The sequence below is a fragment of the Primulina eburnea genome, chromosome 18 (genome assembly GCF_022965805.1).
Source record: "Primulina eburnea isolate SZY01 chromosome 18, ASM2296580v1, whole genome shotgun sequence".
In the NCBI taxonomy this organism is placed as follows: Eukaryota; Viridiplantae; Streptophyta; class Magnoliopsida; order Lamiales; family Gesneriaceae; genus Primulina; species Primulina eburnea.
The window spans coordinates 30,314,315-30,384,497 of record NC_133118.1 but is presented as its reverse complement, the minus strand read 5'-3'; the positions used below and the strand labels follow the sequence as shown (position 1 = coordinate 30,384,497).

At 35.8% G+C, this 70,183-nt stretch overlaps 6 protein-coding genes across 17 annotated transcripts in view; 2 read left to right on the top strand and 4 right to left on the bottom strand.

Moving 5' to 3' along the window:
• Positions 1-11,074: 11,074 nt before the first annotated feature.
• LOC140819646 (UDP-arabinopyranose mutase 3-like) lies at positions 11,075-13,831 on the bottom strand. Its single transcript, XM_073179815.1, has 4 exons — positions 13,416-13,831; positions 11,958-12,208; positions 11,709-11,877; positions 11,075-11,609 (listed from the first exon to the last, which is right to left on the bottom strand). The coding sequence occupies exons 1-4, from the start codon at positions 13,734-13,736 to the stop codon at positions 11,271-11,273; spliced, it is 1,080 nt and encodes a 359-aa protein (XP_073035916.1). The 5' UTR covers positions 13,737-13,831; the 3' UTR covers positions 11,075-11,270.
• A 2,136-nt stretch (positions 13,832-15,967) lies between these two features.
• Positions 15,968-19,479, top strand: LOC140819783 (psbP-like protein 1, chloroplastic). Of its 3 annotated transcripts, none has more exons than XM_073179988.1 (9): positions 15,968-16,124; positions 17,338-17,412; positions 17,503-17,599; positions 17,749-17,832; positions 17,941-18,023; positions 18,166-18,288; positions 18,477-18,548; positions 19,140-19,236; positions 19,335-19,479. In XM_073179988.1, the coding sequence occupies exons 2-9, from the start codon at positions 17,350-17,352 to the stop codon at positions 19,436-19,438; spliced, it is 723 nt and encodes a 240-aa protein (XP_073036089.1). In that variant the 5' UTR covers positions 15,968-16,124; positions 17,338-17,349; the 3' UTR covers positions 19,439-19,479. The 3 variants fall into 3 exon arrangements, with proteins under 3 accessions (XP_073036089.1, XP_073036091.1, XP_073036090.1); XM_073179990.1 differs by having other exon boundaries at positions 15,977-16,124; positions 17,348-17,412; XM_073179989.1 differs by having other exon boundaries at positions 16,015-16,158.
• Positions 19,480-28,579: 9,100 nt separating this feature from the next.
• Positions 28,580-31,121, bottom strand: LOC140819886 (cytochrome P450 78A5). The gene is made up of 2 exons (XM_073180139.1): positions 30,021-31,121; positions 28,580-29,458 (listed from the first exon to the last, which is right to left on the bottom strand). The coding sequence occupies exons 1-2, from the start codon at positions 31,002-31,004 to the stop codon at positions 28,853-28,855; spliced, it is 1,590 nt and encodes a 529-aa protein (XP_073036240.1). The 5' UTR covers positions 31,005-31,121; the 3' UTR covers positions 28,580-28,852.
• A 3,913-nt stretch (positions 31,122-35,034) lies between these two features.
• LOC140819795 (transcription termination factor MTERF15, mitochondrial) lies at positions 35,035-38,424 on the bottom strand. 2 transcript variants are annotated; one of them, XR_012115273.1, is made up of 2 exons: positions 36,200-38,424; positions 35,035-35,351 (listed from the first exon to the last, which is right to left on the bottom strand). XR_012115273.1 is itself a non-coding variant. In XM_073180021.1 (1 exon), exon 1 carries the CDS (start codon positions 38,307-38,309, stop codon positions 36,990-36,992), a length of 1,320 nt encoding a protein of 439 aa, XP_073036122.1. In that variant the 5' UTR covers positions 38,310-38,424; the 3' UTR covers positions 36,064-36,989. The 2 variants fall into 2 exon arrangements, 1 of the variants encoding a protein (XP_073036122.1); XM_073180021.1 differs by lacking the exon at positions 35,035-35,351 and having other exon boundaries at positions 36,064-38,424.
• Positions 38,425-41,788: 3,364 nt separating this feature from the next.
• LOC140819337 (uncharacterized) lies at positions 41,789-52,723 on the bottom strand. 5 transcript variants are annotated; one of them, XR_012115205.1, is made up of 9 exons: positions 52,537-52,723; positions 50,675-51,706; positions 49,315-49,500; positions 47,182-47,887; positions 44,781-47,073; positions 44,160-44,438; positions 43,351-43,463; positions 42,299-42,573; positions 41,791-42,076 (listed from the first exon to the last, which is right to left on the bottom strand). XR_012115205.1 is itself a non-coding variant. In XM_073179379.1 (7 exons), exons 2-7 carry the CDS (start codon positions 51,597-51,599, stop codon positions 44,409-44,411), a joined length of 4,017 nt encoding a protein of 1,338 aa, XP_073035480.1. In that variant the 5' UTR covers positions 51,600-51,706; positions 52,537-52,723; the 3' UTR covers positions 44,005-44,408. The 5 variants fall into 5 exon arrangements, 2 of the variants coding, with proteins under 2 accessions (XP_073035480.1, XP_073035479.1); XR_012115206.1 differs by having other exon boundaries at positions 42,299-42,527; XR_012115204.1 differs by having other exon boundaries at positions 41,789-42,076; positions 42,299-43,463.
• An 11,568-nt stretch (positions 52,724-64,291) lies between these two features.
• LOC140819356 (protein LONGIFOLIA 1-like) overlaps positions 64,292-70,183 on the top strand; it is a 10,279-nt gene continuing 4,387 nt past the window's right edge. For 2 of the 5 annotated variants that reach the window (XM_073179406.1, XM_073179402.1), the window contains exons 1-2: positions 64,293-64,778; positions 65,239-65,426. In XM_073179406.1, the coding sequence (XP_073035507.1) occupies positions 65,358-65,426 (69 nt within the window). In that variant the 5' untranslated portion in view covers positions 64,293-64,778; positions 65,239-65,357. Of the gene's footprint in view, positions 64,779-65,238; positions 65,427-70,183 lie in introns of all 5 variants that reach the window. The other 3 variants (XM_073179404.1, XM_073179403.1, XM_073179405.1) reach the window with 3 other exon arrangements.

Here is a 70,183-nt window from a genome sequence, read left to right as displayed (position 1 = left end):
GCTGCCCGAAATACTACTTTTTAAAATAAAAAAAAAAAAATTTGTGTGTTGCCGGAATCCGGTGACGGAGCTCCGGCGACGACGATGACAGCTAGGGTTTCCAAAAGTGTTTTGGAGAATCTTAGTGTCATGGGCCTTGAGATGTTGGGCCATTGGATGGACAACATAATTTGTGAAATTTAAATGGGCCAAAATATTTTTTGGTGAAAAATGAGTTTTGGGCTCTTAAGTTTAAATTTACAATTGTTGCACATATTTTCTCATAAAATAAATAATTGAAGTAGGACTTTAATTATTTATAGTAAATTGTGATTTACAAGAAATTCGATTATAAATAAATTAATTTGAAAGTAGACAAGGAGTTTGTATACTTTGTTAATTTAATTTATAATTGTGGCGGTTAGTGATTGAATCAAGATATATAATATTGGATCAATTAATTATAGTGATAATTAATTGATGGTGTATGATATGTGATATTATGCATGAAGGATGATCAAAAGCCCAAGCCCAATTTGCTAGGTGTATGCTAGGATATTTGTGTTGTATGATTGTAATAATTATCAATTTAAAGTGGGCTTGGTTTATGGCCCGTTCCCACCCCATGAGATGTATCCTTATGTGCCATGGATATTTAATTGTAAATATTAGAATAGTGGAAGATCAAGATTGGAAGATGGTGGCCTTGGTGATTATGAAGATCGAAGACATGTAATATTGGATGCTAATGTAATAATTTAGTTGCATTGCATCCCTTGCATTTACCCTAGGATTGGACCTAGGCCCGTGTTTAGCTCACACGGGCCATTAGTATTGGGGCAATTGATCATCCTTGTACTGTTTTCTATTTATAATATATGCATGATATGCTATAAATAATGAGTATGTGCGTTATTATTATTATAATAACAGAGTTGCATGAATCCGGCAAACATACGATCAAACATGGCGAGCTTTTAAAATAAAATTACTGATGAGACCTTTCAAAATTAAAAAACCCTCATTTTGAATAAGATTCAAAATTAATATCAAGTCCGAAAAGGGGAATTATAAATTTGGTTATAATTTCCTTGTCTTCCATCGACAATGGGTGCATGATGAACGCTACCCGTACTCGGGGCTCGGCTCATTTTATTGGGGGGGCCCTTAGTGCCGGAAAGCTGTGACATTCATTGACATGGTGATGTGAACTACGTGGAACTCCCATGACTTCGGCTCAGATAATTGAGGGAACTCATGGCGACCGTCCATTAAGGTTCAACATCGATGGGTAAGGCTTGACACGTAAAGATGAACGACGTCTATAATGGGTCCTAATCAAACGTGAGACAAAAGTTTACGAGAAGGGTTGCATTGTGATGCAATTGGGAAACTACCTTTTAGGAATTGTGATTGGCTGTATAATCGGGATCATAATTCGCTAATTGTACCTTACGTACCTACTGAGGAAAGGAGTTTCCCGTTTTCACTAGAGGGTAGTGAAAATGTCAAAACAGTGGGAGCGATAATTTATAAAGTAAAAGTCCAAACTTTATATCTTATTAAATATTTTAAAATAGTCATTAACATTTATCTGTTTTACTTTTCAGTACAAATCTTTGACAATGTCATCAGTTGGCAACCCGTTTTCCGTTATTCTCGAAAAACACGTTCTAACCGGACCTAACTATATCACTTGGCTAAGAAATCTAAAGATTGTCTTGAACTCGGAGAAAATCGCATACACACTGACTGAGTCGCCCCCTGATGAGGCTCCGACTAACTGCAGTCCCGAGGAACTGCAGACCTACAAGGATTGTTGCGACCATGACTTGAAGGCCAAGTGTTATATGCAGGCTTCGATGAACGATGAGCTGCAAAGGCGATTCGAGGATGCTAAGAATGCTGCTGACATTCATATGCACCTCAAGGAGCTCTTCGGTGAGCAGACTCGGCCTTTGAGGCATGCCACAGTAAAGGAGCTCATCACTTTACGCATGCGAGATGGGACTTCGGTCCATGAGCATGGCCTAAAGTTGATTGGGCTCGTGGACAAGCTCGTTGGCATGGATTTGATCTTGCCATCGGAGTTGACCACGGATGTGCTACTGTTGTCACTGCCGAACTCGTTCGATCCTTTTGTGGTGAATTTCAATATGAACAAGCTCGAGCCCAGCCTTGAAGAGTTGGTGAACATGCTTGTGACCTTTGAGTCCACAATCAAAAAGGAGAAGTCGGTTCTTTATGTGGGCTCTTCATCTGGCACGAAGACCGGTCCACCTGGGAAAGGAAAGAAGCGTTCTTTCAAGCGCCCCAAGAAAAGCGAGCCCTTGAAGAGGCAGACTCCGAGTCCCGTAGTGGCAGCCGCGCTAGCCAAGGCTGAGAAGACAGTTGACATCTGTCATCACTGCAAGAAGCCTGGACATTGGAGGCGTAACTGCAGGGAATATCTTGCGCAGAAGAGTTCTGGCAAGGGTATGTTCTATATTGAAGTAAATATCTCGATTAATTCTACTTCTTGGGTATTAGATACCGGCTGTGGCTCACATCTCTGTAATGATTTGCAGGTGATGGGAAGAAGTAGGAGGCTCCGAGAGGGTGAGACCTTCCTGAGGATGGGCAATGGAGCAAGGGTTGCTGCCAAAGCCGTAGGAGATGTTTATTTAATATTGAACAATGATTTTAAGCTTGTTTTGAGAGATGTTTTGTATGTACCAGACTTGGTTAAAAACATTATTTTCATTTCTATGCTTGATATTGATGGATTTTCTTGTTTATTTGGCAAAGGTGTTTGCAATATTTACAAGAATGAATGTTTAGTTGGTACGGGTGAACTTGAAAACAATCTCTACACCTTAAAATTAAAAGATATTCCACTTAACAATGTCCAAACGATAACAACAACAAATAAGCGCAAACAAGATACTCTCAATTCGGCACAATTATGGCATGCTCGATTAGGTCATATTTCCCTAAGAAGGATGAACAAGCTAGTGGGAGTTGGCATGTTTGATATGTCCGATATTAATGCTCTCACGACTTGTGAATCCTGTCTAAAAGGAAAGATGACCAAAATTCCCTTTAAGGGCCATGTGGAGCGAGCCAAAGGGTTATTGGATTTGATCCATACCGACGTGTGCGGTCCACTTAGCATCACCACTAAGCATGGACATTCCTACTTCATCACCTTTACCGATGACTTTTCGAGGTATGTGTATGTGTATTTGATGAAATACAAGTCTGAAGCCTTTGAAAGGTTCAAAGAATTCAGAAGTGAAGTAGAGAAACAATTGGGACGAAGCATCAAGACACTTCGATCGGATCGAGGTGGTGAGTACTTGAGTGCCGAGTTCCAAGAGTATCTTAGAGAGAATGGGATTCTCTCGCAGTGGACTCCGCCCGCTACACCGCAGTTGAATGGTGTTTCGGAGCGTCGTAACCGAACTTTGATGGACATGGTTCGGTCTATGATGGGGTTCACGGAGTTGCCGCCATCCTTTTGGGGATATGCGCTTGAGACAGCGGCACTGTTGTTGAACAATGTTCATACAAAAGCAGTTGATAAGACACCATATGAGATATGGATGGGTAAGCCACCTAAATATTCTTATTTTAGAATATGGGGGTGCCCTGCTTATGTGAAGCAGGTAGTGGGAGATAAATTGGACGGTCAATCCATTTTATGTTACTTTGTGGGATATCCAAAGAATTCAGCTGGATATTATTTCTATCATCCCAAAGAAACAAAAGTGTTTGTTTCTAGGAATGCAACTTTTTTGGAAAAGGAATTTCTATTGGATAGAAAAGGAGAGATGATAGAACTCGAAGAGGTTCGAAAAACACCCACAGTTGTAGAACCCACACCCGAGGAGCCAAGTGAGGAGATACAAGCTCCTAGAAGAACCGAGAGAGTCTCGAGACCACCTGTGAGGTATGGTCTGCTTCTTGAAGAGGGCCATGATGAGCCTGATCTTGGATGTGATCCAAGGACCTTCAAGGAAGCGTTATCGGATGCCGATTCATCCAAATGGCTTGAAGCAATGGAATCTGAGATGAATTCCATGCATTCAAACCAAGTGTGGAATCTCGTGGATCCACCTGAGGGAATTGTTCCCATAGGGTGCAAATGGATTTACAAGAGGAAACTTGGGGCGGATAGGAAGGTGTTGACCTTCAAGGCGCGATTGGTAGCAAAAGGGTATACTCAAAAACAAGGTATTGACTATGAGGAAACCTTTTCTCCAGTTGCAATGTTCAAGTCCATTAGGATTTTGCTAGCCATAGCTGCATGGTATGACTATGAGATATGGCAGATGGATGTTAAGACAGCCTTCCTTAATAGGGATATTAAGGAAGAGATTTACATGTCTCAACCTGAAGGGTTTACATCTATCGGAAGTGAGCATATGGTATGCAAACTTCAAAGATCTATTTATGGTCTTAAGCAGGCATCTAGGAGTTGGAACCTCAGATTCGATAGTACAATCAAAGAGTTTGGTTTTACTAAGAATCCTGAGGAACCCTGTGTATATAAGAAGATCAGTGGGAGTGCTGTGACATTTCTTGTTCTTTATGTTGATGACATTCTACTCATTGGGAATGATGTAGGAATGTTGCAATCAACTAAGATATGGTTAGCAAGTAAGTTCTCAATGCAGGACTTGGGTGAAGCATCTTTTGTATTGGGAATACAGATCTATAGAGATAGATCAAAAAGATTGCTTGGTCTCACCCAGTCCACATACATTGATACCATCGTGAAGCGGTTCTCGATGGATGAGTCCAAGAGAGGACATCTACCAATGTGTCATGGCGTGTCCCTATCCAAGTCTATGTCTCCCAAGACTGATGCAGAGATAGCGGCGATGACACGAATTCCGTATGCTTCGGCTATTGGTAGTATCATGTATGGGATGATATCTACACGTCCTGACGTAGCACTTGCACTAAGTGTAGTGAGTAGATATCAATCCAACCCTGGTCTTCCACACTGGAAAGCTGTGAAAGACATCCTCAAGTATTTGAGAAGGACCAATAAGTTGTTTTTGGTCTATGGGGGTGGAGAACTAAAATTGGAAGGCTATACCGACTCTAGCTTCCAAAGCGATGTTGATGACTCGAAGTCAACCTCCGGATTCATATTCATGCTCAATGGTGGTGCTGTCTCTTGGAAGAGTTCCAAGCAAGACAGTACTGCGGATTCCACCACTGAGACAGAATACATTGCTGCATCGGCTGCAGCAAAGGAGGCTGTTTGGATTAGGAATTTCGTCCAAGAGTTGGGCGTCATTCCAAATGAAGTTGCTCCTATCCCGGTGATGTGCGACAACACGGGAGCCATAGCTCAGGCGAAGGAGCCAAGGTCTCATCAGAAGTCCAAACACGTATTGAGAAAGTACCACATCCTCAGAGAGATCGTGGAAAGAGGAGATGTCGTGATTGACAAAGTCGGCTCCGCAGATAATGTTGCTGATCCACTAACTAAGCCTTTACCAGGACCATCGTTCGAGAAGCATCGCGAATCAATGGGTCTGAAGTATATGGGTAGTTGGCTCTAGTGCAAGTGCGAGATTGTTAGAGTAGGTGCACGTCGAGCCAAGTGTTGGCCGACTGTTCACGATGAAACTCTTTGTATAAACGATCTTTATTTTAATAATATTTGAATTTATTAATTTGGCGCATCTTTATCTTTATACCCATGCTAGTTGCATAGATAAAGTCCTTGAATATACAAATAGTAGAAAGAATATGATATGCTCATATGATGAGTATCATGAAACTCATATTTGGAATACTGTATATTCTAAACCGTTCCTAGTCGATTCAGCCGCCACTAAGAAGGATAAAGGCCGCTCGAGTTAGAGACTAGTATCTGCGATGTGAGTACCATGTTTCATTGGTAGGGGACATTGTGATGTCCGAGCATGCAGATAGGTGCTCCTGGTAGAGTGCACTGAACAACCCTCTATAAAGGACTTTCCAAGTGGTTCTCACTTATCGAGTGGAAAAGTCCTAGTTTATGGTTGTACACCATTAGTTCTTATGACCCGGGACAACATTGAGACTCTATGTGCTAGCGTTTCACTTTGACTTGTTTACCGACTCTTATGGGGTCATCAGGTGGCAAGATTGGGTGTTACGGCGAAACATATAGGAGTCGATGCATTGTAGCCGGGGATTCACCGCTTACCTACGGGTATGGATATCCTATGTGTTTTTCATGTATGTGTGGGTTGAAATCTCTGATCAGAGTATGGTGGTAATTATGAAAGGGGTTTCATAGATTACACCATCGATGCAACCACAACATGACACATAGTATCGATTCATTGACAACTCTCGATAAACCAATAGTTGTCGAATCGGTCGGGATATATGAGTTGAAGGGACCGTACTGTACGCTAACCATAATTGAATGGTTCTTGCAGGCACTATCATGTGATACCTAGGGAATCACGTAAGCGATGCTGCTAGGCGTTTAACGTGATTGGTTGGGTACTATCAGACTTGAGTTCTGACGTTCTTACTATCAAGGAGTTGATAAGTAAGAATGGAGCAATTGGGGTATGCTCGAATAAGGACATGTTTAGTCCGAATCACATAGAGATGTGAACCCACGGCTAGTTGTATCAATGAACCATTGAGGGCCACACAAGTATTAGCTTTGTAAATCCCGATGAGAAGTAAAATAGTTCAATGTGTTGAACGGCTTATAAATGTGTTTATAAGCGTAAAGAAAAATAGAAGTATGACTTCTATGAGAGAAATATAAATTTTAATTTATGGAAGTGTTCCTAGATTAAAATTTGGCCAAATAAATAATGTAGTTGAAAATTGTGATTTTCATAAACATTATTGGGGACTAAATTAAATTAATTCAAGTGTTGAATTAATTAAATTATATTGAGTCTTGTAGAGCTCAATTAAAATAATTATTTAACTAGTGGGACTTGAATAAATTCAAGTAGTATTTAATTAATCTCAAATGTGTTTGAGATAATTAAAAATTTAGTCCATGGTTTTTTAATGTGTTAGAAACCATATAATATATGTGAGACATGCTAGGGTTTGCATGCTTGGGAGGTGAAGAGGTGTGGATTACTTTTTATTAAAAAATTCAAAAAGGATGCAACTTTTGAGAGACAACTTTTTCAACAACCAAGGCTAGTCTCCCACACTCTCCCAACACCTCACTTGGCCGAATTCTTGAGGGATTTTCTCTCCCATTTTTTTTTCTTCCATTTTTTGTTCTTCATTTTCTTGGAGAATAAAATCTTCTCTTTGAAAAATCCTTAAGTTTTTCTAGTGCAAAACTTGAGGGGGTTTGCCTTGCTAGTGGTGGGCCTTATTTCTTGAAGGAAAGAAGGAGGAGCTTGTAGATTTGCCTACCAAAGAAGAGCTTTGTTGTTTACAACAAAGTTGGTGCCATTCATCAACCTTGAGAGGTTGATAGGTAAATCTCTAAACATCCTATGTTTGATGTTGTTTTGTAAATATTGTGCAAAAACCATGGTGGCCGAAATTTCTAGCTTAAAATGTTAAATTTTTGACTTCCGTTGCGCTTCCGGCCACCGTAACCGATCCGCTTTCACAATTAGCCAATTATAATCCCGAATAATATCAGCCAATTATAATTTCTAAAAGGTAGAGTCCAATTGCATCCCTATGCAACCTCCGCATGTTTGGCCTCACGTTTAATAAGGACCCAATAATATGACGTCATTTATTTTCGCGTGTCAAACCAATCCATCAATATTGAATTGTAGTAGACGGTCGCCATGAGTTCCCCCAATATGAGCCGAAGTCATGGGAGTTCCACTCAATTCACATCATATGTCTGGTGGAAGTCACAGCTTTCCGGCGTACAGGCCTCCCCAATAATATGAGCCAGACACTGTCCGCGGGTAGCGATCAACATGCAACCACAGTTGATGGAAGGCAAGAAAAAATTAAACTCCTTTAATTTTTACTTTTTCGGTTTGATATAAATTTTGAATCTTATTCAAAATGAGGGATTTTAATTTTAAAATTGTCTCATCATTTTAATTTAAAAATCGTGTGCCACGAGTATGTATGTTTGCCGGATTCATGCAACTATATTATCTAATAATATACATACATGCATACTACTATATATCGCATATATATCATAATATGACATTCAACAATAAATAAGGATGATCGATTGCCAACACTATTAGATCCATGTGAGCCAAACATGGATCCAGGTTCAAAACCTAGGTGAATGCAGGGATGCAAATGCAACTTATTACAAAAGCTTCCAATATTTTACATGTCTTCATCTTCATCATCGGGCCCACCATCTTCCAGTCTTGATCTCCCACTATTTTAATAATTAAATTTAAATAGCCATGGCACATAAGGGATACATCTCATGGGGTTGGAACAGGCAGGGCCGGTCTTAGACTTTGAAGGGTCCGGTGCAAAAAAAAAAAAAAAAAAAGCCCTTTGTATTTATATAAAACTTATAAGCTAGTAGGGGCAGGGCAGACCCACTAAGAAGGAGAGTTTTCGTAAGGAAGAATGGAAGAATCAAACATATAGAAATGGGCCACATCAAGGTTTTCAGTACCTTCTGAATCTTGGGAGGTATTTCCACCAGAAACCCTTATTGACACCAAATCCGCATAATGTGATGGTCTCAAAAGGAGAGGATGTTGAAGACGATTCCCATCTGTAACTGATAGTTCATAAAAAAATTTGAATATAAAATCCAAAGCCAAAATATACATAAAAAAATTTGAAGATAAAATCTAAAACCCAAATATCCAACCCAATATACCCCTGACCCATTTTAATTGAGGCCCTATCCAGCTAGGGGCCCTGTGCGGTGGCCCCATATTGACCACCCCAGGGCCGCCTCTGGGAACAGGCCATAAACCAAGCCCATTTTAATAATATCAAATATTAATAAAAAGAATAAAAACAGTAAAATATCCTAACATACACCTAACACATTGGTCAAGGCTCTCGATCATCCTCCATGCATTTAATATCAAATATTAACATCAATTAATTAAACAATTTAATTAATTGATAAATCATATATCTAATAATTTTATCACTAGCCACCACAATTATTAAAAAATTTAATAAATTAAATAAGGCAAAAACTTGTGTGAGACGGTCTCACGGGTCATATTTGTGAGACGGATCTCTTATTTGGATCATCCATGAAAAAGTATTACTTTTTATGCTAAAAGTACTATTTTTTATTGTGAAAATGGGTAGGGTTGACCCGTCTCACGGATTATGACCCGTGAGACGGTCTCATATGAGACTCACTCATTAAATAAACTCTTTTATTTAATTTCCAATTAAATCAATAATAATTGATTTCTTGTAAAAACTCATTTTTACCATAAATAATTAAAATCATATTCTAATTATTTATTTTACAAGAAAATTATTAATTTTCCAAAAATTAATTTTCAAAAATATCAATTGAATCAATTTCAAAAATATCAATTTCACCCAAAAATTTGAAAAATCAGAAAATTGCAACATGAGCCCAAACAATTCAAGCCCATCAATTTTCACGCTTCCCGAGACGATCCCGGGCAGCCGTCCTCGCTGCCCGCCCGCTGCCCGAACGTTTCGGGCAGTGGCAGGCTCCAGTGAGCGCAAGGCGCGCACAGGTGCGCGCGGTGCCGCGCGCAGCGGGCGGACGCTCCGCACGCTGCGCCGCGTTGTGCACCGCGCACAAGCGTGCGGACGTTCCGCAGGCTGCGCGCGCACGGTCTGCCCGGAATAGTTCCGGGCAGATCGGGAAAAATAAATTTTTTTTTGTTTTCCGAAAAAAAATAATTTTATGGTGCATCAATTTTTCTGAAAATTTTCTTGTGTGGTTAGAAACAAATTATTCAATATAATTTAAAATCATACGATTCAGAAAACCTGGCTCTGATACCAATGTTGGATCTTGGTTTTCTACACGCCCAAACGCAGCGGAAGTTTAAAATTTTTATTTTATTTTGACAATCAAAATATGTTTGGACGTTCGTATGATTTTAACTTAAACATACATAGGGCGTTTAAAAGTTATACCTTTTGTGAATAAATCACATGATCCTTTATTCGGGCTTACCCTAGTTGGCCCCATTCTTTTCATCAACACCTTGATCAAGAATGTCAGAACTCATTTCTGATTGCACCCATCGGATCATGGTAAGAGCGTCTAGTAGCATCGCCCCATGATCCCCTAGGTATCACTTATAGTGCCTGCAAGAACCAGTCGATTATGATTAACGTACAGTACGGTCCCTTCATCTCATATATCCCGATCGAATCTGCAACCATTGGTTCATCGAGGGTTGCATATTAATTCGATAACTATGTGATAACTATAATAGTGGCATCGCGTGTACTATTTGGAGAACTCCTTCTCCAACGTACATCTCGTACTCTGGCCAGAAATTCCATGCACTATTATTTCATTAGATCGCATAGGATATCCACACCCGTAGATGAGCGGTGAATCCCCGACTACAATGCACTGGCTCCTATATGTGTCGCAACTGTACCCAACTTCGCCACCTGATGACTCTCCTGGAGCCGGTAAACGAGTCAAAGCACAGCCCTAGCATATAGAGCCTCAGTGTTGTCCCGGGTCGTAAGGACTAATGGTGTACAATCATAACCACGAACTTATCCTCTCGATGAATGATAACCACTTGGAAAGTCCGAGAGAGGGTTGTTCGGTAAAATCATCATATGACTACCCATCTGTATGTTTGGACATCTCTATGCCCTTACCAAGAAACGCAGTACACAACATCACATATGCTAGTCTCGAGCTCAAGCGGCCTTTATTCCTGTTTTAGGCGGCTGAATCGACTAGGAACGAATTTAGAATATGCATTGTTTACAAATGAGTTTCAACATCGAATTACGATTCATTTGTATTAAAGCATAATCAAGGACTTTATCTATGCTGTATGCATAGGTATACAGATAAAGTATAACAAGACCATAAAAAGTTAAATTATATTAAAATAAAGATTGTTTATTTCACTTGAGTCAATAAATTCCCTAGCCAACCGTTGGCTTGCAGGGCATCTACTCTAACATCAGATTACAACAGATATTGAAATACAAGAACTTACTGCTCTTAATCTACAACACACTCTTGTTCATCTCTTATGGATTACAAAAGAACACTCTTGGCTATCTTGAGAGAGTTGGATTATTGTCAAGTTCAGAATGATCACTTTTGCTTGTATGTCTTATGACTTGATCAAAGGAAACTTGTATCTACCATTTATGTGTTTCTACTTAGCAGTGCTGTTGGAAAGAGCGGCTGGGGTTTTCGAGGGGTTAAGCTCGTCCCATGCTTCAATCCATGTGGCCATTGCATCCGCAAGCTTGTTGAAATAATCATCCACCTTACCGAGCTTTGCCTTCACTTGCTTGGAGATTTCGAGGTAGCATTTTTGGACGGTGGTGCAGTCTTTTGGAAGAGCAACAGATTGGAAAAATGGTATCAGTTCCTCTTGCCAATAGATACCTTTGTATTCCTTCTTGAGGTTCACGAATGGGTTGCTAGCTTTGCTGTGCCAAATGTATGGCAAGCCAGTTTTGACTCCCAATCCTAAGTGATCACATATCACCTATGGCGAAAATCAGTGATAGACCTCAAATCTTAGATCTCCAAATATAAAAGCAGTCAAGCATATTATTACGTAGCCTATACTGGGCAATAATAATACCTTAGTGCACCAGCCTGCCCACATGTCGTCGTAGCCTCCAATTGGCTGGCCGTCGCCCATTAGTCCAAAGTACATAGCCGGGCCTATCAATTCACGGTTGAAAGCAAGGTTCATGCCACACATTGGGAAGAGGGTACCCTTTGGGATGGTCATAACTGCATCAACAAACCTGAAAATGACAGGGTGTAAATGGTATCTCAAATGCTGAAAGAAGTAAATAGAAACAAAGCTTGAATGGTAATCTTAGACCTGTTGTTCCTTTCCAGAGGCTTGACAAGCTGAGTCGGTGCATCATAGTCCGGTATGTTGAGCCAAAGCCCATGAGAGACCGCGGTTGGTACACCTTCACGAAGACTGAAGGGGTATCCCCGAACAAAATTGGCGCCTTCACGGTAAGGGTCATAAAGAGTGTTGAAAAAGAACGGAGTTGATGGGCTCAAGAGGTTCTTAATGTGCTGCTCAAGAGCATTGATCTCCTTGCCAGATGGATCTTTAGCAACCTGCATGATTTTGTAAATTAATCAACGAAGATTTTAAACATCGGACGGATAAAAATTATAGTTATGACTTTGAATCCAAGAGATACGGAGATGTATGACAACAGAGTCTGCTCAATGCCTTTCAATAGAGATGTTCTAATATGAACCTGAAAGCGATAGGTGTTATGCTGCACGGTACAGAAAGATTGCTTATTGCCATGTTTAGCCAATTTTATATATGAACTCTTGCAATGTAGAACATTAATCTTACACCATGTGCACACAAACATTCATCTGATATATGAATAACATTTAAGACTATAAGTCGAACTAACCACACAATAGCACAACTAACAGAAAAATGGAACTCAAATTATTTGAATCTGAACACACATACACACAGAGTAACAGAGCAAAAGAGTAAAGTTCATTTAAGATGATTTCTAATATCATATATGATCTGGATTGATCAGTCATAAATCGACCAACCATTCAACGAGAGGATCTGGAACGAATAATGGCTTACAAGACAGAAAATGTGGCTGCAACATGCTTAAATATTTTAAATAATTGCCAATCATGTATAATAAAGTGTATGAAAGATATTAAAACTTCATTAGCTTACCAGATCTTTAATTAGAATTCAGTCTATCAACAACCATCAAAGCATCATAACTCATCCGAGAGCCGATCCTCTCATCAGAAAACCAAGCAAGCAAGCAATAAATTAGAAAAGAATATTGCATATCTTATCTTTATGGAAAAAAAACTGGAATAAACAAATGAAACTCGTGTTTTCTGAAAAAACGAGAAGATTAAGAGCTGAAAGATTGTTGCGGCATCGCCAGTGACCAATCAAGAACCAGAATACTAATTCAAAATCACACAAAAACAGAAATAAAATAACCACATTGCAAAATCAAACAAAAAGTAGAGTTTTACTATGTAAACCATAGCAAAGGGATACCTTTTGTCAAGAAAACAATTATTCAAAAAATGAAAAGAGAAGCCTTTTTGTAGAACTAGAAAAGAACAGCCTTGTAATCATCACTCAACTCACATCTCCAAAGTTTAAAAAAATCACCAGATCAGTCAACATAACCCAAAAAGTTTCGGAAACGAAACAATTAGGAAACCTGAATCAAGATACAGAATCCCCGACACAAAAAGCGTTCAAAAACCAGAACTCAACAAAAAACTCAAACCAAAATGGGCTAATGAATCTTACAAAGCAATCATCATCGATAGTGAAGATATACTTCTTCTTGGAAACCATGTACCCAAAGCATCGGCACGCAGAATCCTTGAACGAGATGCAGTTTGACTTGGGACCCAGAATCTTGTTAATGTCGTTCCTGTTGTACAATTCATAATCAAAACCATCTGGAACCTTGATAACCTTCGACGGGTCCCCATCTTGCACTATGATCAGATGGTATGGCTCGAAGAATGTCCGCCACATCTCCAAAAAATCCAGGTTTCGGATCGTCGGGATCACTATATCTAGCTCATCTTTCAACACCGGCGTGGCGGATTTCGAGATCACCATCGTTCGGAGATTCTTTTAGCTTTTTCCTATCTGGGTTTCGGATTTTACAGGTCCTTTATTGGAGATTGAGAATTAAACGAAGAGGAATCAATATCTGATAGCTGTGCGGAGAAGAAGAAGAAAGAAAAAGACGAGGGAGTGAATTTGTACGAGTGTGCGTTTGAATACATTAATTACCGTTTAACCCTTAACTATTGCATATACTCATTTAACCTCTTGATTTATTAAATTTTTCACTTTGAGTCCACTTGACTATCAACTTGCCTTTGGCTTAAGGCGAGATTTTCGAAGTCGGCCGGCCTATGGCTTTTTGGCTCCTGGCGGTCCTTGGATTTTTTAGCTGTCCATTGCTTGGTGTCTGCTGGTTGGATCTATGACGGTCTTGAGATGTTTTTGCGAACATTTTGTAGAAGATGTTTTCGGTGTCGTGAGATGTTTTCGCGAACATTTTTTAGAAGATGTTTTCCAGCAGATCTATGAGGGTCGTGAGATGTTTTTGCGAACATTTTGTAGAAGATGTTCTCGGTGTCGTGAGATGTTTTCGCGAACATTTTGTAGAAGATGTTCTCGAGAACTTCTGACGGTGTTAATGTTGCAGGCGTCTTGAAAATAGAAACATAAGTTTGATGAATCCCATTAATTTTTTTTTACATATATTAAAAATAAAATATTTTTATTAATATTGAAGAACAATTAAATTTTAATTAGCCTAAAGAATGGATAAAGTTTAGTCATGGATTCCCCTAGAAATGGACAAATAGTAATCTCCAATATTCTTGAAAAATAAATTTTATATTAGACTTTAAAGAAAGATATTGAAAGTAACGACCAAGTTAATTAAGAATATTTCTATTTTTTTAATAAAAAGAACCTATATATTTCTATTGGTTCTCTTTTACCTTGTATTAGCCGTTTGGATTCTTACAAGTTGGAGAGTTTTGATTTATTTTCTACGACGAATCTTAAAAAATGTTCCATGCTTGATCTTTTCGAAAGTTCTGTGATTAAGAATTTGACATTTTTATCAGCAAGAACATGTTTAATTTATTCTGGAATTATGTTGTAAATTACTTAAACACAAAATTAAAAGTACAAATACAAAGTATAAAATATAAATATATTGCTGAAATAAAGTAACAACTCTGACTCCAATCCAGTAAGTTGCGATATTGGTGGCGAGTGTTGTGAATTTTTATGAAGCGCATTGGCTAGAAAAATCAAGAACCAAGAAAATACATAAAAGCTTAAAACAAACATAATTTAGAATTTGGATAAAAAGAAGCATGATAAATTAAATGTATGGGTAGATAGAACTTGCAGAGATTGGGAAAACAAAATATTTAGGCTTTATGTAATAATTTTATGCATAGTTTGGTGTACATGATAGGATAAACATGTGATATATAATATAAGGATAAGTTAAAGATAAATAAGATGTAAGATTTTTTAATTAATGTTTGGTGTGATTTTAAAAAGAGTGATTAAATTTATATATTAGATTCTAATGACAAAATTAACCTTATCATAATAAATTTTATAATGTCAAAGTTGTTGGCTTGAGTTCATATTTTTTATCTGTTCATGCGTCGATAGTGCTTGCATGATTTATTTATTTTTACCTAATTTTATATATTATATAATATGATAATTGAGCTCTTAATTTTGTGAAACAAGTCAAATATTAATTTTTAAGGTTAATTGAGTGATACTAATAATTTTATAGATATTTATAAAAAATATTTATATAATTATCTCGAATTCATTTATATAATTATCATATTATATAAAATATAAAAATAAATCAAAATATTTATTTGGTTTTGATTTATACTTACTAGAATAGATTTATAAAAATCATTTATAAATTGAGTGTAATTAAGTCATTTATAGTGTATTTTATCATTAAACTAAAATTATCACACATAATAGAAGAGACATTTTATCTTCTAAAATATTATTTATCAAGGGCCCATGATATTATCATGAGCGTTTTAAAAAAGTACCAAACATGAGATAAGGAGGATTATGTATCAATCTATCTCTTTATCTCATGTACCAAACTATGCTTTAGTATAAAAAATAATATTTTTTCATGAATGACCTCAATAAGAAACATGTTTCACAAAATACGACTCATGAAACCGTCTCAAACAAGTTTTTGTCAATATAAATTTTATTTTATATTGATTTATTAATTGGAAAAGTTTTGGGGGAGTTTGTTGTCTTTTCACAACTGCAGTGTAGGATAATTTGTGGGTGGTACACCTCGTGCGTAGATTAGATATATGGATAGAGCAACACCCAACGGCTCTCCTCCACCTTGACACGCGGCACACATTCTTGCTGCGCCGGAAAACCCTCAACCTCGGAGGGCAATTCAGCTGAAAGGTCAATTCTTGAACAAAACCCACGATTTGTATCAGTGAGATTTATGATATATGATATGGCTGCTTCCATCTTGCGTTCTTTGTCAAAGAATGTATTACAGTTGAAACATTTTGGATTTGTGTATGTGTTGGAATTATGTTTGTTCTCCAGTTCTTGCGTAGATTCAATCATGCATTACGTTATCTGGGCTTGATTGTTTCTACAGTGCTCGTATACTATTGTGTGAAAGTGGTTATGATTCTTGTTCCGTTTGTTTTGATTGAAAAACATGAATCGTTGTTAATCTATCTGGCTGAATTCAGTTAATTGCATTTATATCTATGTGATGCCCATTTGGTCATATGTTTACATTTATTCTATATTGGTCCCAACTTCCAAATGGAAAAAGATTTCGAATTTTAGGCTAACCTTTTGGTTTCTTCAATATATGTGCTTGAAGGGAGAGCTTGAGCTCAATTTGGTCAACTTCATTGATCTAATTTGACAACTGTCTACCGATGGTTGAGTTTCTCATTCACGCTTGCGGAAATAATCTGTGTACATTCACATGCTTCAGAATTTAATCAAGCATTTAGTCAATTCTGGTAGAAATTTTGATTATAGAAGTTAAAAACAGTTTTTGTATGAAATTTGTGACACTAGATCGATCGATGGGTCGACCATCGACAAACTTGAGCTTCAAATCCTGTTTATTTCTAAGGTAGTTTTGTGAACTCCAAGCTTGCTGATATATCCGGTTCACTAATTGTAGTTTTTCAGGTTCACTGGAAGGAAAAATGCTTATTTAAATACGGCTGCTTGGTTCAGTGTGATTTCTCATGATATGATGAAAATTCTTTTCTTGCTTTTGTTATTTTCAAATAAATATTAATTACTCAACTGAGATATGGAAATGATCTGTGTTTCCGAATTGCTTAACTGTATTCTTACTCCCGCAGAATCTTTAGAAAAGGAACATATACATTCGATTCATTTCATGATCGATATATTAGTTTTTTTTAATTAATTGACTTTTAAATGAGAACTAACGTATATATACTCTCCTACCAGCAGGGGATAATAATGTCTAGCAATGTTAAAATTCAGTCTATTCTTTGATGAAATTTTTAAGAACTGTAAACTTAAGCAAGTTAACATGGGATAAACTATGAAAAAACAATATGTTAATATCTGAAAGAGTTTGATGGTTTGATCTAACTGTTTTGTTTCATAGTTTGAAGCAGTTATGGTGTCATTCCATGCGTCACCATCAATCCATCATACGTGGTTGCTAAATCCATCAGCACAGGTTTAATTCCCCTCCCCCCCTTCTTAATCTTTGGAACAGCAATTATATGTACTCTCTTCTTACATTTATGAATTCAAATTTTTGCATCAGCTAGGTTTATATAGGCATGGACTATTTCGAAGAAATATATCCTTCATTGTGAGGTCAGAGCATGGGTCTTCATCTTCAACTTCTCCTTGCAAAGAAGGTATATTTCATACTCTAAGATGGTATATTCTTGTCTAATACATGCATTGATGATTATGTACAATGTAACTTGTTTTTTTATTTTCTTATCGAACTTTTAGCTTGTCAGATTTAGACAAAATAAAATATTCATTTTCATGTTTGTGGCAGATAGATCTGGACGGCGCCAACTGCTTGCCTTGGGGGTAACAATTGCACCATGGTTTTTGTTGTCCCCTCAGACTTCGATGACATGTACGCCATTTAGTTGGGATTTGTCTCCAATGTCATTACTTCTTTGTAGATTTGATTCCTGGATATCAGTGGTTGATATGCTAATAGTGTGTTTTTGATGTCACTCAGTTGCTGCAGAAGCGAAGAAGGGATTTATACCGGTGACAGATAAGAAAGATGGATACACTTTTCTGTATCCCTTCGGCTGGCAGGTACGTCTCTTACCCTTTCATTAATTGATTGTATTTTCATTTTGATCATACTCAATTCATTTTGCACTGCATTGTTTCGTATAGATCACATTGTGTGCATTCTTTTCTCTCAATATTGGTATAATCTTTGTGGTTGGACCAGGAGGTTATTGTTCAAGGTGAAGACAAGGTCTTCAAAGATGTTATTGAACCTTTGGAAAGTGTCAGTGTGAATGTGATACCCTCTGGCAAAGAAAATATTCGTGAATTTGGGCCTCCGCAGCAGGTAATAAAATTTCAAACACTGAGTAGGATATATATATTTTTAGTGGTAACACCGTGTAAATTATCTTACATGTTCATTTTTACTTTCTTCTTTATAATCATGGCCTGAATTTCTTTGTCATATATGGAGCATTTGCTTCAATTTAGTCTTGTGGTCTTTTGGTTCATTTTTTTTTTTTTTTGCTCTAGGTTGCTGAAACTTTGATAAAAAAGGTTTTGACTTCTCCTTCTCAAAAACCAAAGTTGATTGAGGCATCCGAGGTAAGATTTTCCTATAGTCTCTTCGAACCATGTTTTTTGACCTCATCAGGATTCACTGGATTACATGACGATTTCCCATGACTTCTCCTTCTACATAGTTGCTTTGAAGTATATATAATTCTACTTATGTCTGGGTTTTGACATCAATCTCAGAGATTTAGTAAACCCAAGTGTTTTGATAGTCTGATAGGTGTAATGAGCAAAACATAATGCCTAGTCCTGTTTGGGTTCAAATGGCCACCATTCTATTTTCTACTTCCATACGCCAAGGCGCCACAAAACAGGGTTTTCATGCAAGGTTTATTATTGTTCTCTTGAAGGCTTGCCAGCATTCTATAGTTCAAAGTTGCAATGTTTCACATAAACTCCCAACTTATACGATATTTTAAACAAGAAAACTCGTTTCCCTTCAACTCTGATACCATATCTAATCTGCACCCATTTCTTAGATAATTCTGATTTTTTGGTCCTAGCTTGAGAATTGAGACCTCTTGCCATTTTCGTATGGTGGAGCCAGCCACTACCGGTTCTCTGTTTACTTGTCTATATTTGACATATTTAATGGTTGAATTTTATTTGGTAATTCCGCAGCACGAGGTGGATGGGAAGACATACTACACAATTGAATTCATAGCTCAAGCTCCAAATTACACTAGACATGCTCTTAGTGCAGTATGTATTGGAAATGGTATATGAATGAAGTATTTGTCTTTTTTGGATTGGATGTCTTAGATTGAGGTTTGGATTCATGGACTCTTATTTTTCTCGGCAACGTGTTACACGCAGGGAAGTTCTACACGTTGACAACAGGCGCGAACGAGAGGAGATGGGAGAAGATGAAGGATAGGCTGAAAACCGTCGTCGAATCCTTCCAAATTTTCAATGTGTAATAGTGAATCTTTTTTGTTGATGGTCATTTTGATGGTTAGAACGCTTGGTTTACACATTATCCAATTCTCCAGTATTGGTGAAGATAAGAAAGAGCATACTTCTTTTCGGAAAACATCAAAATTGCAGGTCATCTAACATTTACACGATTCCTTTCCCCCTCATTTTTTATTATTAAAAAATACATGCGCGCACACTCATTTTTATTTGACAAGCTTTTGTTGACGTAAAAAATATTTATTTGTTCATTTTTTGTGATTGTGATAGAGGAACATGTAATCGTTTTCCTCCGTTGTGCATGTAGTAAACCATTGGCTTTAACACAATATCATGCAAACCATATCACCAAATAAACCACACTCTGCATAGTCTCTTGCTCAAGAAAATGTTTGTAAGGCAATCAAGTTCATGATTGTTTGGATTCAAACTTATATATTTCACTAAATTGGATAGCCCTCGAGTTAAAAAAAATATTTTTTTGTTTCATTGATAGTGAAATTTACTTTAATTGTTAATATGTTTCAATTTTATTATTTATATTTATATTATGGTATATGCACGTATCATTTCATTGTCTTCCTTTCCACACACACACACACACACACACACACACACACACACACACACACACATAGTCTGATAGGGCTGTTTAGGTTGCATTTTATGGTTTCTTTGGGAGGTGGCAGTGGCAATAGAGTTTGTTTGGATCTGTTTTCAATTGTTGTTGTCGTCGTTCGTTTTTCATAGGGTATATTCTTATATTTGACAAGCTTTCGTTGGCTTAAAAAAATATTTGTTTGTTTATTTTTTGCGATTGTGATAGAGGAAACTGTAATCGTTGTCTTCCGTTGTGCTTGGAGTAAACCGTTGGCTTTATCATAATATCTTGCAAACAACGTCACCTAGTAAACCACATTCTACAATAGTCTTGCTCAAGAAAATATTTGTATGGCAATCAAGTTCATGACTTTTTTGGCTACAAACTTATATATTTCACTAACTAGGATGACCCTCGAGTCCAAAAAAACAATAATATTTTTTTTCCAATTGACAGTGAAATCTACTTTAATTGTTAATATGTTTTTACTTCGATGTTTCAATTAGAGTTAGTATTTACTTTAAAATCAATATATGACATGAATCACTATAATAAATATAAATTATAATGATTCGTCCTTTATTTAGGCTTACCTTAATCAGCCTCATTCTATGCACCGATGAATGTCAGAACTTTTTTCTAATTAGACCCACCGAATCATGATAAGAGCGTTTAGAATCAATTTCATGATTCCATAGGTATCATTGATATTGTCTACGAGAACCAATCGATTATGATTAGTGTACAATACAGTCCTTTCATTTCATATATCCTGATCAAATCTGCAACCATTAGTTCATCGAAGGTTGCATACGAACTTTAATAACGATATGATATGTTTATGAGAATAGATAGTGGTGTCGAATGTGATATGAGGGAACCTTTTTACCCTAATGCACATCTCACAGTCTGGCCATGGATTTCATGTACTATTAGCTCATTAGATTATTAGGATATCACGTTTGTAGGCGAGTAGTGAATTCCTGACTACGACGTACTTACTCATATATGTGTCGCAATTGTACCCAACCTCACCACTTGATGATCTTCACGGAGTGGTTAAACAAGTACAATCCTAGTATGTAGAGTTTTAGCGTTTTCCGAGTTGTAAAGACTAATTGTGTACAAACATAATCATAGACTTATCCACTCGATGAATAACAATCACTTGGAAAGTTCGAGGAATAGTAGTTCAGTGAACTCATCATATGAGCATCAATCTGCATATTTGGACATTTCCATATCCATACCAATAAAACATGATACACAACATCACATATTCTATTCTCTAACTTGAGCGGCCCTTGTCCTTCTTTCGGATGGCCCAATTGATTAGGAACTTATTTTAGAATATAGAGTAATTTAAATATGTGCTTGATGATTGTCGTCACATGTACAACCTCATATTTATTTACTATAATATATTCAAAATCTTTATCTAGTTTGAATGAATATGAATATAAACTATGTACCAATATACATAAAATATAAATTATATTAAAATAAAGATTATTTATTTATTCGAGTCAATAAAATTTACAGCCAATCGTGCTTGCAAGACATCTACTATAACAATTGCATCATTCATATTCTTGTTTTTTAAAAATTTCCTTGCATAATTTATCCCTCCCATCAACTAGTTCTTCTCACCAATCCATTGACATTTTTTGGGGAAAAAATATTAAATTTCCCCATACAAAATTATATTTTGACCACTATTTCACGCATGCAGTACTTATCAATAATTGGTTAGTTACTATCGATCATATAATTTTCGAGACAACGACAACGTCCTTCTTAATTAATCCCAAAATTCTATATTATCGCTATGTATGATATTTAAATATATCCAGTTTACACTCTGCTAACTTCGTTTTTTTTTTAAAAAAAATTGATACATTAAATCTCAAACTTTGATTTTGGCGAATTAGCTTTTAATTCCAGATACAGAGCTAGATTTGTCTCAATTATTTGTCTCTTTCCTTCCTTTTTCCGCCGTTAAGGCTAGGGGTGCAAACGAACCGAATCGAGCCGAATAATAGTAAAAAAGTCAGGCTCGAATTCGACTCGAAATAGGTATATTCGAGTTCGAGCTCGATTCGAAGTTCGATAATTTCAAATATTTGGGCTCGAGCTCGGCTCGAAATGAAGTTCGAGTTCGAGTTCGGCTCGAAATATTCGAATATATTCGTGAACTATTCGAATTATTGCTCGGATATTAAGGTTTGAAAGCTCGAAATGCTCGAAATATTCGAAATGTATATATATATATATATATATATATATATATATATATAATTATATTATATTAATAAAATATTAAGGCTCGCGAACTATTCGCGAGCTATCGAACAAAATAATTTGGGCTCGAGTTCGGCTTGAAAAAAAGTTCGAACGTGTTCGAGTTCGGCTCAAATTCGATAAGTTCGAATACGAATCAAATATTTATCGAGCCGGCTCGAAAAACTCGCGAACATGTTCGGTTTGTTTGCAGTCTAGTTAAGGCGGATTTCCTATTACACTCGTAGCATCTAAAGGATGAGAATTGAAATTCTTGTTCAATGGAGGCACCTTAGGATGGCGAGTAGGTCTCATGTGAGACCGTCTCACGGATCACAATCTGTGAGACGGGTCAACCCTACCCATATTCACAATAAAAAGTAATACTCTTAGCATAAAAAGTAATACTTTTTCATGGATTATCCAAATAAAGATCCGTCTCACAAAATACGACCCGTGAGACCGTCTCACACAAGTTTTTGCCTAGGATGGCATAGCTCATATTCTTTCTTTTTTGATTACCTTCCTCAACCAATTGTGTCGAACTTTTCATTTTTGGAGAATTTCATTTTAATTAAGGATTGTTACGGCTATATCAGAAAATGTAAATTCTCGTCCTTTTGGTGTCATGTCACCAATTAATGGGATCACACTAATATTTTTCGATATTATATCGATGCTTCGATAAAATAACACAAAAAAATCTAAGATTGGACACGTTAATAGACAAAAAAAATTTAAATTTCAAGAAAATTAAATCATGAATCACCAGCAATGATAGCATAACAATTTACTTTATTGATGATCTTTATTTAAATTATTGGCAGAATATTTTGGCTTTAATTATGGGATAGCACTATTCAATTATAAGCCTCTTCAAGAAAAAGTTCAACAATGATGAGTTTAGAGCCGCCTTCTCCATAATCACTATAGTGATGGTCATCTTCACGTTATAATTTTAATATTATCCCAACAAATATAATATATTCCCATGATTTCAATAAATAGATTATTTCTTGTACTTTTTATTGATTTTTTTTATTAAAAAAAAATTAGTTGTTTTTATTAATTTGAGAGCACTATCTTTATTCTATTCCATGATTGGTTATAATGTTCGAGTTTGAGCTCGAAAATTCGATCGTATCATTGGATGTTTTGATGATCCTATTGATTAAAATAGTTTGATTTAATTTAACTGATATTCAATAGTTATTTTAGTTGGGAGAGGAGTTTGTTACAATTGAATCTCGAACCAGAGATTTTATCGGGACCTTGATACTGAATATACTAAAAAGATATTTGGATAAACTTATTTAAAACAGCTCTTACGTCTTATAAGTTGTTTTAAGAGCTTATAAACTGTAAGGTCTTATTTTAAAAATAATTTATTAAAGTGTTTGGATGAATTCATTTCAGACAAGTTAAGTTTTTAATGTGTTTGGTATTATAAGATTTTTTTATTGTCGAAATTTTCAAAAATGATATAATACTATGAGTTAATGTAAGTAATTATAAATTAGTTTTATAATTTAAATATTTAAAAAAATAAATATATCTTGTATTTATATTTAGAAAAATTATATTCTTTAGAGAAAAATATATTTAATATTATTTTTAATATGCATAAATAAAATATTGACTAAAAAATTGTAGTTAATAATTTATTCAATAAAATATTAAAACTTTTGTTTTTATATCCTAATAAAAAGATATAACAAAACCATATTTTAAATTTTATTTTATAAAAACAACCTGATAAAGTGGGGATTTAAGAAATGGTGATAAAATGGGGTTTAAGAATATATATATAAGGATATTTTGGAGAACTGAATAAAAAATAAAATATTTTTTTTAATAAAAGAGGTGTATTCTTTAAATATTTTATAAGCTGTCAAACATCATATTTTGACAACGTATAAGTTGTTTGTAATTATTTTTTTATCAAACAAATTATGAGAGCTTATAAACTCTGATAAACATCTTCTAAGTCATCGATATATTTAACGGGTTACTAAGGTAATTTTTTCGCGATTGATAATCTATGGAAAAAAAATGTTTTTGAAATGGTTAAAATCTCATAACAGTTCATAGTTGTTGCAAGTAAATATGCAAGGAATAATTGCACACATAACCCTAATAATTGTGTCATGATTAGCAGGGATGGAGAGGGACAGGTTTGAGGTTAAGAGGGCAAAAATCCAATATGTACTTAATATGATTATTTTTTAAAAAAATGATTATTTTAAGTAAATATATATTTATATCTAAAATATAATCGATTTATATATATTTACATGCTGTATATATAAAAGAATAAAATTTCTACTCTTTGGGTGTAAGTTAAATTTAATCTAACTGTTTAAATCTCCGATTATTCGAAACACGATAACTTGCGCTGATCTAAAATCGAGTCGGATTGGATCCGATATTGAAAACTTTCCCAAAACCTCTTCTTCATCAATCAAATCCTAATTAGAGGGCTTAGATCATTGCTCGGATCAATAAATTTCAGCTTATAAGTTGTTTAAGAAATAAAATTTATATTCTTATTAATTTCTGATTTTTTTAAAGATAGTGTCAATTTCTCTCTATTTCCTATCAAAAAAAAAAAAAAAAATCCAAATACCCACTGTTTTTTAGATTTAGATCTTCTGTTGTGATAAAGATATTGTACATTTCTTATACAAAAAGATCAGATGATCATTTTTGTATACCTTACACAGTTTCACATCAGTTTGAAAAGTCATCAGATGAAACAATTTGATCAACGGATCATTTCGTTTAGAAAGTACACAACATCAGGTTTTCAGCTACAGTAGATGATCCAAATACCTATATTTTGAGATATAGTTTAGCTCGTATTTAATTTATGAACGAGGCCTTGTTGTTTCGCCTGAAACAACTCTGATAATATCCGCAGAGACAATTATTACACTCTAATATAAAAAAGACGTCAACTCTGATAATATCTGCAGAGACAATTATTACACTCTAACATAAAAAAGACGTCGATCGACCTTTAAAAAAAATCCCAAATATTTATTGTTTGTAAAAAAAAAAAAAAAAGGTCCCTATTTCAACTCAATCTTGACCGAATCGTATCCTCATTGTGTGGAAGTAAATAGGTGAAGCTGTAGAAGATAAAAGTAATAATAATTGATGATAAAAAGTCCAAAAACTTTGATATTGTGGTGCACGTGGAGGAATAATCTCTATTTCATCTTACATTCTTTTTTGTAAAATCATACCTCACCATATGCAATGGAATGTAGACCAAGATCCGCATTATTTCTTATATTATATTAAATAAAAATATTAATTATAGATCTTATTCGGATATTTATTATTATTATATAAATGTTAAATATTACAAGTTGAATTTTTTTGAGCACAAAGAACTCGAGAATGTTTCTGCCCTTCTTAATGATTCTAATAAACTACTACTACAAACTTTCTTATGTCATAGATTCATACCACTAGTAGCAAGAGGTGGCGGCGTGGACGATGACCGGAAAACTTGAACGATCGAACACTCGGCTCCGTTCGACAAAATAAGAAGGATTAAGTTTGATTCATTTAGGTCATGATAATGTTAAATGTTAACTTCGTGTCGAATTAGAGACCTATTTAGGAGCAAAGTAAAAATTTTGTGTGAGACGGTCTCACATGTCGTATTTTGTGATACATGTCTCTTATTTGGTCATCCATGAAAACGTATAACTTGTTATGTTAATAGTATTATTTTTTATTGTGAATATCAATAGGGTTGACCCGTCTCATATATAAATATTTGTGAGACCGTATCACAAAAGACATACTCCTTGAGTAAATATCTTATCTGAATTGTGTTTATGATTTTTTTATTTTTTATTTTTTTGGGAAAAAAAACTCATAAATCACTAAAATATATATGAGATATGTAGGGATAAATTTAGGGCAAAATGACACATAAATCATAATTTACTCAATTGCTACAAATCCAACAAATTGGTGGAAGCAAGAGCACACCAAGTTGATGTTAAAATATAAATATAAGCGTAAAAGCTATTAAATTGAATATTTATGACTGCGTTGAAAGAAGCGTTCCGGGTGATAATCTAAATTAGTCTCAGCATGAAACTAAAGTAAACTTTGGTTTAAATTCCGTGTCGTTTTACCAAAAGATGTAATTAGGATAATAATACAACTACAATTAATGTTTAAACCGTACATCAGTGCAAGTGCGAGTTGATTGTTTTCCTGATAAAGACAATTTTTTATGACATTGACTCTGATATTAATTGTAAGATCGAGTGATTGATGTTTTGTCATAAGTTATAGCTGCTGGTAACGTTACAACTAAAAACTATTAAACCGCACAACACACGATAAAACTATATTTTCTATTGTAAGAATGTTTATAGACTTCTTCACTATTCTAACATATTTGACAGTCCAAACGTAATAGATCGATCGTTCTATACAATATAGACAATTAATACGCCGGTATACACATAAGATGTATAGGCTAGCTATTATAGAACGATCGGGTCATAGGGTAGCTTTCCAAAAAGGGAGGCAATGCAAGTTGCAAATGATTTTTTATTTTTTAATCAAACAAGTTGCATTAATGATTTTGATTTTACCGAAATAAAATTGAAAACAATGAAAATTAAGAAAATAGGTAATATTAGGAGGCAAAAACTTGTGTGAGACGGTCTCACGGATCGTATTTTTTGAGATTGATTTCTTATTTGGGTCATCCATGAAAAAATATTACTTTTTATGCTAAGAGTATTAATTTTTATTGTGAATTTCGATAAAGTTGATCCGTCTCATAGATAAAGATTCGTGACACTATCTCACAAAAAACCTACTTAAATTTGGATATTCAAATCTTAAAGGCATATATCTTTGTTTCTTTACAGATGTGAAAAAAGGATGGAAGCTTTTTATGGTACAACTTTAAAAATATTTTATTCTATTGGGAAGGATTTAGATCCCCACATCACAATAGCTCCATTACATTATTGGACTCGGTTCTTATTCTTCAATCATATGATCATTAGATACATACTTTTTCGGACGAGCGACGAGTCTGTCATACAGAGTTTGTTCAGCTAGTTCGATTTATTTTGTTAGTATGATTTTGCAAACTGTTGTGTAGTCTAATAGTTTATCTCAGTGCGTACCGAAATGTAACAGCTACGTACGGCTTCTATCGTAATCAATAATCATCAACTTATCCATATAAATAAAACAAATGAAATAGAATAATAATTAGAATATAAGATATTCGATTAATTATCCAATTGGGAATAATGTTGGTTAATTTCACTTAGCTTTCTTGCATGAGAGTGGCGCACTGTGCATGAAATAATAAATATTGCTTGAAGTGGAAGAGTGTGGAGAAGAATCTATTAGGTCGTTAAACTAATTAAACTACTCATACAACAAATATCAACTTAATATATATGGCAAAAACTTGTGTGAGACTGTCTCACGAGTCGTATTTTGTAAGACGGATATCTTATTTGGGTCATCCATGAAAAAATATTATTTTTTATTATAAATATATATTACTTTTTATTATGAATATCGGTAAGGTTGACACGTCTCACAGATAAAGATTCGTGAGACCGTCTCACAAGAGACATACTCAATATGTATATATAGATTTGTGTGTGCAAGTCAAATATTTGGGAAAAATTATATTTTCGGTCATTTAACGATGACATGATATCGAACACATCAATATTTTTTAGTATTATATAATTATTTTTTGACATTATATCAATACTTCCGATGAAAAAAAACTAAATTGAAAAAAAAAAATATGCAAGTAGTGTACTAACATCGTAAATTGAAGTGATTATCATTACTCTATTTTAAAAAAAAACAATTAAAATAAAATGCACTTCTGCTTTTTTCACATCACTTTCTATGGTAAGTTTAGTGTATATTGCTGAAACGCATTAACATGCTTTTATAGCAACCAAAAAACATTAGCAACTGTTAGAACATATTTATCCTCGTACTTTATAACCGATTGTGTAAAAAAAATAACACCAAATTAACTCGATATATGTGTGCGAGCGCAAGTGGGAAATTTTGTTAAAATCATGCAGCGATAGCGTAAATTCGATTTTGACTTCCTAACTAGTATATAAAGATCTTGACTTTATACAATAAATTGATTTATTTTGCATATTTAGTTCGATTTTTGGGCTGACGGATATCGAAAATTGCTGAATGACATTGATTTTAGGATTTTTCTTGAAATTGAAATCTTTGATCATGTTTTCTTTGAAATTCTCAACCAAAGCTAGGTACACAAACTTTCCTACAAAGCCAAATACAACAAATCAACATAGCCTAATTAGTTTTGGTTTTCAAGCTTAATTACGCCAACATCCTTAATTTTTTTCGTAATCTATATATTTCATTTTTTTAAGCTAAAGATTTCAGTGCTTATGAACAAAGTTAATTAATCTAAATCATGGGATTTTAGACCAAACTAAACACCGACACACTTGGACACATGCAACACCAGTTTTCTTCAAGAAATCCTAGGAAAAGCTTTGCAAATCAATGGCGTCTTCATTTCCATGGACAATTTCAAGCATTCCGACAAGTCGACGCCATGTTTATCCGAATGCATCCAGCGGAACTGATGCAGCAACTGAGCCAGCCAGAGTTGAACCGTAGCGAGTCCTAACGTTTTACCGGGGCACACCCTTCTCCCGGCGCCAAACGGTGCCAACCTGAGATCACATCCCATGATGGAGACATCCTCTTCGAGAAACCTCTCAGGCCGGAATTTCTCGGGCTCGGGCCATATCTCCCCGTCGTGCGTTATGGCCCACATGTTCACCATCGCGGTCGTGCCAGCCGGGATGAAGTGAGGGCCTACATAAGTGTCGTGGATGGAGAGACGGGCCCAGGAGAGTAACGGGCCTGGCGGGTGCATCCGTAGTGTCTCCTTAACAATGGCTTGGGTGTAAGGGAGATTTGGGAGATCAGAATCAGTCACTGCCTTGTTGGTTCCGATCACCTTGTCGATTTCGGCCTGAGCCTTGGCTTGGATCTCTGGATGAAGAATCATTCTTGCAAGAATCCATTCTAAAAGAATGGCAACTGTATCTGTCCCTCTGAAGATCATTTCCTGAGGCAACCAAACACACATAAATAAATAAATATTCCTTCATTCAAAGAAAACAAAAAAGAATTTAGTTCCAGATAAAAGATGGATTCATATGATACAGAAATGAATATATAAAGGAAGAGATATTTTGATTATTGGAAATATCAATGTTGCCATCATCTACAAGGGGACTAAAATTATTCAGATTCTTATGTAAAAAAAAGAAAAGAAAAGAATTCGCGGTGAACCAACATTACCAGTAAAAGTTGTATGTTATTTTCAATGAAAAATATTTACAGTATTGAGCTAAGAAGATGCCTGAAAAATATACCATAAAAGGACTAAAATATAATATCTTGTAGATGAGCATGTATGTTTTGTAGCATCTAACACAGAAAACAAATCAGGCAAATACAAATTTATAGAAAGGTGAAAATGATGTCCATCATGCAAAGCCTGTGGCACTGATGCCACATAAAAACAAAAGATCACCAAAATTAATGCTGTAGGTACTTCATGCAACATGAACATGTTCTTGGAAAAAAATTAAAACAAAAACATATTTTGTTAGGAATTAAATTACCCAAAGAACAGCAATCATTTCTGAATCAGTGAGCTTGTTCTCTTTCTCTAGATCAAGCAAAACATCAACAAAATCATGGGATTTTTCCTCAGAAAGCTGTGATATTCTTCCATTTTTACCAACCCTTTTTAGCCTGTGTTCCTTTATGATATTTCCAACAAAAATATTTACCCTACAAACCAATTCTTGGCTCCTCCTTCTAACTCCCTGCAAATCCAGCCGCCCAAGAAGTGGAAAATGATCACTCCAGTTGAACACACCAAGCAGTTCATATCCTTCTTTTACCAATCCTTTTAGCTCCGTCCCGTCTCCGTTTTCGCCATTGAAATCATACATCTTACCAAATACACTTATCATCACATTGTTTAATGAACCAGAGTGCAGCACATTCTTCAGTTGAATCTCTCCATTCCTCTCCATCTGCAGCTTCATTTCCTCCACCATTCGAAGCCCGATTCCCTCCCGGAGCTCCCCCAAGCACGATATCCTCCTCGGACAGAACAAATGGGTGCCGGAGATTCTCCTCAAGTTCCTCCAGTACTCTCCATACGGGGCGAACCCCATGGCCTTGTGAAACAGAAGCTCGTACGCGGATTCCTTCACGGGCCGGTCCGCGAAGGCCGAGCTGTTCAAGATCTCTTTAGCAGACTCAGGGCTGCTCGAAACAATGAAACGCGTGAACCCAACAGAGAAACACATCAGATACGAAGCTTTCAAGGCCTGAGACACCTTGCACAGGATCCTGTGCGCTAAGGAATTCGTAAAGACCAGAGCGAAACCAAGAACAGGCAGGCCAGAAGGGCCAGGAAGTTCCGTCTTCAGCCGCGTTTGGGTCTTCAAAAGAGCCCATGCAAGCCCGCCTGGTGTCAACCAGAAGGCGAATATTGCACAAAACAGAAGGAAACAGAATAAAATCTCGACATTCAGCGCCGTTGAAGAGTATCCGGCGGATGGAATGAAGAGGAAACCGTAGTCTGAAGACATCTGAATCGTTGGATGGCGGTGTTTCAACGATTCTTCGGGTCTCTAGTATAATGTAATAAGAAGAGGTTGGTTTTGTTCGAGAGAGAGAAGGGGCCGTGGGAGTAATGAGACGAAAGAGTGTGACAGAACGGTTAAATAGAGAAGGTTAGACCAAATTCGATTAAAATAATATTAATATTAATATAAAATATAAATTTTTATAGGATAATTTTTTCTTTTTACCATGTTTATGTTGTGGGACATCGTAATATTGTAAATTACGGAAAGTAACTGGGTTAGTTTCATGTTTGAGTGTGATATATTATTGTAAATATTTGGTACACTTTTTTTTGTTATTAGAGTAAGTATCTTGTGAGATGGTCTCACGAAACTTTATCTGTGAGATTAGCATAAAAAGTAATACTTTTTCATTGATGACTCAAATAAAATATGTCTCACAAAATACGATCCGTGAGACTGTCTCACACAAATTTTTACCTTGTTATTAATATGTAACGACTAGTGGATCGTGGCACAAGCGCCTTGTTGTCGAAAAAAACAATAATGAATAAACTAGTTACTAAAAAATAATAGTGAAAGTCATACATTTTCTACATTTTATGGGTGGAGAGGAAATAAGATGAAAAAATATACTAAGAAAATGAAATTAGGTGGGTAAAGAACATATTTGGAATGATACTAAAATTAATTATTCTAATGAGTTTAAAGAGTTTTGATATGATGCATATCTACTGTGCACATCTATGTGAGCACCGATGAGGTGTCACTCACCCATTGGATGCGCAATTTTTCTATATTTCATCATATCCAATGGGTGAGTGACACATCATCAGTGCTCACATAGGTGTGCACGGTAAGTATGCAGTATATCAAAACTCTGAATTTAAATTTAATCGACCATATAAATATTAGAAATCATATGTAATTAAATTAAATGTTTTAAATTTCTATTTTTATTTTTTCGCAATTGTTTTCTCAATGGAAAATCATATTGTTGTCTATACCTTATCCCATGTTTGGTACCTTTTTAAAAAGCTCATGATAATATCATGGGCCCTTGATAAATAATTTTTTAGAAGGATAAAATATCCCTAATAGAAGGTGCCATAATTTTAATCAAATGATAAAATACACTACAAATGACTTAATTACCCTCAATTTATAAATGATTTTTTATAAATATATGCTAGTAGGTAGAAATTAAAATCAAATAAATATTTTATTTATTTTTATATATTATATAATATCATAATTATATAAATGATTTCGAGATAATTATATAAATAATTTTTATAAATCTCAATAAAATTATTATTATCACTCGATTATCCTTAAAAATTAATATTTGACTTGACTCACAAAATCAAGGGCTCAATTATCATATTATATAATATATAAAATTAGGTAAAAATAAATAAATCATGCAAGTACTATCGGCACATGAACAAATAAAAAATATGAACTCAAGCAATAACTTTGAAATTATAAAATTTATTATGATAAGGTTAAATTTGTCATTACAATCTAATATATAAATTTAATCACTCTTATTAAAATCATAACAAACATTAAATATAATATCCTACATCTTATTTATCCTTAACTTATCCTTATATTATATATCACATGTTTATCCTATCATGTGTACCAAACTATGCCTATAAGACTATGTCATCTTAAGATGCTGTTAAATGAATGAATCTTAAAAACTTCTATGGATGATAAATTATAGATCGAACCATCGAATTGAAAAAATTGTGTGTTATCATATAATTTTGTATTGGGTAAGTTAATGAGTTGGAGATAAACGGACTAGAACTGCTGAAATCCGCCGTAGTATAAATCACGGCCTCTTATGCCCCCACCCCCACCCCCGACTGATTCTATCATAAAGACCAACGACAGAAAAAATAACTCTCCCCCTAATAGAGCTTACAAATTTCATTATACCGTGCTCTCCAAAGAGTAACTCTTCTGAAAACACACTCAAAAAGTGTTGAGTTAGTAACTGTGATTATTTTTTTGGTTTTAGTTCTGTTTCGTCCTATTGCTGACGTGTACATCACTATGTTAGTAACTGGAATAAAATAACCTGAAATTAAAACCTAGCGCATACCAACCAAATTTCGAATACATATCAGACCAAAACTCAAAATGTGACAAATTAATAGACAAAAAAATTTATCTTTCGTATAATGAAATTTAATTTTGTAAAAAATTCTAAATTTTTCTCATAGCGTGAATTAACCAGAATTTAAAGAAGTTTGATCGTTTTTTTAGTAAATGTAATGTTTATAAAAGACCAAGGTTTAATATTTATCAGGGAGGAAACGGTTAGGTGACTTTCCCTATTCATCTCTTTGAGTTATATATGAAATATTAGGAGTGGGTCTCATGTGAGACCGTCTCACGGATCTTAATATATGAGACGGGTCAATCCTACAGATATTCACAATAAAATGTAATACTCTTAGCATAAAAAGTAATATTTTTAATGGATAACCCAAATAAGAGATCCGTCTCACAAATACGACACGTGAGACCGTCTCACACAAGTTTTTTCCAAATATTAGATATCTATCAATGTGCCATAAATTAAATGAGAGATTTTCTTAAATAAACTTTACAAATTACAGTGAGAAGTCTACATTATAAATAAACTTTACAAAATTACATTAGTCTTCAATTAAATTAAGAGTGAGTATCATGTGAGACCGTCTCACGGATCATAATATGTGAGACGGATCAACCCTACTCATATTCATAATAAAAAGTAATACTCTTAGCATAAAAAATGATACATTTTCATGGGTGACCCAAATAAGAGACCCGTCTCACAAATATGACCCGTGAGACCGTCTCACACAAGTTTTTGCCTTAAATTAGTTACCAAAATAATATTTTTATCATATCAAATTACAAAGATATCTCATATCCTTTAAACCCTATTCACCATCAATTTCTTCATCTCAAACTCTGTATTAATTTATTATTTCATCAATTCCGTATATACAGAGGCGACCATGAAGCACATCAATCCTTTTTCTTTAAACATGTATGAATTTTCATTTTCTTTTTTCACTTAATTTTTACGCACAAAAATTGATTTTATATTGATATTATTGTGTGTGTAGGTATATGGGCTATGACAAACTTCATTTTGTTACCAATTTTGTTTACTGTCAAATCATTATAATATATTGCTTAGAATTGATTGCTCTAATTTTGATTTTAATTTTTTTAATATTTGACTTGATTATTGTGATAATTTTCTGATAGTTTATTGGTTTAATAAACTGAACAAATGTTAAATCAGTTCTTAAAGAGAAATAATAGATAACTAAACAAATGAATCACGAAAATGGAATATTGTGTATTCATAGAAAAATGATATTTTAAGATTTTTTTAATTATATAATATATAATGCAAGATGTGTAATAAAGATGTCATTTTGAAAATTACGACTTTGAAATAGACTAGAATAATTAATTTTCCTAAATTTTATAGTGCACAACATAAGCAACCTACACCAGCTAACACCAGGCTATATTTCATTTTGCGGAAAATAAGAATTTTGATAATGCAAATTGGTTTGTTTTAAATTTTAGTCTTGTAATTGGTTAAAGTTTAGTTTTAATCTAATAAATTAGATTTTTATTTATTTTTTCTGAAAATCACTAAATTCAACGAATATTGCTTATGTTATGCAAAACATCAACAAAATCATGGGAATTTTGTTCAGAAAGCTGTGATATTCCTCCATTTTTACCAGTTCTTTTCCTTCTAACTCCCTCCCCGCAAATCCAGCCACCCCAGAACTGGAAAATGATCGCTCCAGTTGAACATACCAAGCAGTCATACCCTTCTTTTAGCTCGGCAACGTCTCCGTTTTCGCCATTAAAATCATACATCTTACCAAATACAGTACTCATCATCACATTGTTTAGTAGTCACTGAACGTTATTCAACTTTGAGAATAATGAAAGATGTCAAATGGAGCTTCAAAAGGTTGTGTGGTAGTTTAACTAGACAATGACTTGATATGTTAATTTTTAATGGTCGCTTACATTGTATGTCGTTCTCGTGTTCATCAGAATTTAAAAATTGATATATCTTATCCAGATTTTATCCAGATTTAATCTAATCGCGGAGAGCCTCCATAGATTTAAAAAAATATTTATCTGATATCCTATCTCTACTAGACAGGATCTCGAATATTCAGGTCTCAACACTTGTCATCTTCCATAACTTGAATCTTTTTTCTCTACACCAATACTATTTCCTTGTTCCAAATTACTTGAAAAAGTATCACCTGAGATCCTTGGCTATTGTCTTCAAGTCTTTTGCTGTGCAATTATGTCTAGATGTAAATTTAGCAGACCTTTACATCTCAAACCCAATACATGGAAGAAATAATTATTGGAAGTGGAATATTTTGAGTAAAGAAAATCATGCAATATATGAGAAAATGAAACCATGCAATATTTGATTAACTACAATCATCCAATGCAGCTCCGTACAGAACTGCATATCAAAAAATATTGATCTACACCGTTCTAAAAATCAATTTATTTCATTCAAGACTTTCGAGTTAAAATACCTCATAACTTTTACAAATTTTACATTGATATATTACTTGTCCGAAGTACGGCTCTAAAACGTTTGATTATTATTCATCTAACTCGGATTATTGTCCCTTTCAAAGGCACTGCCAAAGAACATGTTTATTTTAAACCACCCCATTCTCAATCACAAATCAAATGTGAGAGCTTGTGCAAGACTGCCATCAGGTTCCAGTCTTGGCCAGTGGATCCATCACAGGTCAGTTTTTATGTCTCGACATACTTGTTCACATACCTCGGCGACAAAGTACCGAGAAAATGGAGCATTTAAAAATTGAATGAATCTAACTAATCTAAATAACCAAAAGGTGAAACTTACTATTAGGATATTTAGTGTGAAATTTCTGAGTCAACGCGGACAGTAGATGATAATATCATAAAAAGCATAAATTAGGCGCCATAACAAGAATATTCTTCATGTAGACACAAAAGGACAGAAAGAAGTGTACGGTTAACATTATCATTAACACTTTGCGGTGATATTGTGGAAGTGTGGAACATGAAAAAAAAATTACTTGATGAATTAACAATAAAGGCAGAAAATCTAATCTTAGTTTCCAAAAAAGGCATACCATGATAAGCTTGGTCAATTTTCCTCGTGATGAATCTATGTAGTGGTTAATTTTTGCCTGAGATTTTGGTATTTTGTGGCTCTTCATAGCACTAGACAACTTATCAGCTGTTTTCTTGACAATGGTCATAAACTTCCTCCTGTTACCTTGCCGCCATAACAGTTTTAAAACCTCCTTCACAAAAGTAGCAATAGATACCTTAAAAAGCTTCATTGATCTGGAATCCTTACCCTTTTTATCTTTTCCAGATTACTTAACTTGAGCAATCTCAATTTATCCTGTTTCATTACAGCAGCACCGTGTGGATTATCTGGGATTCCATTCACAACAGCACCAACCTCTGCATCTGTGGTCTCTCCAAATTATTCCATTTCAAGAGAATAATTGGCAGATACAACTACAGCTTCTTCCAGTTTGAATCTATGAATATCATAAGAACACAGTGGTTTAATTTTCTGCTGATCAGCTATTCCAAATGGATTTGGAGCTGGCTCCCAATGCTGTCTAATAGGGGATTGTATTGGTTGCCGACTGGCCTAGACAAAAACAGCCTAGACAAAAACACCTCAGCTAACCGAGCAGAAGTTGATGATAAAACCACACTTGGCAAGTTAACACTTCCAAATTTGTGCCGATAGACATGGTTAGAGCTCAAACCAAGTGGAGGATCCGTCTAAAGTTATACCTATCTGTGAATGAAAATATGATACAATATTTTTTCTATTGCTAACCACCATAGCCAACTTGACACGGACCTGACTAAAGGTATACGCCCTTTTTAAGCCACTGATCACTCGACATTTTTAGCATCTTCCATGGACTCCAGATACTGTTGTGGCCTGAAAAGTTTCCACATGCCAACCGGATGACGGCTTCTAACTTGAACTTCTCCAGAAAATCTACCGTATACCTTTTCAAGTTCTGGATATGGCTTAACATACAAATTATAGAATTTCAATCTAGTGAGCTTGACTAGATTTCTCAGACGCACCTCATCTCCGACCCCACCCTTTGACCTTAAATTATCAATCACCTTGAATCTAGGACCAATCTGTTTATCCAAATTCAACCCCAAATATTCAGGAACCTCGACCAGGCTTTGTAAGTCAAACCTCATTTTCTGTACCAAGAATTCAATTTTCTTCTCGATCTCCCCTATCTCATACAAAATCACCCTTGGTTCCTTCCACAGTATCGCAAATGCATCTCTATATATCAAACCATGCTTCCTTAAGCAACTTATCCTCAGCTTCACTTCATAACCAGCTCTAAACTCTCCTCGCCGAAAAATACGCTCTTTAATTGCCATCCGGCACTTCAAACTCCTCAGCAATTCCATACACCGTATAAGCTCTCCGTTTTCCAACTCAAGAACTACAGGATCTCTAAGAACCTCTCTCTTAACCTCACTTAAGCTAAAACCTAAATCTTCAAACTCATCAAATAATGGTTTCAACCTATTTTCCACTCCATACGCCAAAATCCTGGGAAACAAACCAATAATTCTGTTGATTTCTTTCCTCCGGACTCCAATCCCCATCAAGAACTCGACTTTTTTCATAATTTCATCGCTTTTCGACATCATTACCATAGGCTCTTCCTCTAAAATCCTAATAATAGTGCCCTCAGTGAGCCCCAAATCCTTTAAATATAGTATACACCTAAGAACATCATCTGGGCTCAACCCCAATTTCGTTGCAACTTCAAGGACATTCTTAACTGCCTTGGATGTGAAGTTACAAATTTGCAATTGCAAAAAACCCTCCTGCCATTTTTTCAAGAATTCAAGTTCTAGAACTCTGGGACAACTACTAACAGTTGAAACAAGAAAATCTTGGGAAAGCTTCAAAGACAACAGAATTTTAAATGATTTTTCGACTTCTGAGGGGCTTGAGTCGAGTAAAAATTCATTCTTTCTTAGGAAATCAGGCATCTGAGAAGGTGAAAAGCCATACCTTTGGAAAAGGGATGCTAAATTCGAGTGATGGGAAGCTGCGCAGACGGAAAAAGATTGAACATTTGTTTCTAGAAAAGGAGGGGCGGTGATTGAAATTGCTGATTTCTTGATATATTGAAGCAAAGGTCTGATGATAATATTCCGGGTCGCCATTTTCGTTGCTTGATTTACAGATCAATGGCGGACATTTCGGTTCAAATCCCAAATTCTTCAATGATCGTGGCAAAGCCGGAGTCTTGATTTTCTCCGTTATTCAAATTTAATTAAAAATTTAGATAAATATAATTAATTCAAAATCTCGAAAAAATTATTAGAGTTTTTTTTTCGAAATAACCATACATAAAATAGGCAATTCCGAAATAGTAAAAAAAAAAAAAAAAAAAAAATTAAACTAGGAGAGGGAGAGGCTTTTATAGGGTTTTTTTAAAAAAAATAATTTAAATTTTAAAATTAATTTCAAAACTAATTTAAAAAAAAAATGTTGCAAAACTAATACAATCCGCGCTTACGAAGCGTGGACGCTGCTCACGTGGAGTAGCGTCCGTGCTTCGTAAGCGCGACTGCACAGGTGGAGCCACGTCTGCGCGAGAAATTTTTAGCGACAGAATATATTCAAAAACCCGTCGCTAAAATCAAATTCGCGACAGTTTTGTCCCACCGTTGCTAAAATTAAATTGGCCACGGTTTTTATACCGTCGCTAAATTGTGTGACGGTTTATAACCGTCGCTAAAATGGAGAACACCGTCGCTACTATTAGCGACGGTTTTCGCGGTTTCGAAATTTTTGTATTGGTACATTGTTGTTTGTTTAATTAATTTAGACATAATATTTAAATATTTCACTAAGAAAACACGTAAAAAGTGAACATATTATATTTTACAATATATGTATATTATTAATTTATGTGAAACAGTCTCACGAGTCTTATTTTCTGATATATGACAAAAATTCATTTGAAACAGTCTCACGAGTCTTATTTTCTGAGACATCTATTTATTTGGGTTATCAATTAAAAATAAAAAATATTATTTTTTATGCTAATAGTATTAGTTTTTATTGTAAATATCGATAGGGTTGACGCGTCTCACAGATAAAGATTCGTGAGACCGTCTCACAAGACCCTACTTTAGAGATATTATACACAAACTTTATTATGTTTCTTGTTATTATTACTTAAAAAAATTTTAAGTTTTTAAATATGAAATTATATCTTATATCTATAGAATAATTACCTTCAGAACAGAATCGTTTTTATCATCGAATTAATATATTTTTGAGAAAATAAAATAAAAGAAAGCTCCACTATTCAAACTGTTATTTTCAATATAGAAAAAAACACACAAGAAATTCAGTCATCCCTGAATCACTGAAAGAACCAAGTTGAATAGAAGAGCTTCCTGAAAAAAAAATTCATGATAAATTTTTCTTTGTTTTTTCTCTCTCTCTCTTCACTACTACAAAAATGGTTTTTCGCAGCGTGCAAATTCATTTTCCGCAGTGCACATAGCATGCTGCAAATATGCAAGTCGTTGAAAGTTCAAGATTATCCGTGGTGAACATGTGAACGCTGTTAAAACTATTATCTGCGGCATGCATATGCACGCTGTTAATACTATCATCTGCGGCATGCATATGCATGTTGTTAATACAATTATCCGTAGCGTGCAATGTACCACCTGAAAGAAAATTCCAAAATTTCGAAATCGCGACAGTATGCAAACCGTCGCTAATATTAGCGACGGTTTGTCCATTGTAGCCACGGTTTTAAACCGTCGCAAAATTTAGCGACGGTATTAAAACCGTCGTACATATAATTTTAGCGACGGTAAAATAAACCGGCGCAAAATTGATTTAGCGACGGTATTTTGAATATATTCCGTTGCTAAAAGTTCTGTCGCAAGCCCGGATTCCATTCATTTTGAAATTATTTTTAAAAAAAACCCGGCTTTTATAACAAACCAAAAGCGAAAACAGTTTCTTTAGCCCAAATGTGGGTGATGTGATTCGGACGAATTGGGTGAGCAGGGTCGGGACAATTCACCAGATCTGATGAGAGTTTTGTTTGGGAAGATGAGCAAGGAGGTATATCTTGTGGTGAAGGTATATCTTTGTATAATATGGTTGCGACCGTGTCCTGCAAATTGAGAGACAAATAAATGCTAGTGGTATAAATATGTGTAAATAAAATGCCAACTTATGTGAATGTATCTCTCTTAAATGCAAAGTGGAACTTGTTATTTATAGGAAAAAAAAGATGATTTTTCCTTGTTTTCAGTGACCACCAACCACTTATAGTCATGTCACTTCAACTTCATGTCCTTTCCATCACGTCAAATCAATATGATTCAGTCAGGTATGTTTATCGAGGTAAGATTTTACATGTTCTCGCAATCAAGTGCGGTACTATTATCGATGTAATCCGGATAGAAAGACTCTCAGGAGATTATACGAGGATCCGGGATTCTGATAACTCAGGAAGAAGGTGTCCCGGGCATTCACATGCTCGGCTTCTGATGAATTCCTCCTGCAAATTTACCCTGATTTGGGCTATCCATGCACTATCCCGAGTCATCCATGACTCGGACTCTTTCTGCTGTTTTTCAGGTCATTCATGATCTGAGATCTTATGGGGTATCAGTGAGGCAGCCTGATTCGTTTATCTATAACAACAACAAACTGACACAAAGATAAATCTCTACCTAAATAATGATGTTGGGACGATCCAAACTTTTCATCCAACCGTGAGCTTCTCGAATACTGAACGCTTCTGCCAATGTGGAGCTGAAACGCCCACGCAATGTTCCATGCTGATCTCTAGACCTCATGTGTATTTTCTGCGTGTTTAATAAGTATTTAATTTCTTTTGCTGCTCACACATTAACATTTTCAAATTTGAATTAAAGATTTTCTCTTTTTAGACATGATATTATATATTATACATATAATAAAAAAAAATGTGTATATAAATTCTATCTTCTAAATATTTTCTTTCATTCAGACAGACAATTACCATGAAAATAAAAGAAATCTTCATATTTAGCATAATAACAAATCAGATCAAAGGATTCAAATTCATAAACAATCCAAAATAATGCAGAGTTTTCAGGTACATTTCTAATAAAAATTTCTAGCTAATTTGAATATCACAATCGACAAAACATGATTTCACCTGCCTACGTTGAGTAGAACTATCAAGAATTGTGGTTCATTCGAGATCGGCTTTAGTCCAATTGGTCTCACCCGACTTCCCCTTACAACGACTCAAGTTCGAGTCCTCTCGAATATGAAATTAAAAAGAAAAAAATTGTGGATAGGAACGAACAACCCCATTTGGTCTACATGATCAGATATAGAACACCACATCCTAAATACCATTGGAGCTATCAGACATCCTTCGCCTGCCATAAATTTTCCCAAGAAATAGACATGCACATATCCCAATGGTCTTTACATCCAAACTGTGTGGCTTTTTCAAAATTTTTTTCTTTTTATTACAAAATTATTTGAAACGATGTTCTGAAAACTTTAAAGACGGCGAAATGATTAGTTGAATGCAAGAACAAGACAATATTCAACTCTTCAAGAAATAATATCTGAACAATTTTTACATACAAATAAATGCCATTTAAATTGGAAAGAAAGTAAAAGATCGACACAAACATATCCAAGTTTATCATATACAATGAGTATATCGGTCGTTTTCAGGGAAAAAATATATATCACTTAACTGAAAAAACATTTCTCAACTGTGCATGGTTACAATTACAACTATGAGCATCAGAGCCCCTGCATAAAATTTGTACTGCTAATTCCGCCAACGATGAGTATCAGCGACTCGACGGCCCTCGTGCTTGCTCCAGTGTAATTAAATCACTGCTGAGTATTTTATTGATACGACATATATAGGTGAATAGTTTACCTGCATAAGAAAACGCCCTTTAATCCAGAGTTAAGCTACAAAAGAGTCATAGCAAGAAAGTCGACGTATTGTAGCATCACTGCACTTCGTTTCTATTGCAAACTATATCTAGTGAAAAAGTTTGCACTAGATTGGCATATCCAGCAATTGACGGGAGTTCGAGTTCCATGTTTGGCAGGAAATACTCGATTTTGAACTTCATAAATCAAGACAATTACGAACCTCGAAATGGGTAACCATGACAGGATCCCAAATCTCTTGGGAATTTCTTAAGAACGTGCCAATATCTCTTATTTCTCAAACCGTTGGATTCCATAGCCAAGACATCATTCAAGTGTTCAAGTTGCTCCTTTTATGATGGGTTCCGATCGGAGAATTACTCATTTCCATTCAAGAACTCGTGAACCAATTGAGACCACTTTAAATTTTTAGCTGGATACTCCGCAACTCTCTGCCTTAACCGGGATATGTCTCCGCCAACAAAGGATGCATCAGATCTTAGTTCGGTAAGGGTACAACAATAGAACAGCCAAATAAATGCAAATGTCAGAAAATAAGTATTTCATCGATCGCAATCCATATAATAATGTATTAGAAAATTGGGGACCGGACAACAATGTAACAACTAACAGCAATTCGTAACAACCTGGGATTGTAAGTTGTAACATCTTTCTAAGATATAACATCCTTTCAAATACATCTTCTCTAAAATAAAACATTCTTTCAAACACATGAGCAGATATATAAAATGTTGTGGAAAGAAAACATGAATATGATAGCCAGCCATGAGCCATTAGCTTTTTCATTTTTTGATTGCATGGCCAGATATTAGTTTTGGAGACGGTGATTTGGGCTCATGTTAAATCTACACATTCACCATTCCGGTTGCCAAAACTAAACCATGTTGAAAGATTTGAGCCATCAATTTGTTTTAAAACACCGGAGATGAAACAATATTACTAAATTTATCCATTCCATAAAATCAATAAATTTATGGCATAAAGAGGTTCCTGTGGGCTGTGAAGCGCAAACTCACTATGATATGATCAAGCAACAGAAGATTAGTCATTTTACCACACCAAGAAATCTCGATGTTGTTCACTTTATTAAAAATCTGGAAAAGATGGAAACAAGTGAACAAGCTGAGAAATAAAGCATCCGAAACCATGAGAAAATTTATAAGTCGTATGATGAAACTGCACCTTAACCCAGAAATAGTCAATATACTTCAGTGTCACAGGCTTGGTTCTACATAAGAAAAATTATGGATGTACCTTCGATCAAACAATATTCAGGTTCTGAATCCACATCATCGAAATACTCGTAAATATGGCCTCCAACATAAGGATAGAAGTCTTCAGCCCCTTAACAGGTAATTATTCAAATTCTACATTCAACAAATGAAGAGATTAGCTAGCATTAGACACATATTTTCTGCAACACAATGACATTAAACTCTTCGTTAGATATCTGGCTCAAGCCAGGTAAGCAAAGAAATCATAGTACCAGATTTCAAACAAAAGCTCCTCAAAACAAGGAAGGGGATACTTATAGTTGAGACAATCGCATGCATGACCGAAAAATATGAAATAAAATTTGTGGTTTATGAAAGTCTAAATCCCTTAGGTGAAATTTAAGAACTTACTAAATTTAAAGAGGAATATAAAAGGAATAATTGCTTCAGATCCTCTACACAAATAATATTTCCTTTTTCAAAATTACATGACAATGTATCACCTGAGATCCTTGGCACTGGTCTCCAAGTCTTTTGCTGTGTAATTATGTCTAGATGTAAATTTTGCAGACCTTTGCATTTCAAACCCAATACATGGAAGAAATAATTATTGGAAATTGTAGATTGTAAGTGGAACATTTTGAGTAAAGAAAATCATGCAGTATATGAGAAAATAAAACTATGCAATATATGATTAAAGACAATCATGCAATAGAACTCCGTACGGAACGGCATTCCCAAAAATATTCATCTATACCGTACATGATACGAAAATCATGTGTGACCAAACAAGGAAAAAAACAGCCCAGAAAATAATTCATTACATTCGAGACTTTCGAGTTAAAATACCTCACAACTTTTACAAAATTTACATTAATATATTACTGGTCCAAAGTACGGCTCGAAAATGCTTGATTATTATTCGTCTGACTCAGATTATTTTGGGATTAGAAGCTGAAGTATCCCTTTCAAAGGTAATGTCAAAAACCATATTCATTTTGAACCACCGCATTCTGAATCACAAGTCAAATGTGAGAGCTTGTGCAAGACAGCCATCAGGTTCAAGTCTTTGCCAGTGGATCCATCACAAGCCAGATTTTATGTCTTGACATACTTGTCAAAATACCCCTGCAACAAAGTACCAAAAAAATGGAGCATTTAAAAATCGAATGAATCTAATCTAATTAACCAAAAGGTGAAACTTTACTATTAGGGTATTTAGTGTGAAATTTCGGAGTCAACTCGGACAGTAAATGATACTATCATAGAAAACACGCGATTAGGCTCCATAACAAATATATTCCTTAAGTAGACACAAAAAGGACAAAAAAAGAAGTGTACGATTAACATTATCATTTTAACACTTTGCTATGATATTGTGAAACGTGAAAAAAATTTGCTTGAAGAATTAACAGCAAACAGACTAAATAAAGCCAGAAAATCAAACCTTAGTTTCCAAAAAAGGCATACCATGATAAGCTTGGTCAATTTTCCTCGTGATGAATCTATGTAGTGGTTAATTTTTTCCTGAGATTTTGGTATTTTGTGGCTCTTCATAGCACTAGATACCTTATCAACTGTTTTCTTGACAATGGTCTTAAATGCTTCCTTGCTCATGCTACCTTGCCGCCATGACGGTTTTAGAACCTCCTTCACAAAATTAGCAATAGATACCTTAAAAAGCTTCATTGATCTGGAATCCTTTCCCTTCTTATGTTTTCCAGATTCCTTAACTTGAGTAATCTCAATTTCTCCTACATTCATTTCAGCTGAAACATGTGGATTTCCTCGGTTTCCATTCACAACAGCACCCACCTCTGCATCTGCTGTCTCTCCAAATTCTTCGATTTCAGGAGAATAATTGGCAGATACAACTGCACCTTCTTCCAGTTTGAATCTATGAATATCATAAGAATCACCAGTGGTTTCATTTTTCTGCTGATCAGCTATTCCGAACGAATTTGGAGCTGGCTCTATGCTGTCTAATAGGGGATCATATTGCTTGCCGACTGGCCTAGACAAAAACCCCTCAGCTAACCGAGCAGAAGTTGACGAGGAAACCATATTTGGCAAGTTAAAACTTCCGAACTTGTGCCCATAGACATGGTCAGAGCTCAAACCAAGCGGAGGATCATGTTTACTATTAAATGGTGTGTCGTTTTCCTGGATCAAAGCATTTGAGGTAAATTGGGAGCTTGGTGGATGATCAAAAGTGGATGCATAAGGATTGAAATTATTTGAAATTCTCCTCCCAAGAGAATCTGGAGCAATCCTTGATGTTGAATTCATGCCATAGTAATTTTGTTGCAAGTATTGTAGGCTACCAGAAGGATTACTGCTTGAAGGCAGACTTCCCACAAGAAACGTATTTGTTCCCCTTGGTGGTGAATGCATTGGAAATGATTTTGGTAGAGACTCGTAAACAGAATGTAAAAAATGCATGCGCGGTACTGAATGTGCGGAATCTTCTGCTGACATATGACGTTCAACCTGCTGACTCATTAGATTGCTAGCATACGAACTGCTTGATCTGTTATGATCTGCTTTATGGGGTATTTGATCAGGATCTTGAGATAAAGGGTATGCTTGATACTGACCAATTTGAGATTGAGTACGTAATTCAGAAGGATTGGTCCGTGTAGATCCATATGAAGAGAAACCATTTCCTGGAGGCAGTAAAGACTGTTGTACATGTTGGTCCAGTAGAATGCTTCGATCCCCGCTTGTTACATTTAAAGTCAAGTGAGTGTGTCGTGGCTGAGGTGGTGAAACAATCGAGCTTGCCGAAGACTTGGGTGGCTCATGAATACGAGAGTGTTGGTAAGGCACTGGAGCTTGATAGGGAGAATTCTGATCATTTTTCAAGAGAAACGGTGCCATAGATGACACCAAGTTATGATGTTGGGAAATTCCTAGACCAAAGTGGGAACTAGCAACCAGGGAGACTGAAGGCGATGGAATGGGTAGCTGCAACGGACTTGTAGCAATAGATGGAGATAAATCATTCAAATTCCTGGACAGGAGTGGGACCTCATCAATTGAATAGGGTTTTGTTTTAGGGCTTCCACCACCCCATAGATTCACAACAGGATCCACTGCTGGCTCAAGCTTATCAGAAGGAAGACGAATTGACAAGGCTGCTGATGATTGAACAGGAGAAGATTCACAAGTCAAAGAATCAGCCATTTGTTTACTTTTCTGATCAAAAAACTGCGAGTTCGAGTGCAAAAATTTTGCATGAGATTCTTGGATTAGAGAAATTTCGTTACCCAAGGCCATGTCAGGAGAAGAAGAACTTGAAAGATTTCTTGCCGCAACATCAGCAACTAAAGGGGATGAAGATTGTACATAATTTAATTTAACATGGAAGTGTGCCATAGAATCAACTGGCAGTTCTTTTTTATCTTTTACTTCCTTCACCCCATGTGTCTCTTCAAGAAGTGTCAACTCTTTATCATTTGCTACTTTGTTCTTGTGGACTGATTTTTTCTCAAAAATTTTCTCCGCATGCAAGTTGTAATTTCCTAAAGTAGGTGGTGCATCCTGATACTGTTGTCTGCCCCAACTATTCCTCAACCTCTCATTCTTGTCGGACTCATGGTGTGAATACCGACAAGTGGCTCCACGATGGCATTTACCGCGAAGAAAATCAAAGCATTCAGGAAATTGGCCCTTTCCACGCCTAAGTTTATCTCCATCGAACTCACTGCCACGCCTTAGAACAGGCGATTTACTCCTATTTCGTCGTCTCTTAGGAGACAAACTGGAAAAGGAAAAATCAGCAAGAATTTGAAGTACTCATATCCAAACAAAAGTTAGTCAATTGTATGAAATTATACAGAAAAAAGATCGACCGAAATCTGACTCCAACCTGCGAGATTGGCGTCGCCTCTCTTTTCTCCTAAATGGACTTCTCCTCCTATCACGTGGAGAGCGACTTCTGCTTTGACTTCTACTCTGTCTTCTGCTTCTCCTTCCATGTCTCCGAGTATATCGTGGTGAATTGCTGGTGTCGCTGTCACTAACACCTTCTCTAACCAATCTTCCAAACTCATCAATATTTGATTTAGCATCATTACTTCTCATATTAGGCTTCTGAATATTGGCATCTTCAATATCATTTCCAACCCTGATAGATTCTTGATTTCTTATATTTCTATCAGAAAATTCCTCGGTTTTCCCAGGTGCAGAAGATACAATGGTGGATTTTGAAGGCAAATGTTTATTGGACTCAAGATCGGACACAAGATCATCCCTCTTTTCAGTATCAAATTTTGAACGGCTAATATCCCCACTAAGACTTTTTACATCATCTTCAGAACTATCATCGGTAATGTATCCCTGCAACAGTTTAAAAGGACTTGCACTTCCCATAAGCTGATCAGAGAGTTTCCCACAAATAGTATCTGCAGAAACTACTGGAAGATTAAGTTGGCTGAAATTTCCATGTTGGGAAGACGATACCTGTGCATTGACATCCAAATCATTTACTGCAGTTGCTGTTGGGGCTGAATCATTAAATTCAGAAACTGCATCCCCAGTGACAGGCTGATCGCCAGATGATGGGATTTTAGGGCCTGCAGACATAAACTCATGAGTGAAAAGGATCGAAATTTCATAAACTTCTAACATCAGCCTCAATGATCTTCCTGGAAAACAGGTATTACCAATCAACACTCCATTTGGTTGAAAAAACTATTTACACATTGTGGTTGACAAAAAAGAGACCCTATACATGCTAACTAAATATTTAGAAGGACAAACTGCCACGATCATTTACCAGGCTCAAAGATTGAAGTGTCGCTAGCTTTATTGGGTACACAAAAATTGACTATTTTGGTCAGCAACTTACAAGATATTTACCTACACCAGTAGGTTCCTAGCGACTGATCATTAGTTCCTGCAGGTCGTAGATCATCTCTAGACAGAACAAAATGAGTCAACAATTAACATTTTTTTTCCCAGAAATCGTGACACTACTAGTAAGGAATGGTTTTTTTAGTATTTTAATCGTCATCTTCAGATTTTTTAAGATAAGTGGAACAGAATATGCTTGGAAACACACAAGAAAACATTATTGTGCTTATTATCCTTAAATATCTTATTTCTTATACCTATATGTTCCATTACTAATATCTAAAATCCATCATATAAATAAACCTTGAGAAGGAAAAAAGTCTGGGTACAAAACTATATTTTATTTTTAAAGTTTCTTATTTTTATTCCGTGAAAGATAAAGTTGAATTTAATGGTCACGGCTAGTGAGCATTCAACCGAAATTGATATGTTCATGTACATCTCATCCAAGAACAAGAGAAAATGGATATGACAACACAAAAGAATTTCTCGGAGGAGGACAAGTTATAAGACAGCTCTTTTGAACTCAATCAAGGTTCATTCCTTCTAAACCCTTGACTATAATCTACTAAAAAAACAAAACGTCGAAACATCTAGTAAAGTTCAAAGAATCACATCTAAAAATGTTTTTGGCGAAAATCAAGCCAATTAGTGAATGAATTTGAAAACAAAATAAACAAACAAAAGGAGATTTCATTGGAAACATTAGTGATCTCAAGTTAAATGAATTATGGCAATCTCATGTATGGCACACATATGCATGACTCACATACATAAGGAAGGCTTCTGGAAGAATGTATAATTGGATATAATTATTCTTTCTGTTTCATTAGGTATGACAAATCCAACAGAATATATCCTCTTCTGTTTTTCTTGCTTATGTAATTGTATATAAAAAAATCTTAGTTAATGAAAATACAGTAAGGATTACATCATTTTACTCTGTCTTTATTTTCGTAACTTCTTATGATAGAAAAATCTCAGTGGGACATTGTTTAAGGCATCATACAATTAGCACTTTTTAAAATCCAGAGCAAGCAAAAATTATCTTTAAAAAAAGGCTGTATAAAAGACAAGGAGAGCAGCCAGAAAGGAATAGATTCTACCTCAGACGAGAAGAAAGAAAACAGAAGAACCAATTTTATACCTAATAATGAGGACCCAGCATAAAGTAAACTTCCATCAAGAGCTACTTCGGACGGTCTACGTCCTCCAGGATGCTGTGAAACTTGCACATGCTCCTTGTGGACATCATCTTGTGGTAATGAAATGCGCTCCTCATTCAGATTTCTAGATAAGCAACTCTTCTCAACATCAGGCTGAGTTATATCATCTAGAAGTCCATTAAAAAACAGAAAATTAGCAGTCATAGACTCATAGCCAGCACATCATGTTAGCTTATATCAATATTCACCAGGTTAAAATAATCGCTAACAATACAAGCACTGCTTCAGTAGAAAAGTTTGCACCTTTAGTTACATAATTATAATTTTTTTAGGAAAAAAAAGCACAACGAAAATTAGTTTAAACAACTTAAGCATCACAAAAACACACTGAATAAGTCACGGTTTCCTCAACCTCCAAGTTCACTAGTGACATTCAAATCCTTTCTCCCATTTGAAAAGTGTTTCTTTGTATTGCTGTAATTTCCAAAAGGTATGAAAAAAAATTTTGATACAAAATACAAAACAAATCATCACTGGCAGAAGTTCCCTTCTCAGCACCCTATTTCCCAGGTGGGTATTTAGTTAGTCTACTTCCTCCAAGGGCAAGAGAGGCAATCATATAGCAATGCTGACACGGCCTGGCTAGGGTATTCTTTCCAGAACAAGGCAACTCCCATATAATGCAATGATTCATAGTAGTCTTGAGAAAAATCTTAAACTTGAAATGCAACTTAACCAAAAAAATGGATAAATATAAAAAATTCATAATTATCTTAGCTATTAGCAATTGGAATGCCAAACAAAGACATTCTAACCACCAAAAAACACTAACATTACAGATATTGGAAAAAAAAATGTTTCATAATCGACAGGGTTGATCATGGATATTCAAAATGAGCAGCCCCAATTTGTCTAACACAGGACATTATGCCAATACATTTACTGCAGGCATCAGGAAATAATTATCTATCAGCAATGCAAAGTGCAAACACAACTTAGAGAATCTAAAAGGACAAATAATACATCATAATATCTTATTTAACAACCATTGCCATAGCTCCTTTAATTTGCAGGTAATAATAGTCAACTCAGAGCTCTTCAGGGATGTGGGACTATGTGCAGATATAGTAACTCAGAAATGGTAAGAAAGAACCAAAGCACAATTTCTAACAATTGCATAACTTATACAACTGAAAAACTGTTAGCAACCAAAAGACTTTTCCCGGAACAGATTCAGGTGAAAGAAAAATCAGAAGAAACAGGTCCAAATAAAGTAATCAATTCAGATGCCATGTCAACACCTCGGCATCATGTTAATTGACAGAAAAACTCAATGCTAACCTTCCATATCCATATCAGAATCAGCGGAAGATTGCGCAAAAGTGGCATCTGTAGCTTCTGGAACAGGGACAATTTCAGTTGAATGAAAAATCATATTGACATTGTTTGCATTTCTATCCTTTGCAGTCTTCACTTCAGAAGGGTGATTTTTTGATATTGAATCATTCTTGTATGGTGAGTCCTCCTTCAAGTCATGGATTCCATCATGCTTTGAATGATTAGGTGGTGAAGATGGAGGAAGGGGTGGAACTCCAGGAGGAGGAGAAGGGGGCAATGGAGGTGGGGGTGGAGGTGGGGGCAGACGCAATGGCGGAGGTGGCAGGGAACCTATAGAATGTAGATAGGAATGTTGAGACAATGGGTGAGTAGAAGTCGCTAATGGAACGGTTACTGAGGAACTAGAAGTGGGCAAGTAAGACGGCAGAGGGGGTCGTGAAGCATGATGAGATGGCGGTTGAAGGGCTGGACCAGCGCACCCTTGTAAGGAAGGCAGCAGGTAAGACCTAGGTGCAGGAATAGGCACCGTTGGAGAAATTTGAGCACTTTGACTCCATGGGAAACGTTGTATTTCAGTAGCTGGAAAGGAACGAGAGGCTTCAGTACTTCCTTGCAATACTGGAGGCGGTTGATGAGTTAAATAAGATTGGCCAGAATTCAATGTATTAGAAAGAACATGTGCAATTGGACCTTGATGAGGAGCACCAGGTGGAGTACGTATGAATGAAAGGCTGCCTGGTGCACGAGGGAAAGTCGGATGTGCTTGTCTGATTGCTTGTGCTTGTGAACCAAGTGGACTCTGATTAAAAGTCAGAGGCGGAAGTGGAGTAGGGGCAACAGCCGCACCACCCGGGTGTTGCTGAAATGCATAAGGGGGCACATAAGTACCCTGCCCAACCTGACTGTTAAATTTCTCTTGACTATGCATCTGAAGAAATCAGACAAAGACCATATCCCCCACAAACTAGAGCTTATAGGACTCTCAATATCAGCAACAACTTGCACACTGTCAACCTACGCCTTTGAAGAAACTCCCTGGAACAAAAACAGAAATAATATCACAATTTGGCTAAGATTTGCAAATTCCTCCACACATATTCAGAAGAAATCAAGTATGTTGAGAAATGTAGCACAAATTAGCCTTCAAATTGCACAAGTTATTCCTCCAAGAAGCTTTAGTTAAATCAGAAAATCAAATTAGTAATCTCAGTTTTGCCACAAAATCGTAGAACATACAAAAGCAGACATCATCAACATTGAACCTGCTGAATTAATGACAAATCAATATCCAGGTATAAAACCTGGTAGAGATTAAAGTCCGCTGACAAACTGGAGAATGTCTCCAAAGTTAATTTTTACTTAGAATGAAAAAACCAGCAAGGAAAAACTTTCTTTAGTTTAGCTCTTTAAACATTTCAGCCTGTTAAAAGAAAAGGTCGAAGCATTTTATTAGCTTTTCTAATTCTTTTAAAAGAATGTGAAGCAAATTTGCCGGAAGCATTCACAATTTGCCTAAAATCTATCATTTCAGGTCTTTGAAACATCTGAAAAGGTTGTAAACATCCCAAACCAAACACATTAAAATAATTTGTTTTTAAACTTTAATAATCCCTTCTCCGGTATAAGATTTTCGATCCAAGATCACTCTGCAGTTAAATAATCTAAATCCCCGATATCCATATATCAAAAGGAAACCAATCAAATTGCTTAAACAAAGAAACAAAAGCAAAATTAACACTTCGTTATCAATCCATCACTCCCACAAACTGAATCCCACACAATCAACATTTCAAATAAAACCTTACAATCAAGAAACCCGACCTAACCAAAGCAAATAAACAAAAAAAAAAGTCTGGAAAGCTCACTGAATTAAAGAGATAAAGTATCGGAATGCTCGAAAGAATAGATTATCGCAGAACAAGTCGAAATCCAATAGGCCGATTATAGGGTCTGGATTGAAGGGAAACCCTAGAAAATGAAAATCAGTCGGGTTGTTTTGGGAATTCTTATTGCTCGCAAGGGTTCTTCCCTCTCTATGCTTTATATATTTTTCTCCCTTAAAATCAATTTTCTTTTTGCAATAAAATTTTTATTTTTATTAAACATTTTTTGCAATAAAATCTTTTTTTTTATAAAACAAATTATTTATTACTATATCTATATTATTTCTATAATATATATATATACATATATATATATATTTATATTATATATAAAAGTTGAGTATGATAAAGACAAAAATAGATACCAACTTTTCTTTCAAATTTGTGATTAAGTGATATCAATATTACACTTTTTTTTATTTCAACAAACACGTTTTTTTTAAAAAAAAATATTCAACAATTCAAATAGCACTTTATTCTCTCGATAATTTGTCGAATTTCAATTTAATTCCTTGGTAATTATATAAAGACTGTACGCACACGCACAACGTATACAAAATAACTAGTATTATATAAATAATCTGGCACCTAGAGGACACCATCTTTTGTTTCTCAAATTTCTCTTACATCGATATTTTTTCTCAAAATTGTCTCAACTTATTTTCAATATTACCCATCTCAAATTGCTCTATGAGCTCTTACTGATTTTTATCAATTATTATTAAATATGAAACTAAACATTTAATAAAATAAAAAAATCTTACAAATTATAATTTTACGCACAAAATCAGTATTCATTTATTACTATATTATATTGAATAATTTGTGTCATCTCTGTCAGATTAGTTGGCTTTTCGAATTCGAATTTATTGTATGTATTGTAATAAATAAAAAAAGGAATAATTTGTAATATATATGTGTGTATATGATAATTAGGCCCAGTTTGATAGGTTGTACTAAAGTTGGATACACCGTTAATAATTTGTTTGTTTTGATTTTGGAACTTGTGACTGACTATTACTTGGACAACATTCACTGTTTCCGTGGGAGTGTAAATCAAGTCATATAACGTGGATAAAAACTATCCGACAACCCCAGAAATTAGAAATGACCGAAATACCCCTGACTTAAAAAAAAAACCAAATTTGGAAATGTCTCTTCTTTACGTCATTCTCCTCATTTCTTCTCTGTCGACTCTTCCCACTGACCGCAGTTGAAGAACTACGAATATGACAGGGGAGTAAGAAATCCACATTTCTATTTACAGATCTGAAGAACTTGCAAGATTAATCGAAGGTAAAACTCGATAAATCACCTTCTAACATATGTGTGATCACTGATGTCAGATCTATTACTTTACGCCTTCGAGAGTAGATTTGTGAGCGATTTATGTTCTTCTGTTTTAGATTTGTAGTATGAATCTGTGGTAGAAAAGAATAATGTTTAGTTCTCGTTTGTTTGTTCTGGTAATGTAATGATTTTTTTAATTGGTTAACAGATCCAATGAAATTTGGCTCATCCTAGAAGATAGTACTTTTTTAATTGTTTGCTCTTGCTCTCTTCCACGGGATCTAACTTTTTTTTGTAGATTACTATATGATCTCACCTGTTGACAAAAGAAAAATAAACTAAGAAATACATGATCAAGGTCTATGTTACCTCGTCGCTTCAGATCTTTGACGGATCTCGCCTCAGATTTCAATCTTCAGGGACGAAGAAAGGTGAGAGGATTTGCAATTGCTATGTGAGTTATCAGAGGACACGATGTTGGTTTGGGGAGGAAATCACTTTTAGTTTAGAAATGCAATATTAAAATGAAGGGTATTTTGGTCAATAGTGCATTTATCATGATTTTATCCATCTCACTTTTTTCACACCACACATGATATTATATATCTATCAAATTATTAATCCTATCATATCAAACATTTATCAATCAAATTATTAATCATTCAATTATCACACTCTACGTACCAAGCGAACCCTTAGAGTTTTTGAAATGTTTACTTTTACATATAGATCAGATTTGATTCTGAACCCAAATGGCCGAAATTTCATATAGATCCCCGACATATAGAATTTGACTTTTCCCCCCCAAATCAGTCGACAGTCCGTTTCGTCTCCCGCTGCTCTACGATGGCCGCCACCGATTTGCTCTTCAGCTCAGTCAACTGAAGATACACACAGCTTCATCGCTCAATTTCTCAATATGGGTATCGAATTTCTGTCACATTTTTCACTTTCTCGCTTTCATTTTCTTGTTTTACTCCACCCTGCTGCATGTTTGTTCAAGTTTTTTTCTTTTTGCTTTGTTATTTATTTTTTAATGTGGTTCAGTCATGAGACGCCCATAATCTTGTGTGCTACTGAAAAAGGCAGCAATCTTGCTCCTTTTTATATTATTTTGTTGTTATTAATTATTAGTTTTTGTTGATCTAATGTGCAAGCTTACTCTCAGCCGGAAAAAAAGCAGATTAAAGATTGCGACTTTGGTGTTTTACTCTTCAAGGATTTTTGTTTGATTGGTTATGGTTTTGTGGTGGTCTAGATAGTTCAATGTAGATTGACGTAATCTGAAACTGAAAATTAAAAGAAATGTAAAGAGATTTTTAGTTTAATTCATAGTTATGTATGTGTAACTATTAATTTCTGGTGATTTTTGTTGGAAAACCGAATGGAAAAGAAATGTCATTGATGATATCCGGATGAATGGGATACAAGATACGTGAGCAATCCACTGGATGATGAGGATAATTTAATGGTTAGGAAATTTGAGCAAGGATAATAGATTCAAATAAAACCTGTAAACAAGGAAAAGAACTCGTGAATGGGCGTCGGAGCGATGTCCGGCGTGGCCACTCTGATACTTAAGTCAGCAGGTTGAAAATGAAGAACATAAGCTGTATATGTGAGAATATATGTGAGTGCTTGAGAGTTCAAAATTTCAGAATCTGTAAATGAGAAGTATAATGCTATTTATAGGAGAAAATCTCATTATTACCTTGTTTTCAGTGCCTACCTGTTAGGTATGGCAAGTCGGTTGCCCATACTTTGTACTTCTGATAGTTTCTCTCACACGCCAAACCTATGTTGTTCTGACAGATAAGATAGCTCATACCGATACACTCGAGTGTGGTGCGCTACTCGAGATAGCTCGGATAGAAAGTAACCGGGAGCTTGCACAATAGCTCGGGCTCTTAATTGCCGGAGAAGAGAATAAATGCCCTGCTGATGAGGAGAGTGCCCGGCATATTGGCTCTGATTTGGGCTATCCATTTAGTATCTCGGATCATCCATGACCCGGACTCTTATGAGGTATCAGTCATAATTAATGTTTTGTTGCCAAAATACAAAGTCTAAACATTTGAAGAAGACTTTCCATGAGGGAGCTCTGAAAATGTGTTGGGTTACTTATAGCTAGGTAGGTTGGTTGTTGTAATATGAAGAATTGTGATTTTAGCGGAAGTCGTGATACTAGCACATGGGCGACATCACGATCGTGCTAAACATATCTCTGGAAAATATGCATCCATATATTGTTAATTTGCATGATAATCTATATAGAAGGGGCAGACAAATAACAGTTGCAATAATGTATTTTTTACATATAGACATGGCGGCTTTGCAGGAATTAGTGAAGTTCCAGAAGAGGAGGAGAGTGTTCTGATCTACCGAAAGAATAAAAGGGTAAAAACATGGAAATGTCCAACTTGCTAGAAGCAACTGATTCAGAAATTACCAAGGAGGAGGCTGGTTCCACATCACCTGCTGGTGTCGCAAAATAATCAGCCAGTGGAATCTGAATCTGTGTCACCTAGTGTATCTGAAAGAATGAGTGAGAAAGGGTGTGATACCCTTGTCTCACATGTGAAAAAATAAATATTTAAAATGAGTTTATAATGGCTTACAATGGACTTCTATAGTAACTTGAGTTAATCATTTTCGTAAAGCGAGGACGGATACAAAGTAGTTGCTATAGGGGCTCATTGTGCAGTCACGCATCCGCGGGCCCGGGCTCGCGGCGTGACAGAATGGTATCAGAGCCGGTCACCGGCATGGAACACCGGGAAATAAGTGCTATGCGGGGCAAAGTGTTACGTGCATGAGAGCCACCTCTTGAACCTGTGGGGCAAAGTGCTACATGACGGGAGCCACCTCTTGAACCTGTAGGAGCCACCTCTAGATTCTCGGCGCTGGTGGATCGAGTGGTCAGACCGCGACGAGGACGTCACGTTCTAAAGGAGGGGTGATTGTGATACCCTTGTCCCACATCTGAAAAAATAAAGATTTAAAATGAGTTTATAATGGATTACAATGGACTTCTATAGCAACTTGAGTTAATCATTTTCATAAAGCGAGGACGGATACGAAGTAGTTGCTATAGGGGCTCATTGTGCAGTCACGCAGGCGCGGGCCCGGGCTCGGGGCGTGACAAAGGGACTATTTCTGGAGACGGGATTTCAATGGATGTCGAGGAAAACACATTAATGGATTTAGATAGTCGTGAAAAGTGCAGATTGACCTGTCAAATTGAAATGTCGATGGAAACTGCGGGAATCTGCATATGCTTTCTATTACCATCATCAGAGATTATAGCATTGAAGTCCCAAGAGTTGCTTCTGCTGATTCATGTAGCCATGTTCCGCAAAAAGACTTGGACAAGAATATGTCTACTCCTGTATCTAATGATACGTCAGCCACAAATGAACACTTTTGCGATTCATGTGTGCATACAGATAGACCGCTGGAAGAAAATGATCAAGAACATGACTCCCTTCCCTAGCCATACTTGCAAGTCAAATGCAAGAAAATTACTCTTAATATTGATGCGGCGGGGCTTCAATAAATTTAAGATAGTAACCCCATCAAACTGCGAATGATACTGTAATTCAACAATTATCCGTTTGATATATTACCGTTATCCATTTTGTCTGAGAGAAGGAAATGAGCTGATAACCGATGAGTGATAACATAGGAGCCAGAGGTGCTAGGTAATCTTCCTCATTTTTTGTCAGTTTTTGGTAGATTTTGCTGTATAAATGTGTTGCCTAGAGCTCCTTTTGAAGGGAATGTTCTATGCTTCACGCAGCTGGTTTATTACCTTTGGATCGCGAATACACATGGAATGAATATTCAGTTACTCGTGTAATGTTCGCGATCCAATGGTTGTTTTAGATGTAAAACATGTCCGGTGTAGCATAGAATAAACGTGATATTAAGTCGGGGTCGAATGGCTGATGTTGGCTAGTTGCAAGTATTCTACATAACATTTTGCATAACTATTTGGTTGTTTTGTGTATTTGTTGGATGTAATTTTAACATTTGCAATTTTGCATTAGATGCTTCAAAATGTGGAAGCCGGCCCTTAATTTTTTTGGCCCAAATTTTTTAATTTAATTTATTATTTATTATATAAATATATCAATATAATGAAAGGTCTTATATACCAATTACCAACCATATGGTTCACATGTGCCTTTTCAACTAGCCATGTCACACCTTGATTAGATACTCTAATCTAATGGGCAGTTGTCAAAATTAATTAGTGTGTATATAAATATATATATTTATATATTTATATTATATAAATATGCATAATGCATAATATTATAATAAAATGGAATAAGCTAATTTTTGTTTTTATTTATTCATCATAAACCGATCGAACCGTCAAATTTGAGTTGTTGTTGGTTTAAAAATTGAAGTCGTACTCTTATAATGAACTATAGCTTTAAGAGCCACTAGTTTTCGATCTTGTAGTTGATATATGAAGATACTAGTCACCGAGTTGATATATATATATATATATATATATATATATTTCTTTTTTTAAAAAAAAAATTTGAAAACAACGTTTAGCGACGGTTTTTTAAGAATCCGTCGCCACTAGCGACGGATTCTAACAAACAGTCGCTAAATGTCTAATTTTAAATAATAAAAAAGCCGGACAGAGGGGGATAGAGGGGCGTTCACAAAATCAATTCTCCCGTCCAACCTACCGCCCCACAACACAGAAAAGTTTGAGAGAAACTCGATTTCACCCAAATTCTGGAGATCTCATGCGCCTCAAATCCGAAGGTAACTCGATGTTGTTGGAAAATTTCTCACTTTCGGTAGAACTTGTGCGTCAATGCTCCTAAAATCGATTCCTTTATGGCCTCTTCTCAACGAAGGTACTCCATCACCAAATTTTCACATTTAGAACTACATACTCCCAAACTTTCACAAAGATGACGCAGTTTTTCCAGTTAACTATTCTTGAGCTTCATGTGGACGTCTTTCCCAAGTTAACAAACATACAGCAAGTTACTAACAAACAATATATAATTTTTTCTCAAATCGGAGAAATGCGCAAACTATGATTGAACTCAGCAACTTCTATCGAATTAGTTGAAACTTGAACGTAAGTAAGGCTCCACATTAATGCAATTTTCCCTTAGCCCGACCTCGCATTTAGCCTAAACAATTATGCCTCTGCTGAATAGCAGAATGTTAATATTTAGGTTGCTCACATATAACATCAATATTTAGCCTAAACAATTATGCCACATTAATCACAGAGATTACTCACATATAACATCAAACCTACACTAAATGCCCCCAGATGCAGTGCGAATTCTTTTCAATCAGTTGCTATAATATTACGTTACCAACTCGTGATTCGGAGATTTAATTAGGTGGGCGTGGAGTACCTTCGTTGAGAAGAGGCCATAAAAGAATCGATTTTAGGAGCATTCACGCACAAATTCTACCGAAAGTGAGAAATTTTCCAATAACATCGAGTTACCTTCGGATTTGAGGCGCACGAGATCTCCAGAATTTGGGTGAAATCGAGTTTCTCTCAAACTTTTCTGTGTTGTGGGGCGGTAGGTTGGACGGGAGAATCGATTTTGTGAACGCCCCTCTGTCCCCCTCTGTCCGTTTTTTTTTAAATTAGACGTTTAGCGACGGTTTGTTAGAATCCGTCGCCAATGGCGACGGATTCTAACAAACCGTCGCTAAACGTCTAATTTAAAAAAAAAACGGACAGAGGGGGACAGAGGGGCGTTCACAAAATCGATTCTCCCGTCCAACCTACCGCCCCACAATGGCGACGGATTCTAACAAACCGTCGCTAAACGTTGTTTTAAATTTTTTTTTTTTAAAAAAAAAGAAAATACACATGTGGGCGACAGCTGCGGTTACCCTGCACCCTATATCACGGGAAACGTATGAATCTAGTAAATTAATATGTCTATATATTTTCAAATTATTTAATTGAAATAAAATTTATTGACTTTTCAAGTTTCTATACGTAATTGTATTATTATTTTATTAAATTTCAGCCATTTTAAAAATGTCTTCCTAGTTTATATTATAACCAAACATTATGTTTCAAACGTATTGTTCATTAATAAGGATTAAATATAATTTTAAAATTTTTATATGATTAATTTTTTTCATAAAACATAACAAAATGTGATTAAAAATCATATAAATCGTCCCATTTATATTGAATCGATCGCAATCAATCAATAAAATTTTAATTTGCCTTTAAATTATTTTATACCAATGTTTGGTTATCAAATCAGTCCTTCAGATTGATGGTTTGGAGGTACAGAAATTCAACGTTCGAGAGCAATTAATGTGATAAAATTACTGACATAAATTCACCAGTTGACCGATCCATTTTACAATTAATAAAATAATAAAAACTGGTTGTAAGATTACAAATCAGCTATAATTTTGATGAAACGATAAACGATTCATCATATATAATGTTTGATGTCTTCGTTCGATTACAAATCAGCTATATGAGAGACTTGAACTCCGTTTCGGAAATTCCAACAATTCGACGAGAGCCCGAAAGTATTTACATGTTCAACTCATTACATAACCCTATATATCAATTTGTGATTGTTTCTAAAAATAAAAAACCAAAAATTCTCGGACAAATTTGAATAATGTAGATTATAAAAATAAATTTAAAACTAAAATAAACCAACTTCTTCCATTTCATTGTTATTTTTTTTAATATCCAGGAGATTTATATTATACTAAATCTGAAATAATTACATTAGAAATCGACGTAGGAATAATATAAACTCATCCTACCAGATCAGACATAGAAACAGCCTCCCAAGCAAGAGTATGAACAGCCTGATTCATAGGTCGATTTACAAAAACAAAATTAGAGAAACGAACATCCAATACTAGAAGTTTACAATCTTCGATAATTAAACAAGTTCGAAAATTTTGGCTCAAGAGAGCTAATCACTTCAATGATCAGAAGAACATCAGATCGATAGATGATTATTCGACTAACATAAATTCTTTAGCCAACCAAGAGCTTCTCTAGTACCCATTGTTAGCATTTGATCTTGAATGAATGAAGTAATTTTTCATCTATTAGATTGGTATCATAACATCAACACTTCTGATGGGAAAAAACTAAATAGTCAAAAATAAAATTTGACAAAATAAAATATCAAATTCATAAAGAATCAAACATGTACGACTTATAACAATTACTTTTAACTCTCTATATTATAATTATATGACCACTTTTCGAGTGTGTCAGTGACATTAAAGTGGTTATTTTACACACTTAATTCATCACTATATTGTATAAATTTAATATCAATTAAATCATAATTTCAGTCGCGTAACTCTATGTATTTTCAATTCGATTATCTATATTATCAAACATCAATTTTAGTACGTTATTTTTGAAAATTTTAAAATTGTAGTTCCATTTTGACGTGGCAACTATGTGACGGTGACATATCATTGACACGATGCTGACGTATGCCTTGTCACATCCTCAACCATGAGGAAAAATACTACAATTTATCGAAAACTAAAGATACATGACTAAAATTGTCACTGAGTAATACGTATGACTAAAATCGCAAAGAGATAAAACATATAAGAACAAATATGCAATTTTCCCTTTAATATTTGTGTAAAAAATAAAGTATCGATCTATCCCAAAAAAAAGTAATCGAGTATATTCAAATTATATATAAAAAAAATTTGAAATATCAAAATGAATCCTAAAAGACCAACAAGATGATAATAATGGCCACGTTGATGACTATATATATTCTGTGTGTCCACCCAAGAATCTTCGAAATGGTGGGGCTCCCTCCCCCTCCGCCCCCCCCCCCCCCCCCCCCACCCCAACCCCCCTCCCCCTATTAGGCTGTGTAAACAATAATTGGGAATAAAATACAGTAATCCTAAAGCAGTCAAGATTTGGAACCATATTATTTTGCATTTACTATGTAATAATTCAACTTCTTTGAGTTGGCACTTTCATCCCCACCCTAGGCTACATTCTTATAGTAAACTTGTTGTACAATAATTATCAGATCAATTATGAAATGAATAGGTATTTTGTGATACCAGTCTTACATATTTTTATTCGTGATATGAGTCAAATTTGCTCATATTTACAATAAAAATTATTCGTGAGATGAGTCAAATGTGCTCATATTTACAATAAAAAGTAATATTTTTGACATAAAAATTAATTTTTATAATGAGTTACCCAAATAGAATATTCGTCTCACAAAATTGACACTGAGAGATCGTATAATTGTGTATGAAATATAATTGAAAATATAAGATAAGGTTATCAAAAATTGAATTCACTAATTACTTTGGTGGTAGAGATAATTAGTCAAATAGTAGTGCTAGCTAGCAATCAAATGATTTTGTCGATCTTAAGCATAGATACAACATTCCAACTCGTGTTTCTTTAATATTGTAAAGACCTAGTATTGTATTATCGTAAATCGTATTTTTATTATTGATATTTCATGATATTTTTTTATGTTATTGAGTGTATGAAGTATGTAATTTGAGAATAAAAGTGAGACAATATGTTGTGATAATGAAGAATTGTATTAATAATTGATTTATATTTGAAAAGTATGTTGTACAGCAATAGAGAAGTGAAACATGTTATAGTTTTTAGTATAATAATCTGTATTATTTCAAATGAGATGAGATCAATTTCATTAAAAAACTAATACATATCAGCAAAACTTTTATGTTTTGAGTTTTGTCCAAATCAATTTGGAAATATGAGCAAAATCACCCCAAGTATGTTGTGTGCACTGACGTTCCTGCACTGACACATTTTAAAAGATTGAGCATGACTTTCGTGTCCGATGTTCAAAGTACAATTAATTTACTCTCATCAAATTACATTATAATAACGATTAAGAGTTAATGACTCTACACATACTTAAAGTTTATAAAGTTATCATTATGTAATTTTTCTTTAAAATTGTTTAAATCACAATAATCTAAAAATTCCAACAGATTATTATAAAACCCCACAATTTTAAAAACAACACATATCTAATAAAAATCTTTAAAAAAATTATATCTAAAATTCTTAATATTAATATAATCTCTACATTTTGCTTAAAATTAGTTGACACTGAAAAATATTATCTATAAAAAAACTAATTATTGCATATTAGTGTAATATGTATAGGTAGGGTCTTTTGTGTGACGGTATCACATATATATATTCGTGATACGAGTCAATATGATTCATATTTTTAATGAAATATAATATTTTAGATATAAAAAGATAATATTTTTTCACGATTCAGATCGATTCGAATATCCATCTTACAAAATTTATCAGTGAGACTGTCTCTTAATCATTTTTATAAACATGTGTAAGTAGTAGACGATTGGTTCGAATAAAAAGAAAATACCAATAATGATTTTATTAGCGATGGATTTGGTAGGCGTTGGGTAAGTACATTAGTTGTTGGAAAGGTTTGATCGGGTCACACGTAACACATCAAAATTAAGTCTTTCTTTATTTTTTGGTGAGAATCCAAATAAATCAAGTTCAGAATTTAGACAAAGAATACAAAATATAGGTGACACTGTTCGCAAGGGTCGATCCAACGGCTCGGATTTTTTCGAGCTAATTTTTTTTTTTTACATGGAGGTGGGCCCAGATCACTCATATGGAGTGATCCGGGCCGTTCATTGCCCGTGCGCCAAATCTCCCTTTCGTTTTCTTCTTCTTCTATTTTTAAATTTGTAAAATAAGATAATAAATGGTGAAAATTAAGTTTTCTAGTAACATATAATTGTTTCTTTATGACTTTGTAATATATATTGTCACATTCAAATTTAGTCCGCTATATTCATTTTGTGACAAAAAAAATTAATATATTTTCCGACGTGACGATGATATATGTAACATCATATCAATATTATGAATGAAATTTGAAAAAAGACTCAAATTTTTGGATATTTCAAGAGATATATTCTCAGATAGAGTATTAAAATTTGACTAAGTTTATATCTCTGAGTAATCTCAAATATGAAGATATTTGGATATTGGAAGATGATCAACATAGTGCCTATTCAGTTAAGAGTGGCTACAGTTTTTTGGAAGTAATATCACATCTCTGTTTTCATTCAAAATATGGTGGAATCATATCATCTTTCTTAGATATCATAAAGAGATTGAAATTGCAGCTTTCTTTTGTGGAACATTTGGTAGAATCACGACGACGACGTAGTGTGGCAAGGTAAATGCAAGCTAGGAAATTGAAAAATACGATCCGTGAGACCGTCTCACATAAGTTTTTATGTATTTTTTTTATTTTAAAAAAACTTTACTTATTATAAACTTAGAGAAAATCTTGAAAGATTACTCAAAAGCATCATGATTATTGGCTTAATCTCTCGTACTACCGAATTAATCCCAGACAAAATCACATGTTCGTCCAGTGGAATTTAGGCCCACTCATGTACCAGCACCCTTGCACACTTCCACATGGAAGAGCGAGAAAAAGCCTGCAAATGACCTTCCCCCACGGGCCACACCGCTCCTCCAGCTCTCCTCCTCCTCCTACTCCTATTCTCCTGATATTAAATCTAAGTACTGATTTTCTTGAAAATTAAAATATTATCAATGCCAACTTTTTGCTCTTTTTATCGTATTCTTGTGTTGTGTCCTTCTGGATGATGGACCAAGGACCTTGTTATGTTTCGTTGAACAACTGACCATCCAAGCTTCAGTGGGCTGTCTTCGAAAATTTTAATTTTGAGGCATTTTTGTTAAGGGACTTGGCAATGGCGTTTTCTTTTTGGATCTAGGAAGATTCTTCTTGCTGTAATGCGATGTTTTTTTTAGTTTCTTGAGTGGGTGAATGTTCAATATTGTGCGGCTGGCGAGAATGTATGTGTGCCGTTTTTTGGTATGTTGTCGTTTGTTCTTTGTGGATTAAGCCTGGTTTTCTTGTTCAGGATCATTGCAAATGCCTGTTTTGACTAAGAAATTTGATTTTGTAATCTGAGATTTCTTTATTCTTGTCATTTTTGGGCATTGATTCCTGGAAAGAAATTGAAAAAATTTGGGAAATCTCTGAGGCTTTTGGGAAATCTTTCTGTCTGAAAGCTAGATTTTTTTCCACGGTTTTCTGTTAAAAAGGTCGAGTCTTGATGTGTTGACCAGTAATCAATTGAAAGAAACCGCTTTCAGGGGAAATTTACTTGTCAAATGTGTATGAATAAGTGGAATATGTAGAGATTATGACAATTTGCTTCTTCTTGGGATGCTTGTTAATTTACCATCTGAATTTTGAAACTTCATTTTTTTTTCTAATTTATAATTCAGAGCTGGTGATTGATTCTTCTTACCTTTTGAATGATGTTTAGGGGTAGGAGAAGAATATGAGACAAAATGGAAAGCTGGTTTTGGCATTAAACCAGAGGACTTAAAGGTGGACTTTGGGGAAAATAGGTGTGATTGTGACTGAAGAGGGAGGGGTGTGAAGATGGCAGCAAAGCTATTGCAATCTTTGACATATGATAATTTAGATTTGCAGAAGCAAATAGGATGTATGTGTAGTAGCCCGAATTCCAAATTGGGTAATTAACGGAGTATTGGTGATTAAGAAGGTTTAATGTGTAATTTTGACCGAGTCATGATCGGACGGACCGAAGATGGTTCGGAAGCACCGAAGAGTTCGTAAGGTCCGAAGTGAGTTCGGTGGATCCGATCATTAGGTGTCAAGAGTTGATCGACACGTGGGAGTTCGGACGTTCCGAAGTGTAGGTTCGGTGGATCCGATCATGAGGTGTCAAGAGCAGCTGGACACGTGCATGTTCGGACGGTCCGAAGTGTATGATCGGAGGATCCGATCATGAGCTGTCAAGAGCCAATGGACACGTAGCGTTCGGACGTTCCGAAGTGGTGTTCGGAGGATCCGAACATGGCCTATAAATAGTGCTCGGATTTCCTCATTTTGACTTGCCAATTTCTTGAGTTTTCTCTCATTTTGGAGAGTTTGGAAGGTTTCTAGGGTTAGTTGTTGGTCGAGCGATAGCTAAGAGCTGCCAGGAGTAGTAGCGTAGCGGCGCCTGAGTTTCGAGGCAATCGACATCAAAGGGCTGTCGACGAACGAAGGTAAACCCTAAACCTTTGGTAGTACTAGGGAGTACTGGTTTTGCTAGTCGAGCATGGTAGTATTGATTGAGTATGCTTTTGATGCGTAGGCTTGTTCTAGACCTGATTAGCGGTGTTGCGTAAGGCTAGGCTTGCTGTGATAGAGGTACGAAAGTACTATCCGAGATATCCTGGTTGAGTATACATTCATATATGTGTTGCATGAGTATTTGCTGCATTGTTATATGTCATATGATACATGTTATTATGTCACGAGTTATGATGCATATTGCATATCATGTTGAGCCGTATCTTCTTCGAGATAGCCTTTACTGTTGAGCTGTATCTCTTTCGAGATAAGCTATATCTTGGGGCCGCTCAGCCCTGTCTTGTGGACGCATGGACACCGAGAGTACACAGTGGCCGACGGGTCGGGAGGGCTTCGGTGGTCCGGGACATTTTAGGTCCACGTCTGTCTTGTAGTGGATGCAGTGACCCAGAGGTGTACCGCGCGGCACTATCCACTTGGCGCCTCTAGACTGAGCATTGTTGAGATCCTTTTGTGATTCCTGTTTCTTGACTACCCTGGTATCATATCATAGCATGTGCATTTCATATAGGTCTGTATACTCATACTTTTGTACTGGGCGTTCTTATCGCTCACGTCCTCGGTTTTGTTTATTCTTGGACACCCCATTCCCACGGGGCAGGCCTCAGGTTGGGCAGCTCAGGAGGAGCAGGAGGAGGACGTTGAGTATCTGGTTGGTTTAGTTTATCGGTATTGTTTTGATTCGATATGGTTGTATTGGATATTTTATTTTGGAGTTATTCTAGACTTCGATTGGGTTGTATAATCGGTATTGTTGTTGACTTTTCCGCTGTTATCTCTGATTATTGTTAATTAGGTTAATTGCATGCTTAGTTTTTGATTAGTAGGTGATTCTGGAACGGGTCACTACATTTATGGTATCAGAGCATGCGTACGATTTTGGGATATAGATTTCTGTTTTGGGAATTCCGTTGACCAATTTACTAGTTTCTCCATTCTATGTTGTAGCAATGGCTGACCACTTTGGTGACGGGAGTAGTCAGGGGAGTGTAGGTCGTTGGGGTGACCAGGACGATCATAGACGTCATTCTTTCTGTTTCTACTCCGATGGGTCATTCGGTTTTAGCCAAGCGTCTAGTGATGGGTTGTCCTTTAGATTTTGAGGGTAACGATGTTGTTATTTCGTTTTGTTCATCCTCTAAACTTGATTTCGAGGACGAAATCGTTTTAAGGGGGGGAGAATGTAGTAGCCCGAATTCCAAATTGGGTAATTAACGGAGTATTGGTGATTAAGAAGGTTTAATGTGTAATTTTGACCGAGTCATGATCGGACGGACCGAAGATGGTTCGGAAGCACCGAAGAGTTCGTAAGGTCCGAAGTGAGTTCGGTGGATCCGATCATTAGGTGTCAAGAGTTGATCGACACGTGGGAGTTCGGACGTTCCGAAGTGTAGGTTCGGTGGATCCGATCATGAGGTGTCAAGAGCAGCTGGACACGTGCATGTTCGGACGGTCCGAAGTGTATGATCGGAGGATCCGATCATGAGCTGTCAAGAGCCAATGGACACGTAGCGTTCGGACGTTCCGAAGTGGTGTTCGGAGGATCCGAACATGGCCTATAAATAGTGCTCGGATTTCCTCATTTTGACTTGCCAATTTCTTGAGTTTTCTCTCATTTTGGAGAGTTTGGAAGGTTTCTAGGGTTAGTTGTTGGTCGAGCGATAGCTAAGAGCTGCCAGGAGTAGTAGCGTAGCGGCGCCTGAGTTTCGAGGCAATCGACATCAAAGGGCTGTCGACGGACGAAGGTAAACCCTAAACCTTTGGTAGTACTAGGGAGTACTGGTTTTGCTAGTCGAGCATGGTAGTATTGATTGAGTATGCTTTTGATGCGTAGGCTTGTTCTAGACCTGATTAGCGGTGTTGCGTAAGGCTAGGCTTGCTGTGATAGAGGTACGAAAGTACTATCCGAGATATCCTGGTTGAGTATACATTCATATATGTGTTGCATGAGTATTTGCTGCATTGTTATATGTCATATGATACATGTTATTATGTCACGAGTTATGATGCATATTGCATATCATGTTGAGCCGTATCTTCTTCGAGATAGCCTTTACTGTTGAGCTGTATCTCTTTCGAGATAAGCTATATCTTGGGGCCGCTCAGCCCTGTCTTGTGGACGCATGGACACCGAGAGTACACAGTGGCCGACGGGTCGGGAGGGCTTCGGTGGTCCGGGACATTTTAGGTCCACGTCTGTCTTGTAGTGGATGCAGTGACCCAGAGGTGTACCGCGCGGCACTATCCACTTGGCGCCTCTAGACTGAGCATTGTTGAGATCCTTTTGTGATTCCTGTTTCTTGACTACCCTGGTATCATATCATAGCATGTGCATTTCATATAGGTCTGTATACTCATACTTTTGTACTGGGCGTTCTTATCGCTCACGTCCTCGGTTTTGTTTATTCTTGGACACCCCATTCCCACGGGGCAGGCCTCAGGTTGGGCAGCTCAGGAGGAGCAGGAGGAGGACGTTGAGTATCTGGTTGGTTTAGTTTATCGGTATTGTTTTGATTCGATATGGTTGTATTGGATATTTTATTTTGGAGTTATTCTAGACTTCGATTGGGTTGTATAATCGGTATTGTTGTTGACTTTTCCGCTGTTATCTCTGATTATTGTTAATTAGGTTAATTGCATGCTTAGTTTTTGATTAGTAGGTGATTCTGGAACGGGTCACTACATTTATGGTATCAGAGCATGCGTACGATTTTGGGATATAGATTTCTGTTTTGGGAATTCCGTTGACCAATTTACTAGTTTCTCCATTCTATGTTGTAGCAATGGCTGACCACTTTGGTGACGGGAGTAGTCAGGGGAGTGTAGGTCGTTGGGGTGACCAGGACGATCATAGACGTCATTCTTTCTGTTTCTACTCCGATGGGTCATTCGGTTTTAGCCAAGCGTCTAGTGATGGGTTGTCCTTTAGATTTTGAGGGTAACGATGTTGTTATTTCGTTTTGTTCATCCTCTAAACTTGATTTCGAGGACGAAATCGTTTTAAGGGGGGGAGAATGTAGTAGCCCGAATTCCAAATTGGGTAATTAACGGAGTATTGGTGATTAAGAAGGTTTAATGTGTAATTTTGACCGAGTCATGATCGGACGGACCGAAGATGGTTCGGAAGCACCGAAGAGTTCGTAAGGTCCGAAGTGAGTTCGGTGGATCCGATCATTAGGTGTCAAGAGTTGATCGACACGTGGGAGTTCGGACGTTCCGAAGTGTAGGTTCGGTGGATCCGATCATGAGGTGTCAAGAGCAGCTGGACACGTGCATGTTCGGACGGTCCGAAGTGTATGATCGGAGGATCCGATCATGAGCTGTCAAGAGCCAATGGACACGTAGCGTTCGGACGTTCCGAAGTGGTGTTCGGAGGATCCGAACATGGCCTATAAATAGTGCTCGGATTTCCTCATTTTGACTTGCCAATTTCTTGAGTTTTCTCTCATTTTGGAGAGTTTGGAAGGTTTCTAGGGTTAGTTGTTGGTCGAGCGATAGCTAAGAGCTGCCAGGAGTAGTAGCGTAGCGGCGCCTGAGTTTCGAGGCAATCGACATCAAAGGGCTGTCGACGGACGAAGGTAAACCCTAAACCTTTGGTAGTACTAGGGAGTACTGGTTTTGCTAGTCGAGCATGGTAGTATTGATTGAGTATGCTTTTGATGCGTAGGCTTGTTCTAGACCTGATTAGCGGTGTTGCGTAAGGCTAGGCTTGCTGTGATAGAGGTACGAAAGTACTATCCGAGATATCCTGGTTGAGTATACATTCATATATGTGTTGCATGAGTATTTGCTGCATTGTTATATGTCATATGATACATGTTATTATGTCACGAGTTATGATGCATATTGCATATCATGTTGAGCCGTATCTTCTTCGAGATAGCCTTTACTGTTGAGCTGTATCTCTTTCGAGATAAGCTATATCTTGGGGCCGCTCAGCCCTGTCTTGTGGACGCATGGACACCGAGAGTACACAGTGGCCGACGGGTCGGGAGGGCTTCGGTGGTCCGGGACATTTTAGGTCCACGTCTGTCTTGTAGTGGATGCAGTGACCCAGAGGTGTACCGCGCGGCACTATCCACTTGGCGCCTCTAGACTGAGCATTG

What these genes read in the sequence shown, in the direction of transcription:
- LOC140819646 (XM_073179815.1), bottom strand. Translation starts at nt 13,736, where the DNA reads ATGGTGATCTCGAAATCCGCCACGCCGGTGTTGAAAGATGAGCTAGAT. An exon ending in CTATCGATGATGATTGCTTT is followed by an intron (nt 12,209 to 13,415) that starts GTAAGATTCATT and finishes AAAATCATGCAG; the next exon opens with GTTGCTAAAGATCCATCTGG. An exon ending in CCTCTGGAAAGGAACAACAG is followed by an intron (nt 11,878 to 11,957) that starts GTCTAAGATTAC and finishes TGTCATTTTCAG; the next exon opens with GTTTGTTGATGCAGTTATGA.
- LOC140819783 (XM_073179988.1), top strand. Translation starts at nt 17,350, where the DNA reads ATGGTGTCATTCCATGCGTCACCATCAATCCATCATACGTGGTTGCTA. An exon ending in TGCTAAATCCATCAGCACAG is followed by an intron (nt 17,413 to 17,502) that starts GTTTAATTCCCC and finishes TTTTTGCATCAG; the next exon opens with CTAGGTTTATATAGGCATGG. An exon ending in AGTTGATTGAGGCATCCGAG is followed by an intron (nt 18,549 to 19,139) that starts GTAAGATTTTCC and finishes GTAATTCCGCAG; the next exon opens with CACGAGGTGGATGGGAAGAC.
- LOC140819886 (XM_073180139.1), bottom strand. Translation starts at nt 31,004, where the DNA reads ATGTCTTCAGACTACGGTTTCCTCTTCATTCCATCCGCCGGATACTCT. An exon ending in AAATGATTGCTGTTCTTTGG is followed by an intron (nt 29,459 to 30,020) that starts GTAATTTAATTC and finishes TGGTTGCCTCAG; the next exon opens with GAAATGATCTTCAGAGGGAC.
- LOC140819795 (XM_073180021.1), bottom strand. Translation starts at nt 38,309, where the DNA reads ATGGCGACCCGGAATATTATCATCAGACCTTTGCTTCAATATATCAAG.
- LOC140819337 (XM_073179378.1), bottom strand. Translation starts at nt 51,599, where the DNA reads ATGCATAGTCAAGAGAAATTTAACAGTCAGGTTGGGCAGGGTACTTAT. An exon ending in TTCTGATATGGATATGGAAG is followed by an intron (nt 49,501 to 50,674) that starts GTTAGCATTGAG and finishes ATGGACTTCTAG; the next exon opens with ATGATATAACTCAGCCTGAT. An exon ending in TGCTGGGTCCTCATTATTAG is followed by an intron (nt 47,888 to 49,314) that starts GTATAAAATTGG and finishes TTATGTCTGCAG; the next exon opens with GCCCTAAAATCCCATCATCT.